The 66,942-nt window shown below is 25.9% G+C and overlaps 1 protein-coding gene across 1 annotated transcript; it reads left to right on the top strand.

Moving 5' to 3' along the window:
* Positions 1 to 22,889: 22,889 nt before the first annotated feature.
* LOC113380558 (bestrophin-4-like) lies at positions 22,890 to 59,738 on the top strand. The gene is made up of 4 exons (XM_026619746.1): positions 22,890 to 23,320; positions 53,540 to 53,650; positions 57,207 to 57,378; positions 59,595 to 59,738. The coding sequence occupies exons 1-4, from the start codon at positions 23,250 to 23,252 to the stop codon at positions 59,736 to 59,738; spliced, it is 498 nt and encodes a 165-aa protein (XP_026475531.1). The 5' UTR covers positions 22,890 to 23,249.
* The last annotated feature ends 7,204 nt before the right edge of the window (positions 59,739 to 66,942 follow it).

The following is a 66,942-nucleotide window of genomic DNA, read 5'->3' as shown; positions in this document are numbered from 1 at the left end:
CCCCCGTTTTGGTGTCTGATTTTCAACATTTTCTTCTCCCTTTCTCTCTGGGGATGTCGTGCGAGTTCCAAACAAAATTTGACTGATGAAAATATATTTAGAATTGACAGAAATAATCGAAACGTTGGCTGTTTCCGTACATTTCGGATTTGTTATTAAGACGACCGTAGGAAAATCAGAAGTGGGATTCATCGTACGTTGACACGTCTCGCTTGAGAAAAGGGCGAAATCATATTGTGAAGGAATTATCATTTGTGAATTAATTACAAATAGATGGGTCCGTCGTGGTATAGTGGTTAAGTACGTGGGCTAGCGTAAACTTGTCACGGATTCGATCCTAACCTTAGCCAGCTCGATAACAAGCAGTATAATATCACATTTCTACTTAACGTTATAGATCATAAGTAAAATTTGCTTATGGTTTACATAGCTGCATCATATATATGCATCAACTATCAAATATACATCGAATCGTAATCTAATTTAATATACATATAGTTTACACATAATAGGAAGAGTAGTTGACCGCTGGATGGCCTTCTCGAATTTAAATATTAGTTTAGAATGTGCGACAGCTCATAGAACTTGTAAATATGATTGCTCCGGAAAACTATAACTAAACTAGTAGTGTATTGAAAAGTGCCTTAAGACGAATTGCTGAAACTTTCCCGTACTGTAACGAAATGTTTGCAGAATATTAAATGTTTTCAAATAGATTATTATAAATACTCTAACTTATATATGTTTACAGGAAAGTAAATAAACAAATCTCAATTCATCAAATTTAAAATGAAGAACATTGTCTAATATTTATAAGAAGTATATAAGTTGAATTTCAAAGTTAAAACTATTTATTTGAAGTAGATCAGTGATCTTTAGAATTTTTTCTAAAATTAAAATAAACTGGAAAAATTTCTTCCAAATGCAATTTCGTTAACACAAGCAGAAAGATTTTTGAATCATTCAAATCGGATATTTAGATCTCTCAGAAAGTGACATTTTTGCACATTTTGCATGGTATCTCCGAAAGGGCTGGACCTGTTTTTGCTACAAACTAATCTCCACTTCTCCTTATCATTACAAACTGAATGCTTTTTGGATCATTCAAATGGGATGCTTCGTTAATACGTATAGGCTTATTACTAAAAGCTACTGAAATTCACTGTTGTCTAATACAACATTCTAAAACTTTTACGATATATTGTTAATAAAACTTAGAAGTAATAGAAATAAGTTAAAATAAACCGGTATTTTCCAATTACAGAACTACAATGCCTAAAATATTGCAAAAGTTGGCATTCTTGATAAAAACTTTGCGGAATGTTCTTCTGTGGGCTCACGACGTGAGGTCGACAGGATTTGTCGCAAAGTTACTTAGTATATATATATATATATATATATTTATATATATATATATATATATATCTATAACTTTTATGTAGTATGTTTATAAAATATTATGTCACGTTTTGAAAAAGATCAAAATATAATACCTAATAATTTACTATCTTTAAGTTTTATTGTATATAGTAAGATATTTGTATGATTTTGTTTAATTAAATATTATTTATTAACTTAAATAAATATTATGTTCTAATTTAAAATACCGATTCATTGATCAATTATATATTATAACTAATGTTTTTTATATGGAACATTATTAGGAAATTGGCACATGTTTTTATAATAAAAAGTTTGGTTTAATAATACTTGCTCTATCTTTATAAATTATTCAGACGTTAATTTATCAAAAGTTGCCAAAACATTTTAAAAGTTGCTTTTAATTGCTTATATAGGGACCGCCGAATAACTTTTTTTTTTGAAAAAGCTAATGAATATTTTCTCAAATTTCTTTTTTTATATGAAAGTACAATTCTTTCAGTTAATAATGAAATTAATTCATTTAATAATGATTATAATAATTTCATTTAAAAATGAAAAAAGCCTCGGCTGACCGTTGAAAAAATAATGAAAATGAAAAATGTTAGATGACATACCCTATATATTGCATAAAAATTTAGTATTTCTGAATAATTGGATAATCAATTTAGTAGCTTTTATAATAATAAATGTAGCAGCTTCTAATTTAATCATCTATATTAATATAAAGATTTGTTTGTTTTGTTTTAGATAAATTTTGTTGATCCAAATATTATGCTCTTATTTATAATTATAAATTCCCGATTCAATTAAAAATTTAGCTTTTTTATATGGAACACGGATAGAAATGTAAAAAACACTGAACTTTTTGTAAGGGAGTTTTCATTCAATATTCTTCCCATTTTTTGGTATTTTTATGGGTTCTGTTTTTCTTTGCATTTGCTGAAAAAATAACTTCTTTGTATAAAGTTTTTGTTTACATCAAGGATAATATATATATATATATATATATATAATATTTGAATTGAAAATTAGTGCACTTCTGACGTAACATATGGCAATATTAGATTCGTTATATTTTTATTATTTATTGATTTCTTCATGCAGGTAATTTAATAACCATTTCAAAAGTATCTTACAAGGGGGATATAATCATAGTAGTATTACAAACTGATAATTAATGTTTAAAAAGCTGTAAATTATAATTAAGCTTTGTTAAATCCAGCTAATTTTTCATAAATAGTAAAAGCTTTGCCATAATTAATATCTCCATGTTGAACGTATTTATTAGAAGTGCTGGAAAAAAATTAAAGGAATAAATAGCGGAGCAGTTTAGCTCATTTTTCATAATTTCCACATTACTAGTATTTGTTTAATTTCAGTTTTTCTGATCGTTTAATACACATAATTTCTTAAATTATTATAGAATATTATTGTTCAATTGAATATTATATATATCAATTACATTTTAATTGTAAACACACACTTCTTGATTGTGATAAATTAGTGTAAAAAGACTGGGAATTAGAAATGTGTAATGAATTAGTATAAATATTTTATACTGGGTCCAATCTTACAAATAGAACGAGCTTCACAGTGTCGTACATATATATATATATATATATATATATATATATAGGGTAGGGCGGGGCTAGTTGAGCAAATTTTTACTTAAACGGATGTAGCACCTCAATGAAAAGTCTCAATAAATTGCTATACGGATTAATGGATTTGTTGTTTATCGCTTAAAAAAAGTGTTAATACTATTTTTTGGTAATAAGTAGTATTTAAAAGCTACAGCTGTTTAAATGCAAAAAGTCAAGTATGCTCAATGTACCCCATAGGTGAGGCAAGTTGAGCACTAAGAAAGTATAATGAAATCATAGGTTCAATGTCGATTAGTGATGAAATAAAATAAGTTTTTAATAACCAGTTCTATATTTATAATCTTTATTGACAGAGAAAACAATACTTATAGTAATTTGCTTTGAATAATTAACGAAAAGTAGAATCAACAGAACAATATCGTATCTTATAAATTATTTTACCATTATATTCATTATTTTTGTTTAAAATCATTATTTTTTTATATTATTACTCATATACTTAGCTTAAATCTTAAAAATAATAATCAATTTCTGGAAGTTTATGATAGTTGTCTTAGTGACAGAACAAGTTTAGCAACTATGCTCAACTAACCCCAACTCGGAATTTCAAAATAAAAATGAGTTTATAAAAAAACCGTGAAAATTATAGCCAGAATCTCTGTGCATATTAAAAGTACTATAATTATATTGAAGAATAACATTTACCTGATTAAAAATAAATAACATTTGACTAAACCAGACGAAAACTCGTGATGAATTACGTTTTTACTTTTTGGTCTCAAAATAAACAAAACGCCCGTGAGCCTCACTCATTTGTCCAGCGGCTACTAGCGATCGCGGGATATTTATTTCTCCCAAATCTCTATATTTCCGCCATATGATGCCTAAACGGATGGTGAATAGTTTTCGAGATATTTCGATTGCTCAACTTGCCCCTATGCTCAACTAGCCCCGCCCTACCCTATATATATATATATATATATATATATATATATATTTTGTAGAGTTTCGAACAAGAATCCAAAAATAATACAAAATAAAAAACAAGAAAAGTTTTTAAAAAAACAATTTCTTTATTTAATTATTTGTTTATTGTCGACGTTTCGGAACTAGGTACGTTCCATCTTCAGGACATCTGTCAAGAAACATGATCTTGATGAGATTTTAGCAAACAATATGTTTAGGAAAAGAAAATAGATTTTTCTTAAATAATGAATTAAATTGTAAAAAATATAATAATGTACAGAAATATGATAATATGTTCAAAATAAAAATGATAAAAATAAATGAGTGGATTATCAGAACAGGATATTAAACATAATAGAAAAATTTTTTTTTGAAAGTTATGGAATTTTTTTAAGAAAAGGTTAATGACAAAGTTGAATTAATTACCTGTATGTTTGAATATTTGTTAGCACTTTTTCACTAAACAAGCTTTTTTAACAAAAATGATTTTGTGAGTTAATTTTCCGCCGAAAACCAATCGAACAACATCCAGAGAACAATATTATTTGTGTTTTCAAATAATAATTTTAAAAAAGACAAATTTTTTAGTAATTTTGATTTACAAAATCTAATTATTCGGCGGAAAATTAACTCACAAAATCATTTTTGTTAAAAAAGCTTGTTTAGTGAAAAAGTGCTAACAAATATTCAAACATACAGGTAATTAATTCAACTTTGTCATTAACCTTTTCTTAAAAAATTTCCATAACTTTCAAAAAAAATTTTTCTATTATGTTTAATATCCTGTTCTGATAATCCACTCATTTATTTTTATCATTTTTATTTTGAACATATTATCATATTTCTGTACATTATTATATTTTTTACAATTTAATTCATTATTTAAGAAAAATCTATTTTCTTTTCCTAAACATATTGTTTGCTAAAATCTCATCAAGATCATGTTTCTTGACAGATGTCCTGAAGATGGAACGTACCTAGTTCCGAAACGTCGACAATAAACAAATAATTAAATAAAGAAATTGTTTTTTTAAAAACTTTTCTTGTTTTTTATTTTGTATTATTTTTGGATTCTTGTTCGAAACTCTACAAAATATACACAAATCCAAGACTCTACCATTCAATATATATATATATATATATATATATATATATGTATGTATATATATATATATATATAATGTGTGTATATGTTCGTGAAACTTCATTCATTAATCTACGATCCTTATATAATCCATTTTACACAACTATTATTGCTTAATAATAATATTCTATAATCAACATGCCCTAAGCAAAATTGTTAGATAATCTGATACATAAACTTGGAGGTGTAGAATTAGAGCTAGTTTATTATTAACTTCCCGAAAGAGGGGTTTGTGTTTTGGTCGGAAAATCCCACTTGTTAATATTGTTTTTTTTTTGAGATATCATGTAAATCAAAATTTAAAAAAGTTTAATATTAAAATTGGAATAAAATTCAAGTTTTAAAGTTTAAAATTCTTTAGCATTTCTCGACGTTTTTTCAGAAACGGGTGCACCAATTTCAAAATTTCAAAAGCCATTTAAGGAAATAATTATATTATTTTTATTTGAAATACTTTCATTTATTTTCTGTGATTTAGTGTCAAACAAAACTTTCAAATGTACTAAAACATTCTTTTTTGTTGTAAATTTTTAGTAAATTTCGGGCGTGCGGATTAGCCTATTTAAATGATTCAAAAAAAATTCAATTTCTATTAATGAGAAAAAGTGGTCGTTAGATTTTTGTAAAGGCAGGTCCAGTAGTTTTGGAGATATAGAGCTAAATGTCCAAAAAATGTCAAGTCAATCTAAATGATTTAAAAACTCATAATTTGAATGATTTAAAAACTTTCTGATTGTGTTGACGAAGCAATTGCTTTTGAGGAAAGGTTTTATTTTATTTATAGAAATTTAAAGAATGTTTTGTTTATTTACCTTTTATAAAATATTCATAATAATCTATTTGAAAACATTTAATATTCCTCAAATATTAAAGGAACGATTTCATTAAAGAACGGGAAGTTTCAGCAATTTGTCTTAGGGCACGATGCCATACACCGCTAGTTTATAATTAGAAATTAACTGGAAGTTTTTTACTGAACATAGTACGATAGTTATTTGTTTCATACGTGTTATATATTGTGATCTAGTTCTTTTAGTTTGGGCAGTATAATTACTTAAAGTCAAATTGGACCTTTATGCCCCGACCTACCCTACATATTTTGTTTTGCGCTTTGGCTACACTAGACTTTTTGAGACTAACCTACGATTAACTAATTAATACAAATGAAGTAATAAAAGCCTTCATCATAATGTTTCTTACACCTTATTAAGCACTTTTTTCAATGTCTTTTGTCCGAGCTAATTTTCCACAAAATCATTAGTGTTTGTCGCCTTTGAAGATCTCTTATATTATCTTGTTTCCAATTTCCTTATAATGGTTTCACAAGTAATTTCATTTCGTAGTTTGCCGTAGGTGTTACAGGATCTTTTCATATAATAATGATGATATCAAACTGGATAGAATGGGTTTTGGTAAAACGCGATACACACTTTCATTAAATTGCTCGTAAATTTCATACCGTTTTAAAGATTTTTCGATATCGAACGCTAGATGAGAAATAATAATATTCGAGTAAAATAAATTGTTTCCTCTATAACATATACGTGATATATTTTATTATTTATCTATGCAACTCATATATTACTTAAATTTTCATTATGATTTATGGATTATTTGCATCCTATGTCAAAATGTATCATTTTCCAAGCAATTTATTACTATTTAGAGGTTAGAGTTCATATAGGTATGACCTCCTGAATCTTCTTCGGATTATCTAAGAACATATTTGTATCTGACATCTCCTGACAAGTATTATGGTCTTAAAACATGCTCGAATTTCACGGATCTAGCTTCTGGAATATGAAGCAAAATAGGAAGTATGGGTTTATACTCGTACTCATATGAATATTAATATAGTATTTGTGATAAATTTGTTCAAAATTAAATGCAAGTGTTATTATTCCTTAAGCTTGCATAAATTTACTGAATCAATAGAAAGCCTATATATTAATTTACGAATTAACTACTGCAAATGATTTTTGTTTAATTTAAATTTATGTTGTTGAAGTCGTTTTAGTCACGTCGTTGAAACTAGCCAAGACTAAAGGTGTATGGTATTGTGCCTTAAGGCAAATTGCTAGAACTTCCATTACCATAATGAAATATTTGAGGAATGTTAAATGTTTTAAAAAATATTTCTTTCATTACTCTTATTTCATAAAAAGTTGTTAAACAAAACTTAATCAATCGAATTTAAAATGAAGAACAGTATCTAATATTTCTACTGAGTCTTAAAGTTATAATTATTTATTTGAAGTTTCATATATAAGTGATGTTTAGAACTTTAGCTAGAAATAGAATTGTTCTTCGATATTCAAAAAAATTTTTGTTAAAAATAAAAAAAATTCTTTCCCAAAAACAATTGTTTCGTGAACACAAGCAGATTTGTTTTTTTGAATACTTCAAATCGGATGCTTAGTTCTCTCAAAAACTGCCATTTGTTGCACACATTTATACACACACATCCATTTTTTCTGAGGTATGCCAAAATGTTTAGAAACGTTTGAAACGTGAAGATATGCAAAAATTTTTATTTTTGTTTTTTGGTCCATTACTATAACTTTTCCTACAGGAAGTTAATTAACTAATTCTACTTCAAATAAATAATTACAAAATTCTCAAAAAAAACAAAACTATTTTGGCAGATTATATTGGAACAATAAAATATAACATAAACCTTTTTAAGATTTTTCAAAATCGATTGTACTATATTTTGAAGAAATTTTATTTAAAAGATGAATTAGCAAAGGATCTTTCATGAACATTCATAACGAAAGAGTGATAAACAAATTATACTCTATTTCTACATATTTTATTTAAATGAATGAATGAAAATTTGTTATATATATATATATATATATATATATACGAGTATATATATATTCTTCCACCCACTTCTGTTTCCCATTTGAAAATTCTTTTGGCCAAACTTTTTGCACAAAACTATTCCACAAAGGTGAAGTTTCGGAATTTGTACTGTAATAAATTTGATCCAAACAAAATATTACGAGAACTGCAATAAATAAAGGTTTTTTTGTACTTATATCATCATATGTGTTTCCACTAATTAATTTAATAAGAGAGTTGAGCGGCATTTTCAAAGCGCATTTTTAATTAGATAAAATTATTAGGCTAGAATTTTTGGTTATTTTATGCACCATTTTAGAAAAAAAAATTGATGTTAAAGTAATTTATATTCAAACTCTTATTTATTGATTTTAAATTTAAATTATAATAATTTAATTTTCATATAGAAAAATACACTAAACTGGAAAAAATTTGTTTTTCCTGTTTGAAATAATTTTGTTCTTTTCATGCATTCATAGTGTACTTTTATACTTATTTTAATAATTTTTTAATTTTACAATGATTAGGACAAATATTAGTAAGAAATAATTGCATCAAAATTTAAAATAAAACATTTTAAATTTTGATGCAATTATTTCTTACTAACATTTGCCCTAATCATTGTAAAATTACAAAATCATCAGCGCTTTGTCTAATTACTTGAATATATCATCCTAATATCATCTGTGATATATTCTTGAAACAACACGATTTTTATGTATTAATTAAATGTTTTATACGCTTTTTTATAGAAACAATATTTTAATAATTCATGTTTATGAAAACAAATAATTTTTCGTATATTTCCCACGCTATATGCATTTATAAAAAAGCAAAATAAAATTATTACAAAGCTTTTGAGGAAAATTGTTGTGTGGGAAATGCATTTCATTCTCTGTTTGATAAAACAAAAATTAACACAGCTAATTTTAAATTAAATATTTCATTTCACAAATAATAATTGGGATATATGATATGAATATGGTTCACGTTTATATTTTCTATATATTTATTTTTATACAAGTTTGTTTGTTGTTGTAAAATTTGTGATAAAATAAATAATTTAAATAGTTAAAAGGCAAATATGGATTAGAAATTGTATCCTATATATATTGTATCCTATAGATAGTATAAAATTATTCGTAAAATTCAATAACTAAATATGTTCAAATTTTTAAAATATTTAAAATTTTTGCTCAATTGATTTTGATGCCTGAAGCAACGGTCCTAATAATTTACCTTTTGGATTCACCTTTTATCTAATGAAAAGGCAAACTCATCATGCTCATTTATTATATTATGATTGAAATATCAAAATGAATTAAAATTAATTAGCATTCTCTTTGAAACGCGAATAATACGGTATTCTGTATTATCTTGTACTTATTTAATGTTTGTAGAAAAGTTTGAAATTGACGTAGTAGAAATTTGTATTTTTATTATATATTTTTTTTTGGATTTGTGTGTAATGATGATTCAAGTCGATGCTAGTTATAGTTTAATTATCTCTTGACATCTAAGGTATCTTGGTTTTAATTAGGTGTATATATTACAGATTCTCGCTCGTGCTTGAGTAATATATAATAAATGACAGAGAATATATATATATATATATATATATATATATAGTTGACTATGTTTAATCCTTAATTCCCCATGTTTTAATTATATGAAACCGCAAAATATCGCTACTGATCTCTTCAAATCTTTACCTTTTTTAATATATTCTATTCTAAAATTTTCAGGCATTTATTATTATTAGAGAAAATTATTATATGTTTTGTATATGCTTTTTCACAAATTTATCTTAGATTTTAAATAATAATTAGAACTTTTATTCGCTATTACAAAATTTAAAGAACAGGCCCTATCATTTTGGCGTTGAACAAGGTAATAATAGATAAGTTGAATCATGAGTAATATGCATAAACTTGTTTTATGTTTCCAATTTTTTATGATGGATTAATATAATTCTTGCACATATTTGACCATGAATATTTAAACGTTTTTGTGTACTGTAATTTTATTGAAAATCATAAAAAAATGCTATATTCCGGATATACCACAAATTTTATTTTTCATATTTCATTCTTTTATATTATTGTAAATAATATAATAAAATTACTACTTATTGGGTTTATCACATATTTCATACATTTTACAGCCTATATCGACTTTTTCACTGTAATTATACCGTTTGCCAATTAAAGACCATTTTCCAAGCTATCCCGCATAAAAGCGGTATAGTCGTTTGTGCTTTAACCTAAAGCTCAGCTTCATATCGGGTTGCGGGTTAACTGCGGTACCTGTTGTAAATGGGACGCTAGGAAAATTGTATTTATTTTTGTACAAGCTTAGAAAAAGCGTAATTAAAAAATGCGCTACAAAAATTGTATTTATTTTTGTACAAGCGTAATTGATTTTGTGATATATTTAAATATAACACAGGTCAACAAAGAAAATGGTGCAAACGATTTTAATACTGTTTTTAAGTATATTTGGGGCGCTGATTTAAAAAATGACATTGGTTTTTTTCTATGAGCTTTAGTTTTCAAGATACGATATATATGATATATTTTACGATATTAGGTGCGCAACTAAGTTCTCGCTGGTTTTTTGATGAAAATGTAACTTTATTATAAAAAAATGCATCAATTGAGTTTGATACAGTTCTCCAGTGATGGTTTCACTAGGTTTCAACAGCTCATAACAAATAACACCGACCTGGTCCCACCATATGTAGAGCCATAACCTTCGAAGTGAATATTCGGCCGAACCGAGATTTTCTCGTCTTTGGATTGCTGTAATGTATTTATTTTTTATCACCTGTCACGATGTGATGAAGAACTTCTTCTTTTCTCGCCGCTGGAGCAGTTGTTTACAGGCGAAAAAACGACGCTCGACGTCTCTTGGCTTCAACTCACAAGGAACCGAAGTTTCTTGCTTCTAAATCATCCCCGACGCATACTATAGCTTGGAAATGGTTTGATGGGTAACTCCTAATTCTAAAGCAAGATCTTCTTGAGTTTGGCACGAATCCTCTTCGAACAAGGCCTTCAATTTAGCGTTTTTGAAGGTTTTGGCATTCCTTCACGAGGGTGGTCGTCAACATCAAAATCACCATTTTTGAAGCGACAAAACCCCTCATGGCATGTTGTTTCGCTCAGAGCATTATTTCCGTAGCTCTCGATGCACTTTGCTGCCGTTTTTTTTAAATGGAAGACGAAAATCAACACTCCCCGCAAATGACGATTGTTTGGCATAAAATTGGACATATTCACTTAACCAGAAGTATATAATGCAAAAACGAAATCAATTAGGTGTCGCAGCAGTTTGTTTACTTACTCTAAGCTTGCTTCAAGACGTTTTGGATTTATCAAAATCGACCAACCCTTACTAATAAAGCCATATACTGACAAACAGCGAGAACTTAGTTGCGCACCTAATATAAGGAGCGAAAGTACAAAATAGTAATACAATTCAGAATGTTATTGTAATGAGATATGCGTACTTGTACATACAAACTTACAAGACCCATTCGGCCTTAGTTGGGACATTAGTTGACACTGTGAAAAGTTCTTTTCCGTGACGACCTCGAATGGACCTGGTTTCGGCAACTTCTTCGTATCTCAAAAACTAGAGCTGATACAAAAAAATGGTTCGCAGATTTGAAATCAGCGCAAAAAATACTATAAGAATCAGCTCTAACATTTGAGGCACCAAAAAAAAAACTTTTTTTTGTTGGCCTGTGATAATCAATGTTATCTTCGACATTTATACAATATGTAAGAACCATATTTCAAAAAAATATATTTTACTCGTATAATTTTTCGATATATATTTTTATTATATGATTTTTTTTTATTATAATTTTGTTTTCAAAAGAACATGAGTTCAATATACTGTGAGTTCAATTCATTCCAAAGCAATACACTCACACTTATAAAAACACAAAATTATCGTGACAAATTTTAATATATCAATAGTTGTCACTCCAATTTCTCCAAATATGTAGTAGTACTAATTGTCTTGAATATAGTTTTTTTATTTGGAAACTTCTTTTTCAGTCTTTTTGAAACTGGTGTCTCAAGAAGTTGAGCGACTATCGAATTTGCATGGTCTTCCAGTTTTTGGAAATGTTGGACTGGTAAGCCATTATTATGTATTCTCTTTATGATGGCGAACTTCTCTTGTCTATATTAATATATATTTTAAAAGTTGAAAAATCATCAAAGGCAATATAGAGAATATGGTATTTTATTTCTATTTTTTATTTCTACAAATGAATAGCGGTAAATATGGAAATAAATGGGTCAAGAGTGTAAAAATATAATAATATCCATTTGAAAAAAATTGCAAATAAATTTAGTATTTTTGATAAAGCAGAATTGAGTAAGAGCATGAAATTATTTTTTTTAATGAAGTGCAAAGATCGCAATCCGCTATTACTTGTTATAAAAATTTCACAGTGGGTTTTGAATTAGCTTACATTTAAATTACATTTTTAAAAATCACTGAAGAAATAAAATACTAGCAATAAAACTTACTAGCAATATCGGTAAATTCAGTAAATTAATCATTCTATATATTTTATAAAATAAGCTCAACTTTCTTCTATTTAATATTATAGCATTAAGCGCATATTTAAGAATAAATTGGATAAAGGAAAATAATACTTGTTATAAAGATTGTACAGAGTGGGTTTTGAATTACCTTACATTTTTTAAATTACATTTTTAAAAATTATTGAAGAAATAAAATACTAGCAATAAAACTTACTAGCAATATCATTGTTTTTGGGATAGTAAAATTATTGAAAAAATATTTTTTTTAAATTATATTATTTAACTTACTGTTAGACTTCATATTTAATTCTCTTTTTTTTGTGCTTGTGATATCTTTATTGAAATAAAACTTCTGTATTCACAAAATCGAACATTTTGGCTGTTCAAAATTCAGTACGAGTGGTAACAGTTTTTTTGGACAATTACTATATCTTGATATTCATGATTATATTTATACAAAATTTAAAGATAAATTACATTTTAAAAATTATTGAAGAAATAAAATACTAGCAATAAAACTTACTAGCAATATCATTGTTTTTGGGATAGTAAAATTATTGAAAAAATATTTTTTTTAAATTATTATATTATTTAACTTACTGTTAGACTTCATATTTAATTCTCTTTTTTTTAGTGCTTGTGATATCTTTATTGAAATAAAACTTCTGTATTCACAAAATCGAACATTTTGGCTGTTCAAAAATTCAGTACGAGTGGTAACAGTTTTTTTGGACAATTACTATATCTTGATATTCACTGATTATATTTATACAAAATTTAAAGATGGATATATGCTGTAACTACTCCTCTCTCCAATAAAATAACAATAATTCCATAGCTATAGTTTATTATTTTACAATTAATTATTTTCTAGAAAAAGTGCGGTGTTACAACTTACTCCGTGTTTGGAGATAGTTATGAAATCTACCACAGCAAGTAATATCAACAAAAAACGACAATAATACTACTAATAATTTATTTTTTACTTATTTTTATTATAATTGGCTTGTTTCTAATTAATTCTTTTCATAAATCAACGTAAACATCATTTATTATGATATGATACATATAAAAGTTAGTGTTTTTTAGCAATTTTTTTACTTGAATTTGTATATAATTTTTTTTATGTAACTGAATTCACAGTTTTGTTTTAACGAATCTCAGGTGTGTTTTTTATATTAATCAAGGTAACTATTTAAAAAAAAATTTTTAGGAGAGATTGCAACTGTGCACTCTCTCAAGCATTCAATAGTTTATTTTGCAGACAGCTTCTTTGTTATTTTGTTCACCTGCACAGTTCTGTTTACTGCATCAGCCTGCGGATATGGATATGTTATATATATTTACATAGAAATTACATACACAAATATTTTATATTCTTCATTGATATTTTTTATTAAGATTATTCTGAAAAACACCTGTTACTACTTACCCCTGTCACAATAAGCTCCTAACTCATCTATATACATGAACTTTTTTTTTTTCAATTTATTTGTGAAAATTAAATACATAATTTAAAAATAGTGGTAATTCGTATATAAATAAAAATATAACTGAAATTTTAAATTTTGAAAAGCAGATGATAATATAGTAACAAATTTAAATATGAACTATACCTACAGTGAGACTTGTTGAATAGAAAAATAATTTTGAAGAGAATGATAGATTGAGTTACTAGAAAGAAGTAAAAATTATGAATGACATGAGATGATGACGCATGTGAATATTTTATTATTTATAGTGTAAAATGAAATATAATATATTAAAAATTACTATGGTCTAGGACTCTAAAAAATAGATTTTATAAAAAGGTTATTAAACGAGTAACTACTTTACAAGTGAAGAGATTATATTTCGATCTGAATTTAAGAAAAACTGATTCAGAATTATCAAAAATAAATTATATTTTTATGAAAAACCAAGAATTTCGTAAAAAACATAGCATCATTTATAAAGCCCACGCGTTCATTCAAACAAATTTCCGGCATATACCTAAGTTTCAAGTCAAAACTAGAAAATTGTTTATGTATCATCTATATCCTACAACTCTAATTTCAATTTAACATATCCTTACAAAATTACAAGGATATCATCAAAAACTTCTGAAAGGATTTACATTTCTCTGTACTCCTTCATCGAGTGTCATATATCCGTAAATGCCAATCTTATATCCTTATAAGAAATCCTCCACCTTTGTGAATCGGAAAGATATGTCTTGTGTATCTACACCGAGATCTTGTGAAATAGAAATCGTATTAACGATATAACTTTTATAATCTGTTTGTTATGAGTTTTAAAAAAGTTTTACATCTACAAGTTAGTTGATGGAAGTTTTGAAAAGCGCATTTTTAATGTCAGAGATCTGTGACGGGGAATAGAATGTGGAATACATTTTCATAAAAAGTTTAATATAACCAGATATTTATACAAATATAATGTAATATATAATCCTAATCTTAATTTCTACCTTGTTGGTTCAAAAAAATCGATTTTTTATTACGTATTTTTGTGGCCTAAAAGGTACTAGAAATATAATATAATAAGTGTATACCCAGGCCCTGGCATTGCAGAATTGACTGTAAGTAACTTTTCTTCCAAGATCTATGCATTAATATCTTTGAATGCAATTTTCTAAAAGTTGTGTTTTTGCAACTAATAATATCTCTATAATTAATTGATCAATTTACTAAAGTGATATATCAAATTTTGTGAAAAACATGTCGCTATCATTATACAGGAGTGCATTAAATTTTGTTCATTTCAATGATTTTAACTGATATTCTTGATATTGAAGGCGTAGAATGTTTTTTTTGATTGTTCATCATTTTAGTGAAATTTTTTAATTTTTCAAATTCCTCGTGTCATAAGATAGCGAAAGTCATAAAATACGAAATCATTTTGTTTTTTTTTTTTTGTTTTAGGCTTGGTTTTTTTAAGTACTTTAGGTTTTGGTTTTTTCAACCGTTCGGGTAAACATTTTTCGTAAAAACGCACAAACGTCAAATAACAATTTTATCAAAATTTATATGCGAAACGCCTGATACCTATGCAAATACATAGCATTTTGACAGTTTGTTACTACCAACTCATACAAAGATAGACCCGTAACATAGGATTACCTTAACATTTCTATTTTATCCGAGAGTTGGTCTCTCAATTGTTTAAATCAAACCATTTTCTAAATATTGATTATTTATATAAATCAATATTTCTGAAAATTACTTATCAAAATAATTATTAATATTATATTAATATTTTAATATATTTTCCATTAGTGTTGGCATATGAATATTAATTTTAATATCAATGGAGTAGTAATTGACGCCCACTTATAAATACTGGTTTTAATTTGCTGTGTTAATGTAATTACTAATTTGTACAGATTCATTTCACATAAAGCTCAATTAAATTTCTAAGCTATTATTTTACAATATCAACATATTTGTAATTAAAATTTTAATCATGCGAGTATCGATTCAGTTGGCGATGGTGTTAGTATAGAATTATGAGTTTCAGTTTTATTTAATTTAGTAGATTAATTCAAAAATAGAGCAAATATTTAAAATAATTTTGAAAGTTGTTATAATGTGAAAAGTTCTTATTTGCATGTTATAATACTATGATTTTCATACGACATCTTTTCACCGGTCTAGACTCGATTTCCATAATGTATGAGATGTAATGCATAATTTCAATATTGGTTTGTGTATATGATTATATATATTTATGTATATATTTATATATATATATATATATATATATATATAAATATATATATAATTTTTTCAACCTCTAACAATTCCTAAAATTTGATCTTGTATATAGTTCTGTAAACCCCTCCGTTTCTATACGGCGTGCTTTTCATTTACAATATTGTATTTTTTTAAACTTTATAAAATATTTTTTAGAATTTGTCAAACATGTTAAATAATATCACACATAAAGAATCAAAATGTACATAATAAATAGTTAATTATTTATTGCTTTTTAATTGGACATTTGGACTATATGGCATGAAATGAATATTTCAAGATTATGGTTCAACGCCGACCAAAAATTCTAAATGTTATATATTTCATTCTTCTTGTTTTTATTATTTTATTATTTTTAAACGTTTAAATTTAAAATAAAATAAAACAGACATAATAATATTTCCATTAATTATATAACATTTTCAGAATGAATTCAAGCATTATTAAATTCTTCTGCCATCTGCATCATGTTGAGACATATACAAGTCGTTATCTTCTCAAATTCGGTTTGTGTCATTGTTATAATATTTTTATGAAAAACACCTGGAAATTATGCAAGTATATTTAAAATTATATATTTAATATTATTCACAATTAAATTAACACATTTATTAATTTTTTTCATCATGCAATATAAATTAGCAGAAAACATACAACATTTTTCTAAAATATTTAGCTAAACGGATAGATTCAGCCATTAATTTTACAAATAAAATTAAGTATAATACATAGTTTAAGAGAATGTTAGTAAAAATTATTTTCAGAATGAACAAATTTGTAAAACTAATTCAAATCTTTAATCCTTTTCATATAATATTTATAATTGGTACGAAATTTAATAAACAATTTTAAAGTAGAAAAAATTACCAAACTCGATAATTGTTTACTTATACCTATACCTTCATTGACTAAAATATCTTATTATTCAACCATTTTACTATTTACAATTAGTTAATAATTATTAACAATTTTCTTCTACTTTAAATGTGTTAATTGAATTTCGCACCAATTTCGTACTTCATTTATGACAAACATTAAAGATTAAAATTAGTTTCACAAATTTGTTTCTTTAAAACAAGTTACGCGTACACAAATTTCTATTTGCATTATTAGCAAAAACAAAAAGCAATTAGTTTTTGCTAATATTTATGCAAAGCAAAAAATTGATGTGAATAACATCGCCTGTTCCAGACATTAAGCCAGATAATCAAAAATTTAATTCATTATTAGATATTTAAATTTATTAGTCATAGTTATTTTTATTAATGTAATTAATAGATTTTTTTTCGTAAATTTCAACAATATTTTGTCGAATTTTTTTTGAAATTGTATGAATGTACTCACTATTATACATTTTTAAATTATCTCTTCAAGGATCAAATTTTTATTAGGTAGAAGTCCTACGTTAGTATCAGAAAAAGTTTCACATGGGCCATGGTAACTTTATTTGATAATTTAATTAAATATATATCAAGGAAACGTAAAGTATCAAAGAAAAAAATCTAAAATTCTTGGAAAACACTATTTTTTATGTCACACATAATGACTGACATGCCCTAAATTAATACTTGTTTGTAGCCTACTACAAAATTACACAAATTTTCCACACAAAATTATTTACTTATATAATATTTGTATTCCTATTATAAATTATAAATTGAAAAGCAATCTATTTTTAACATGATTAATGATATCATTATAAAGAATCGTTGCTGATAAATAATTTAATTGCCTATATGTATGATTAGCCTTCTTGGAATAAAAAAATAATAGAAATATTGACATTGAAACGCAAATGATTGTGGTTGAGCACTATAAGAAAACTTCCTCCACTTATTATTGATATAAAACAACCTGAGAAATTATTTATATATTCTGAAGAAATTCAATTTGGTACCATCAAACCTGAACGTCCAATCACTGGAGTGTCATTTGATTTAGACATTTTAAATACTACCAAAAATTTACTGGTGTTTCATATGGAATAAGTGTAGATATTCAAAAAAAATTACAGATGATATTTAATAGTTTTTATTTCCTATGTCCTATGTCTATCCTAAAAATTTAAGTAGAATCGTCCAATTAGTTAAACTGCGGAGATGGTTTTTGATGAATTGATCGATATATCTCATGGACTTTATGACTGGTATAAAATTGCAGTGATGTTAATATCTCTATTATAACAACAAATACTTGTGCATGTCATAATAAATGTTCGCACATCGGTATTTTGCATAACATTCGAGTTGACAAGAACCGGGAAACAGGCGTTTACACTATTGCGTTCACTTTGATAGCATTTTCGATTCATCTATTCTATTGTGCTTACTTGGGCATTGGGTAACAGTAGCTATATTGGATTTGCCAGTGTAGTAGATTATTTCACATTAATTTTATTTTTTAATATTTTTAAAACAAGCACATCAATTGTGAAGTTTTTTTACCATTGTGCGATAAATTACTTGAGTGTCCAGGGATGGATTGAAAAATTTGGCGCCCTGGAGCACTGACAAAAATGCCACCTAATTTTTTATGTCTCATTTTTCTGAAATTAAAATAACTATTTGATTGCAAAAATAATTATCACGTATTATATACTTGTTCTATGTATAGATATAATTTTTTTTATTTTCTAAATTTTGCCGCCCTAAAAAATTTGCCGCTCTGGGCACTAGCTTTGACTGCCCCTATTGTAAAGCAGCAATGTAAATATCACACTGCTATTTTGGTTAATTAATAATTTAATTTTTTTTTTAATTAATTTGAAGCATTATTTAATGCATAATTTAACAATATTTAATATAATGCATCAAATATTGTAACATATTGTTTGCATATGCTTCACAAATATTATGTAGCTGAACTTTTCTACCTGAAATCCTGCTACCCAACCTGCAATCATACTCCAAGATCCAAGTTAAGCGACAAATGACCTGGTAAGGTCTGATAAAACTGATATTTATATTTGTTTGTACAAGCTTCACAAATATTAGATATCTAAACTTTCCTACCTGGCAGCATTAAAATAATTTTACTACCCTAGGTACTAAGCTGGTTATGAATTTTTTTTATGTATCCTTTGAACCGTAAATATTTCACAAAAGATACAATTTATATTCTAAACTAATATCATGCAAATCATTGCAATATATGCTAAACTAATTATTTCTCGATAAATTTTAAGGATCTAATGTAGTCGGGCATGTTCATAAAATGATCCGGCTCGAAGGACCATTTTATGAAGAAGCAATGTTTTTTGCAAAAGTAAGTAGTTACATTGAACGCAGACACTATATATTTCTAAGCACCTGATATACTTTATTGCTAAAAAGGCTATATCAGACTAATCAAATTGATTAAAAATGATTAGTTTAGTATATAATTTGTATTTATTTGTAATATGCTAACGGTTCAAGAGGATACGAACAAAAGGAGATTTTTTTATTACTAGCCTAGTTCCTAGGCTTGTAAGATTATTTTATTGCTGCTTGGTAGAAAAGTTTAGATATATATTTGTGAAGCAGGAGCAAACAAATATGAATATGAATTTTAGCGGGCCTTACCGGCAACCTGGATCTAAGCATGATTTCGAGTTAGATGTGGATTTGGCGTACTTTTGGATAGCATGATATAAAAACATATATTTTGATTTTATGGATTCGTGATTTTAGATATTGTGATTGAGGATGGTTTTATTTTTACGTATCTTCAATAGCTACGTAAAATTTTACAAACAAGGACTGAAAGTTACGCAAAAATTATTATTATCTATCCAACTAATTTAAGTTATGTTTTACAACATACCATGTGTCCATTCTAATTGCGGAATTTTTGTCTTGTGCTAAATTCTTACCTTGAACAGTGTCGACTTACACCAAGGATTGCAAAGTTTGTGATTAGAATTATCGATCTATTGTTTTATTGACACAGTAATTTCAATGTGCAAACAAAATTAGAAGTGTCGCACATGTGTTAATCGTTTTCGTACATATGGACTACATGCGCCATTTATCCGTATTTTGTAATAAACAAATGCGAATTATTTGCCATAGTACACGTTCTCAGTTATATATTGTTTTTGCACATATTGAAAATATTAGTAAAATTCTTTTGGAAGGAAAAATAGTGGACGAAATTCTTTGGGTAAATAATAGTGTATCAGATGCTTAAAAATAAAACTGACATCTGGTGATACGCTTTATTTGAACATCCTAACAATTAAACTAATGAATTTTATATAACGTATTTTTTGGGTATTCTTTATCATTTAGATCATTTAGTTTGATAATAAAAATATTATTGAATAATCATTAACGAGTGTGATGACTAATTAATAAATAATAAAAAATTTAGTTTCTTACCTATTAAAATATAATATTTTGGCTGTTCGATGAATAAGTTATGTGAATAAGTGAATAAATGAGTGAATACATAATGAATGAATGAGACGGTAAATAAATAATTAAATTAGTAAATGTATTGTCAGGTAATATAAGAAATAACTATAGTAAATCAAAAAATATATGAATGAACGAATTGATCAATGAACTTAGATGAATGAACTAAACCAAAATAATGAGTGAACAAGTAAACAGTACCATGAAAATATGCAGCAATAGACAAACCTTTTAAAATCATTTTGTATTTGTAAAAATCACGATTGCTGCAACAATGTCCTGTTTTGCAAAGTAATGAAGTTTTACTATTTCAATATTTTAAGTTTAGTCATTTTTGTTTTAAATATTTATTAACGTAAATAACGACTCAGACAATGTTTAACGCAGTAAAGGATAAATTTTAAAGAAATATTTTAAATATCAAATTATTAACTTTTTCGTAGGGTAAGTTACATAAATTGCAAAAAATGAAAATTTTTTTTGCATACCTTTAGGTTTTAAGACCTTCAGAGCATTTTGGCATAGTTTAGAAAAATGTATGTATGCGTGTGCGAATACATTTTTAAATGAAACATTGAAGTCTTGATTAACAAAAATAAATTATAACAGAAAAAAAATTTCGTTCACGATTCGGGAGCACGGTTCATACAATTTGAATGATTCAAAAAGCATTCGATTCTTATTGATGGTGATACATGCTCATTAGCTTTTAACAATAGTTGATACGTAATAAAAAATGCAAAAATGTCAGTTCAGTTGTTGAGAAACGATTTTTGAGTTATATCTTTTGAAGGTAAGTCCAGTGGTTTTAGAGATGTAATGAAAAAAGTAATATAAATTTTTATTTCAAAAATTGCCAGTCAAAAATGATTATTAACTATATACACATTCAATTAACACATATTTCAAAGAGATTTTAAAAATAAGTACAAATGTCTACATTTTTATGGGTTCCGTACCAATATGTACAATGTTTAATACTGTAATGCGTCACTTGCGCGCTTCTATATTTTGTCTCTATAACAAAATATATCAAAATTCATTGTACTGAAAAAAAAATTCTACATTTTCCAAAAAAAAAAATTTTTTTTAAAAAAAATGGTACGGGATGTCCTGCAATTTGTTTCAAGGCAAGATGCCATGCACCAATAGTTTAAGTATCAAATCATCAAGTCTGTAGATATTTTTTCGTTCGCCACTGCAACCTTAGCTTCTAATTTTTTAAACAAATCAGTAAATAATAGAATTTAATAAAGAGTTGTGTTATAAATCTCCTACGTCACTGCAAAACTCAGGTTCGACGAGATGAACAACTGATTAAATTTTAATCAAGGCAGGTCTAGCGGTTTCGGAGATCTAATGAATAAAGCAAAAAAAATGCCATTTGACCGTCAAAAATGATCATTAGACATAGGCACATAAAATTATCAGATATTTTAGAGATTTTAACAATAAGTATGAATTTTGTTTACATTCCTATGGGTTTCGTACTAATGATTATGCGTTAGACGGCGACGCGGCGCTTACGCGCTTTGATATTTCGTCTTTATGCAGTTAAAGCAGTACGATCGCTTTGAAAAAAAGTTCAGAACTTCCAAAATATTTCAAAATAAAGAAAACATTTTTTCCAAAAAGTCTTTTTTCCAAAAAAAAAAAAAAAAATAAAAAAATTATAGTTCCTACAAAATATAATTTTTTCGAAGTAAATTTTTTTCAAAAATGTTAATCTTTTTAAACTAAATAATTTTTGGTACGAAAAGTTCTAGCAATTTGCCTTAAGGCACGATGCCATGCGCCCCACTAGTTAAATAAATAATTAATTATATCAAATTCTAAGCTAACAGTAAATAACTGCAGGAAAATTATTTGACTAGTTAAAGAATTAAATTAGATGAATGTTTAAACAAGTAATTTATATATCTGATCTAGTAATTTATAATCTAATTATTAAATTTGAAATTGAATTTTTTATTATAATGTAGTGTACGCCCCCTGTGAATCTCGGTTATTCCGCATTTGAATTACGAATAAATACTCACGTGACGATCAAATGCCAGATGCGTAAAGTACGAAAAGCATGATCAAAGTTGATATTATAAAATAAAGATATTATAAAATCAAATAATCTGATAATATGTCGCATTATCAATCCTCTACGCCACTGCAAAACTCAGGTGTTCCGCAGCTATTATTTGTAGTACAACGTGCAAGTGTCTGATCGCCGAGCCGGGCGGGGGAACAGAACAGACCACCTGAACCTCCGTGCTGGAACACACATTCAGGCTAGTGTTTCAGTACACCAAAAGTAACGAAAGAAGATACTTCAGCGCCGCCGTTACCGAAATAAATAACAAAATAAATAATTAAAATGCCATAGTTTAACTTAGTGCCGTAATTAATTGGATTAAGTAATTATAATAAACATACTATGTTGTTACGTTCTCCACCCCTGACTAATCTAATTCTAATCCCCCTACGCCCTGTGAAGTGTTGAGAAAAATTAATGTGTCATATGATCATTTAGTGGTTCCATCCCTTAACAAGCTGTGATATTTTTAGTGGTTATTTTATAATTATATATTCTATTCAAAATGACAGTTTCCTATGCCTGCGAAGTACCGAATGGTAGCAGTTTTGGATGTTTTTGGAAAGTTCTATGCAAGTTAGTGTCGTTAATTTTATTTTTTAATTTATTTTGTATTGTTAGATGTCAAATTGCATATGGTGTGCATGCGTTCATATGAGAGCCAGTCGCAGCCAGTGGCATTCGATAAAGTTATGCAGTGACGCAAAATTCAATTTCGTAATTAATTTGTTAGATTATTATTTGCACTGGAGTTATGAGGGTGTTGTGTGATAAAATATATGATTTATTAGTGATGTAGACGTAAATATTAATGAAACCATGATAGATTGTCATTAGCAATAGCTATAGCATTTATTTTTATTGTGATGCAGAATGATATGAATGCTATAGCATTCAAATTTTAAAGTCAGTTATTTTGAATTGAATTTTATATAACTTTGCGTTTTTTGTGATATACCTGTCAAGGTAATGACTAACTGAATATTTAGGTAATTTCGAATTATCTTATCTTTTCTCGTAGTCACCAAGCACATTGCCTAAAATAGAAGCGTAGTACTTGGCGTGGATGTTATTGCATTCATCGTATAATAAAGTATGAGAATCTGCCTATCCTTATAAACGAAGTGTTTAATCAAATTGCTGATATCACAGTTAATTCATTAATTATATGACAGTTTTTGTACTTTGCTGAAACTTTTACTGTTCGCAAACGTTTTAAATATTAATATCATAATAACTATTCGTTGCTTTATAAAATTAGTGACTTCACAATATACACCTACCGGTAATTTTTTAAATAATTTGAAACACAGTATTTTTCCAATATGAATAGTAAAAATATGAATAAAATCGTGATGATCTAAAATGATAAAATTACCAAAATACCTTCGATCTAACTTTAATTACCTTATATATTAAGAAAAATATTTATATAACATTACTCAATTTTCTAATTGATTATATTCCAATTCTCAATTATCTATTATTTAACTTTTAAACTTATTATAAATATTTGTTGCCCTAAATGAATGATTTCACAATATCCAAGTTCCTCTAATTTTCAAAATAAATTGAAATACATATTAATAGTAATTTTTTCAAATAGTAATTCATAAAAAGTATTTTTTTATGATAGTAAAAATATTAATAAAATCGGATAGCTTAATAGCTTTATACTAAAATCGTTAATTATAGAATTACTAAAATACTTTCTATCTGTTAATAATTACTTTATATATGAAATGAAAATATTTATAAAGCATCACTCAATTTTTGAATTGATATACTTTTCTGGCTAAATTTGAATAGAATGGTGATATAGATCTTTATTCTATAATTTTATGTATAAAAGTACAAATATAGTATAAAATATACAAATATATATATATATATATATATATATATTTACCTATATACCTTATATCTAATTATAACTTTTTAACAAATACATTTTTAAATCCTTATTATTTAGTACTTTGTAAAATATAATTTTTAAAATAACAATTTTAATAAAATCTAGCTGTAAAAATACATAAAATAAAATTGGCCCCAAAAATAACGTAAAAACTTTGGTGTGGTCAACTTTAATCACTAAGATTCCATGAAAATATGCGAAAACCTTCCCGGAGAAACCTAACATTTTTCCAAATTTTTACGGCAATATAGACATAAAGATAGACATATACACAAATGTTTATATATAATCTAATTTTATATATATATTCATGATTGAGAAACAATAATGCATTTCATACCTTTTAATTATTGCACCTAAATATTGCATAATTAATTATTAAAAATTATAAATAAAGAAAGAATATACTTCAATGTATACTTCTATAAAATTATTGACGCGAATTATCATAGAATGTTTATTATTCTATCATTAATAGCAATGTGATCAAAATATCTATAAAAAAAATTCCACATAGTTTTAAATATTATTTGACATTTTAAATACTAACGACTTCAACAAGTTTAATAGGCCAAAATATTGTTAATGAACAGAGTCATAATAGCCAATAAAACCATTGAAATTTGCATAATTTTGCAATTGATAAACAAATTTGTTGTATCAACAATATCTCAGTTTTTCACATGTCAGAAAATTCAGAAGTGCTTCTGTTAGATAATAAAAATCTTCATATATATAAATAAATATTTGCATATTAATGAAGATATTTCGATTCTGGTAAATACCTGGTTATTATTTGCATAATCGTGTATTTTGATTTTTGCAAATTTTATGATCTCTCGTGTTTTATTACAACTGATTGTAAATTCGGAATTCAGTTAGTTTTTATAACTCCAGATAGCTTTCTATTTCACAAATTGCTTCCGGTAATCGATCACATTTCTAATTGTAATGATGATTTGAATTTGAGAAAATGTCTCACCAGAGTAATAAAAGATTCATTAGAGTTGTGGGGAATCAAGCAGACTAGACATTGAGGAAAAACAAAATGATTTGTCATTTTTATATTATAAAATTTTCTTAATTTATAAATTGTTTATATTTTCATCCAATGGATTTTATATTTTTATATTCATAACTATTTTCACACTGGTGATCCCCGTGTGATTTTCACACTGGTGTGATGAAGACAGAGAAGGAGCATGAATCGGAAATTTTAAAAAATCTAGACCTTGATGCAGCACCATAATCACTGGTGACTACTTATAAGGTGCGTCCAGTCCTCGGGTCAGTGCGAGTTAACCCATTTACTCTACTGACACCGGACTTCTGTTGGTATACCCATTTCGTATACCCAGACCTCAGTGTTTATTGCTGACACAAAAATTAATTCAGAGATAGACCTTGGGTCATGAATTGAATTTACTATCAAATGGCTCATTGGAGTCGCAATTCAACCTCTCCTTGTCCATTAACTCACCAAATCGTATTTTGATGCATTAAACTTGGGAACTGCATCTGGTCAAGATGATGACTTTTTAATACGCTTTCCTTCGAATCACATCCGATCCGAGAATCCGATGTATGACCCAAAGGGCTACTGGAGTCGACAAGATTATTTTAATCATTTCATACAGAGCGCATTATAAACATATTCATACAGAGCGCCATCTGTTTACCCAAAATATTGTAGAAATGAAAATTAATAAGTAGATCGTGGCTGAGTCTTCAAAGTTTACTAAGACATCGAGGTTCAGGAAATTTACCACGTGATTTATATTCAGAACCATATGCAGAGTATAAGGATGATGGTAGGTCGAATTACCTACCATACGGTCGATCTGCCGACGAAACTGTCATTTATTCCATTAGATGAATTTCTAATTGACGACTACCACAACACTGCTATAATCTGCTTTTCCACAATATATTTATAACGTGTTTCCCTGTATTTTTCAATTTACCAATGATTTCAAAAGTGGTCCTCATAGACCCTCAGGAGGGGTTCATGACAAGATTTAGGGAAAATAAGAGAGCTAAAAATGAATTTTGGGGTCCACGAAATAAAAATTTGGGTCCACAGTAGTGGGTCTCTCAACTTACTGAGCTATTTCGGCGAAGTGATCTGATCAACCACATCCTCAAATTTATTTTCCACAGTCGCTGGCTCTTTGTCTATTCCCGATATCATTTAAATCGTCTCCAAAATCATTTCGTATGCATCTCGTCTTCTCCAATACAGTTAGCAAACTGTTTGCAAACGGCATGCGCCAATTGTTAACGCAAATAGAACCATGAAGAAATTTTTGGAAATCAATTTTCTATTATGGCAATGAATCATTATTTAATGGAATATAAAAATCGATGATGTCTCTATTATATTATATTAGCACAATGCCATTGTCGAAATATTTGACAAACATATATCTGTAAAATGAAAATATTTACTGACGGTTGGGGTATTGAAATAGCTTTGACAATTGGATTTAAAGTCTATTTAAAAATATAAATTAATGAGATGATTTAGAGCTTCTAGAATGCTTCTATAAATTTATTAATAAAATTTCTTAGATATTTATTTAAATATTATTCCAAGTTGTCTATCTTTGGAAGGCACGTTTCAAATTATATATTGTTCGGAGTGTCGTCTCGAAACGTTAATGAGGATAAATTGCAATATAAAAAACTATTAGAATGCTTCCAAATATTAGTTTTGTATAAAAGCTAATGAACTCAAATTAGAGCACAGTCTACCATATTTTTTTAAATTTGATCTCCCTTCTTTTAAAAATAGTTTCTTTTTGTCTTTAGCCTTGTCAGACTTATATGTCTGACATAAACCAGTGGCAGATTTTTTTTGATATATTAAGTTCCTTGATACATTTTTAAATAAATTATATAATAAAATTACCATAGCCCATGTAAGAAAATTTCATAACAATTGACTTTATAATTATATATTTTATATTTGTAATGTATATTTTTAATACAACAGCTTGACCAAGATTTATGTAAAATTTATAGCATTTATATTTTTAATGCAAGTATTTTAAAAAAAACGGTATGTTTATTTACCATATGACATTTTCGTTGGTATAAAATTTGCAAACGATTGAAAAATATTTTTAATAAATCCGTCGACAATTATATTGAATCAATCATCATTTCTTTACTGTTTTTATTCCAATTCAAATAAAAATCTGTATTACCAAGCTCTGTAAATATTTACCTTTCAACATATGACGTAAATTTTTAATTATTTGTAAAATGAGTAACTCAAGTTGCTCTGCGACTTCTATTTACTTGTCGAATGGTTTTTCTACAGTTATTTTCTTGAGAAGAAATGATTTCTAAATAAAAACTCATTATTCGGTTCGCAATTTTGTTTGTTTGTTTAGATTCGCGAGTCATTAAATCAATATTAAGCTTTCTAATCACATATTTTTGACAACATTGAGAAAGTGCAGAAAAAAATGATTCATTAAAAACGGATATTTAATAATAATAATTTCAGGAGAATTTTTATTATTTGAATTACAAGAATTTTGGCTTATCTTGAAGACCGCGTTACAAATTACTTTTTATCTATGAGTTATTTTACGTATGTGTTTAATTTGCTGCAATTATTTAAACTGATTCAAAAATTGTCTTTTTTTGTTAAAATGTAACTCACTTAATTGTTCGACGGGTTTCATGATTTACGTCAATATGTAATTTACCAGGTTTTTATATGCACGTGAATCATTTTATCAATATTGGTCATCGAAAAGAGACGAGAAATTGTTACATTTTTCATATTAGAAATATTAATTAAATATATAATTATATATATATATATATACTAGCTGACCCGGCAAACGTTGTTTTGCTAAGTAAGGTATATTCTAAACAATTTCTAGAGAATCAAAAATATTAATACTATAAGTGTATAAGGATGTGTTGTTTGAATGCTATATACAATGAGGTATTATAAAAACAATAAACAATAATAAATTAATAATTATTTTACAAAATAATTACATTTTTAACTAATGCTAAAAAGCTACCAACAGAAGAAAATACTTTTACTATGGATTTTTAAAGACCGTTTATCTCCCAATATCAAAGTCATAAGAATCAAGGTTATAGCTGGTCAAATAAAAAGCAAGGTTATACATCTTTCTCCCTTCACTTTCAAATAATGTTGTTAAACAATGCTTCAGCTTTACTGGATTTTGACACTTTGGTCGTGAAACTTTTAACCCCGTACCTTCATATATTACTAACCATTCTTTGATAAATTCTGGGAAATTATAACTGGGAATAAGTTATTCGACAAAATGTACATGTAAATGTAAGTAATGCTCTTTTTCAGTCTTGGTCGCGGCATTATTATTAAACTTCACTTCACCTTATATATATATATATAAAGTCTTGGTCGCGGCATTATTATTAAACTTCACTTCACCTTATATATATATATATATATATATATATAGTATCATAGATTGAATAAACTACATGGATAGTTTATAAATAATTAATTCTGAATTAGAATGAAAAACGGGCTCTAAACTACCTCTCTGCCACCAATTACTGAGCCACAGCAACGCGTGGCCGGGCTAGCTAGTATTTTTTATATATATAAATATACTATCAATTAAACTGGAAATCGGGATAAAAAGTATCCTAAGTCCTTCTCCTGGCTCTAAACTACCTCCCTGCCAATTTTCATCTAAATCGGTTCAGCCGTTCGTGAGTTATAAGTGTTAGCACATAAAGCGATCCTCTTTTATATATATAGATATATATATACATATATACATTATATATAAAATTCTTCTGTACGGGTGTATGATTTGGTACTTCTCCTAAACGGTTATTTAGATTTTGATAATTCTTTTTAGAGTTTGCCAAAGGAAATTTTTAAGATTTAATAAACGATAAAATTATTGTAATATTGTATGAATAAATGGCAAAAATTACAAAAACCATTTATCACTGTTTGACATTGCAAACATTTGAACTGTCAATTGTCAATGTCAATTCACTTGAAATTTGAATTTAGCTGAAATTATGAGCTTAGATAATATTAGAATATAATATGCAAAAAAATGTAATGTCTACATTATTATTGCCAAAAAGCAGCTGAGATGTGCCAAAAATTAAAATAAGTACAGTCAACAGTATATGTTTGGCAGATAGAATTATATAATTTAGTTTAATAAATAACGCAATAAGTCCAAAATTGCATACATTATTTTTTGAACTTATGCATGCCGCATTTTGGTTTACTTTACTAAGTTATTTAACAATACAAAAAAATATTTCAACTTATTAAAAAAATGATTTCGAATTTTGTATTATGTGTCAAAAATTTATATGTTTGGCATTGGATATGGAATATTTAGCAAGTTGATCTTAGGTTGAAGAGTGCTCATATGAACTAGATTTCACAAATTAATTCACCTAAGATTTGAACATAAACAATAATGTTTATTCAATTATTAGTCAGAAAAATGTACTTTAGAAATTATAATTGCCAAAAAGCAACTAATGTATCGCACAAGATTATGAAAAAGACTAAATTATTGAAACAATTATGTTTTGTAGTAAATTTGGTTATAATAACTATATTATTAAATATTAAAATTTAAAAAATATTATATCAACATTTATCTTAGGTTCTATAAAAATTTGACACGTGGAAATTAGAGGTTAGGTTTATGAGCTCATTCATACGACTTGCAAGATTTTTTTTAAATTACAAAAAATTAAAAGCATTGAAACCCGTTCAAAGATCGTAATTAATAATATTTTTTAAAACTTTATGTGCAATAAATCTGCATATATAAAATATACGCTAACATAATAAATTTAATAATAATAAATCATTATAATATTACATTTTTATTATTAAGAAAACATATTTTTACATCAGGCATAATATTTTATAATTAATATTTTTTTTAATTATTTATTTTTAATCGATTTTATTTCTTCACTCAATTTTATTTATTGCGTAAACCTGGTACATTATTATTAAATTTTAATTTTATAATCAAAGTCATTTACAACACTTTGGAATAATTTTTTAAAGATTCACACTGAAGCATTTTTTATTTGAAAAAATATTTATTTTAAAATTTTAATTTGAAAACACAAAGTTATAAATTATTGTGTATAACTATATATCTATAAAAATTTAGAATCCTTGTGTCATGGTGTTCGTCGCAATACTCCTCCAAAACGGTTTGACCGATTTTTATGAAATTTTATAATCACGATCAGTATAACTGAGAATAGACCAATATCTATTTTTCATACGTTATTTTCTTCATACATCTGGTTTCAATTGGCCACCCTTTAGATTTTTTTTTAGTTTTTGGTCATTTTGTTTTATTTAATTTTTTTTTTTGTAATTTAAATTTAAAAGCACCAACAGCCCTAAAATTTCATCCTCTTATCACAAACCTCATTTTTTTAATGGTCATTTTAGGGAATGAAAACGCAGTTTCAGAGTACTTTCAATGACGATGACCAATATGGTCCATAAATATTTATATGTGGCATGCATTGCAGTGGGTTGCCCATACCTATTATGGGATGTTAGCTGTTATATATATATATATATATATATATATATATATATATATACATATATATTATAAACACAATATTGTACCAAATTCGCTAACATAAGTATTATGTTTTGAGGTTAGACTTGCAATGTATAATTATTTTATGGATAATTCCTTATATAAATTTAGTAATAAATTATATGTTTCAATAAACCCAGTCTGCTGGACTATTATACGTAACCACAACTAATATATATATATATATATATATATATATATATATATATATAAACTTTATGTAACTTATGACTTGTAATTTAATTTTCATTGCAACCTTGTATCGCCTGCTAAGCACATTTGTATTGTCGATCACATATTATGTGTTTTTCAATTATTTTTGCACGAACCGACAACAGAAAATTTACCCAGCAAATTTAAAAAAAATGCTAAAAAAATAATTTGTTTGTATAACGCAAATTTGATTAAGGAGACTATTCTCGGGTTTTGTTGTTTTGGTAAATTAAATATACAGATTCATAATATAAATTATCGAAGCTAAAATAATGAGTTCGAATAATTGACAAGTTGAATTTATTTGAATCATAAAAAATATCAATGTAGTTTCTCAATTTGCTAATTTGATTATTTATAAAAGTTATTAACTTTCTGCAAAAGAAGATATAATTTAAATGGAACAAAATATACTGATTTACAATTATAGATAGTTGAGAAAAAAATAATTAAAAAAACTAATTGTAAGCTTTATTTCATAGTATAATGTTAGTTATAAAAAATATTAGTGTAATACTTCTTAAACATCGATTTTTTAATTTTGCATAGCGAATATTTTTGAGCTTTAATGGTGATTAATAGTAGTAGTAGTTGAATAGTTTGCTATTCATAAAATATTTTATATATGTGAACTTCTGAAATGTGTGTGAAAAATAAATATAAAATTATTTAACTTTCATGATCAAATTGATATATTTGATTTTTAATATATATATGATTCTGAAGGTCTACTAAGTTCATAGATTATTTTACATTTAGTTGGCTGTTCATGATTTTTTTTAATCATGTGAACTTCTAAAATGTTACAAAATTTTAAAAATATTCAACTTATATGATATATTTTCAATACTAATATTTTTCCTCAAATATAACTATGTCCATAGATTTCAAAATTATCAATATGCATCTCCTAGAATCGATTTAGTGTGAAATATTTCTAGTTTCCAAAACCGTTATTTCTATACTTATTAATATTCAATTGAAATAACTAGGAACAAGTACGTCTCGTATATTAGATGACCGCAGGTATTTTTGTGGTTTGGATTTTATAATTAAATATTATGTATATATGTATAGTATATAAATACTATATATATATATATATATATATATATATATATATATATATATATATATATTCTCCAATTTAAGAAAAGATTTTTTTCTATATCACTAAAACTTGCCAATAACTTTAATATAAAAACATTAACAAGAACTAAATTGTTGAATACAATTAACATTTAAAGTCATCTCTAAATTAGTTGATTTCTTTTCGTAAATTTAAAGATGTCTGAAAACTTTTTATTACAGAATGATTGCAAAATATATGTATATTAAAATTAAATGGATACGTAAAAACCTAGACATAATTAACTTACATACTTAAATATTACATAAATATTAATGTATAGAAATTCTTATAAATTTTTAATCACGACGTACTTATATTATTCAAATATTTATTTGCTTGAAATAATTTTTGTTTAATAACCTATATGTATTATAAATTTCAACATGTCTGAATATGTAGTTTTTCTAAATAGTTTTTGCAAAAATTATCAATTTTAATTACGAACTATTTCGCAACACTAAAAAATCTATTACATGGTGACTTTTTATTATTCGTGTTCTAAAACAATTTGCCAATAATATTTATTAATTATATTTACACAACTGTTCAGGTGAGTGTATGCTAATTAGCAAACATTTATTTTTAATGTTAAAAAATCGTGTCTTTTAAACTAAAGAAGTCGGATTGGTTTTAGCAAAATAGATTTTATTTATATAAAGATTTGATTATTAAATGATAATATTAATAATAATAAATTTTCTAAACTATGTAATAATTAATTTTAATGATTAAAGTTTTTAGTTATATTCTGTGGTTATTGATAATTTAAATTAAATTTATTTATGTAATGATCAAATAATAATTTAAAAAATTCTATATACTAAATATATTTTTAGTGGTAAATAAAATAATATAGTAGAAAAATTTTGAAAAAATAAATTTTATTCATACTAAGATTTTTTTATGTAACATTACTAATATTAATAGTAAATTTTATGAACCATGTATCAAATACGAAATATTTCAAAATAAAAATACCTTCGGTAAGAGTAATTTTAATCTGTAAATTCATATATCATTTTAATCAAAAAAATCACGGTTTTGATAATTTTCGTGTATTTGTAAATTTACTGATAATAAATTCAACTTTGACTAAAAATTATCAGAGAACGACATCAATAACAGTAATTGATAAATATTTATATATACCCACAAATAAATAAGTATATAAATATATATATATATATATATATATATAAACATTTATTTGTGTATTTTTTTCATTTAAACGAGCAATCTTGTTTTTTTTTCAATGGGAATCACAAAAATGAACAATTTTATAACATAGCCTTTGAGACCGTAGAATTTTCTTATCATTATTTTAAACTAAAGTTATTATTAGTTATGAACGTCATAATTTTTATGAGTTTGCTGGCAATTTTACAATTCTACCTTAACCCACATAAATGCTATTAAAACATTAGAATTAATATACGAAACGAATGCGGTGTAAAACATTGTATGTGGAACTCTCTATTTGTATTTGTGGGTGTAGAAATATAGTTCATTGATTTAATAATTTTTTATTTAATAACCATACTAGCTAAAAATTTATAACAGCTTAATAAAATCATATACTTAACACCAGAACTTATATAATTTTGCAATATTTTTCAATAATGTGATTAACAGACCTATTATTTCTTAAATGCTATATTAATTTCTGGCAAAAATGTTTTAAAAACATACTTAAAATGAGATAAAAATTATGTTATTAGTTAAAACAAATTTAATTTTGTAATATTTAGTTATTTTTACATGCTGAATATTACAATCTATATTATTTACTAACCTACTCCTACAACTTTCGTTTTACAATTTATACTACTTTTTTATTAAACCATATGCTATTTTTATACATACATACAATCTTGCTTCTTCTTCTAACTTCTAATTCTAAAACTTGTTCTTAACTATTATTAGAAATATATTCAATAAATTTTAATTAGTATGCACTAAATTTGGATTAAATTAAAACTCAAAATATATGAAAAAAAAAATTTTCACTGAAAATTTTAATCGAAACTTCTAATCGATTCCTTCGCCTTGCAAACTTTTACTACAATATAAAAATGCAATTGACCTCTTAAACCATCCACAGAATACAGATCGCATTCATTCTTCCTATAATTTACATTCAACATCCATAATATGTATTAAACAGAAAGCACATAATTTATATTATTATCAAGTCTTTATGTGATTACTATGTAAACTGCGTTTAAAATCCCACTGAAATCTCACTGATCAAAGAACCGGTAGAAATCAGCCTATAGTACAGGTTGGAGTCAGAAGTCAGCTGACTGAATAAATTTCATATATCATAGGCTATTATGTAGTATTTATGAATACTAATTGGCTTATAAACAACAAACAAGTGGCACTTAGATTGTGACAAAATGAAAATACTCGTAGAAGAGCATTTAAGGCATTCCACGGCTGATAGGAAACGACCAAAATCTCAGAAACCTGAGAAACATAGATTAATTAATTGTATGCCGTTTTACTTACATATATAAATTTGATAGTATGAAGTTTTTTTTTGAGAAACAAAATTGAGTAATTTAAATCAGAATTATTGGGTTATATCTAATTTTTAAGTGACCTCATACTCTCTAATTTGTTCTATGCAATTAACAACGCATATTTTCTTTAATTCAATTATAATTTTTTATCGGATTGAGATTGATTTTTTTTATATAAAACCTACGGAAAATATGATATACATTCTATATATATTATAGTGTTAACGGTTTGACCAATTTTTTAATAACGTTCAGTATGATTAAAAATAAAACAACATTCATTTTTTATGCACGTAGGTGCACTTAAGTTATCTTTAAGATGGTTGCGTTGTATCTGGTTGCACCAACTTTTTACCCTCCTCCCACAAATCCCTATTTCGTAAATTATTAGTAATTTTCTAAAAATAGTTTTTATGGCTAAGCTTTTGCTGGGTTAGCTAGTAAATGTAAAAATAACAATCTTAAAAAATAATTTATAAAAATACAATGTATATTTATAAATCACAGTATATTCATAATAATCTATTTGAAAATGCACAATAATTATTAATCATAAAATAAGTGAAAATCTGGTGCAAAATTTTTGCTCATCTTACCAGAAAACTTGACAGAAATCCTGTTATAAGAAATACTGGCGTCGTGTAAAACATAAAATAATTTAAAATTGATTAACAATAATATAATTAACTTGATGATAAATATTATTTATAAACGTAGTAGATATATTTTACAAATATTATAATTATTTCAAAAATAATCCTATTCATAAATTTTGGTAAAAATAAACCAGATTCAGAAAAAGTTCGATACGCTCTATTAATTTAAATATAAGGTCGCTTCATTTTAAATCATTATAACGATAATTTTTATGATGATTTAATACGCGTTTCAAATAAATTAGCTGATTAATTTTATTTCTTTAGCCATTGATTAATCTGTGTATATATTTTATTAATTGTGGATTATTTTCTATTTCTGCAATTGAAGTATTTAAATTTACTGTTAGATAGAATGAAATCGTATAAACTATAAAGCAATGAGAAAGTATATCCGACCGAGGTACAATGTTCAAATGACAAGTGAAAATATATGTCGCACATAAATAATTAAATGTATGTAAATGAAATAAATTTTATATAAATTATCAAATTCCTGATCGTATAAATTAAAATTACTTAATAGATCATCGAGTTAAGATGAATGAAAATAGAAGTTTGAAAAAAAATTAAAACAGGCAAAGCTAAAAAGAAAAAAGAATAATTAAAGGAAATTAGGAGTTGAATAGAATTAGAAGTTAGAAGATAGAACAAGATTAAAAGAGAGAGAGAGAGTAAGAAGAAAGATTAGATTAGAATACGCAAAAATAAAAAGAAGAATGAAGATAGAAGTTGAAAAGAATGAGAAGAAAGAAGGTAGAACAAGATTAAAAGATAATGAAGAAGAAGAAGCTAATGCTTCGAGTTAAGCAGAATTGGAATTATTAATTTGAAATATAATAGAATTAGAAGTTAGAAGAAGAAGCAAGATTTATAATAGAAATATAGAATAAGATTCAAAATTTTAAATTGTGTCTATAATTGTATATACATGTTCATTTGAATGAGTACGTGTTTATATTTAAGCGGGGTACAAAGTTCCGCGAATATAAAAGTCTACCACTATTATATCAAATACAATCAAAGTTTAGAATTTTAAAGTTTCCATTTTAAAGTAAAAGGTAAAAGATAGGAAACTATAGCCAACATTTAATTCTGACGACGTTACTTTCAGGAGATAAAGAAAAAAATCATATAAAAAAAATATTTCCAACGAAAAAAAAATTGACTGAAAATTAGACATATATTTTGTATGCACCTGAGTGATAAGGTGTGGCACTCCTTAAGATTTTATTTTTATTTTTGAAATCATTGCGTATTAATAGTTTTTTGGTTTTATAATACCTGAATATAGTTTTTATTTAATTATTTGTAAGGTGTATTGTTTGTTTTAAGTTAGATTCAAACGTAATTTTATATAACCTCTGTAAAGGCTTACATGTGGATGGGATAAGAAGGACCCACTAATTTAACATTTACATTGATGAATGTAAACATTAAGAAATAAATTTCTCGACCTATCGGGAATATTTCTTTTGAAATACCAGATCAATGTTATATATAATGAAAGCTTTACAACAAACATTCGCATAAAATTACAAATACGTATTTACATTGGTTAAATAATGTAGCTATTATTTTGTAAAATTCCTTTAAAATTACAAACAGACTTTGATATTTTGCCTCCATGCTGTCCCTTCATACACCGCTCATGGGGCGAAGAAGAATAAATGACAAGTTTTGCGAAAATAGTGAAAAAAAACATAATTCTATAATTAATATAATATAATATAATTAAGTGTTTACTGAACATAGTTCGATACTTATATAATCAAAACACCAAAAAATTATACTTACGTACGTTGAAGTTATACTTTTCCTTACTTATGATTTAGAATAAACTAAAAAATTAAGTCCCTCGCATTACCTGTACGGTCATTTCTCCTTTAACCTGGAACTGCGCGTTGTTTTAGGTTGGGAGCATTTTTAGTCTACCGGAAAAAGATGGGTCACTAAAAAAATCTGTTTAAAATTGAAAATTCAAATAGAACTATATTTTATTTCAAATGTATTTTAGTATCAGTCTCCTTGTAGTATTAAATGAACACATGTTGGTGTTATAAAATTATAAAATAGATTTACTTAGTGATTGGTTAGAGATCACACTTAACGATCGGGTTAGAGTTACGAATAAAAGTTACTTACAAATATCATTTTTACGAGAAACTATTAAATATGTAAATATACTAATTTGATCATTTTTAATTAGAAATATTCAAATATTACTAACAATATTATATTTAGCTTATTACATGTAGAAAACCTGAAAAAAATGTCTTTCGATAGGACCAAATTCCGTTTCTAGATCATAACTTATTCCTTATAATTGGTAATATTTCGAACCTGTGCAAATATAAAAGTTGCAAACAGAGAATATATATACATAGTAATGAATATTAGTGTATTTATTGGTTTGTAAATTTATCTGGAAGTGCTATACGTCATATATGAAACATAATGCACAGGAAACTGAATTGCTAAAACATTGAAATCTACGGTTGAATGCTCACGCCGAACACAAAATACAAAAACAAACTCTCGAACATGAGAATTCGAATAACATTTACAGGAAAATAATAAATACTCGCTTTACACTTTTTGTAATGTGAAAAAAAATCTATCAGATTCTAATTAATTGAATAAAATACACGTAATTTGAATAAAAGAAAAAACACCTATTGACTACAATAAGATATCAATAGGAAATTATTTATTGCAAGAATTGATAATTTTATACAAGATTTCGATTATATTTCTTTACATATTAAATTACGCACGCAATTTCAATAATTTCTGCGTGACAACATAATTTTTCTTGAAGTAAGCAGATTTTTTCTTGCTTTTGGCTTATACAAGAGTAATGAACTCTCGTATTCATTTGAAAAATGATGAGTCAGTTGCGAAATTTCAACATTTTTGAGAAAGAAACTCATAAAAAAGTGAATAAAATAAATTGGTTTAATTTAAACTTACTGTAGATAATCATATTTTTATTATATGTATTACAATAAAATACTTAAAAGTAAAAATATAATAATTATTTAAATCCATTCAATATTAAACTAATTAATTTGTCTAATGATGAACCATATAACATTTTGATTTTTTGTAACTTTGGATTTTTACTTAATATTTCATTTTAATTATTATTAATTATATGTAACTATATTAAATTATATTTATAATAAATACATAATTTGCTCAAAACTAATAAAATAATAATTATTCAAATCCAATCAAAAATCAATCTTATAAATTTAACATTTTGTTTTTTTGTAACTGTGAATTTATATTATTTTATTTTATTTTAATCAAAATAAAATATTAATTTATTTTAATCGAATCAATTATCAATCTTATAAATATAGCTTAAATATATTTTAACATGAATTTGACTAATGTGGATCCATATAACATACTATTTCATTTTATTTTAATTATTGATAATCATATGTAAAAATATTAAAAGATATTTAAAATAAATAATTTTCTGAGTAATTTTGAACAAAACTTGTGAAGGCACTTCATATTAACATATATTAGTATAGTATTTTAGTAATATATAGTTTCATAGATTATTAAAACAAATAAAAATTAAAATATTTAAATAAGCTATATTTAAATTATAGATTAAATTACAAATAAATATGTAATATTTATTATAATGCAATATAATGTACAATTTATGTCATGACAATGGCAGTAATCATAAAAATTTTTGCTTAAATTTAACTTACATACAAATTAGCTTAAAATATTTTACCTTACAGTAATAATTCTACTTATCTCACAATAATAGTTTGACTTATCTTACAATAAATAACAAATTTTTACCTAATTAATTTATAACTAATTCAACCTAAATTTATATTTCTATTTCCGTCGTTATAGATTGCACACTATTGTCGTGTATAGTCGAAGTTATAATATGCGTTTTTATATTTTTCCTATAAAAATTATATAATTTCATACAGATCATACAAGCTATTAAAATTGTTCCTATGATCAAAACAGCTCTCATTTCATAAATACTGGATCTCATGGATGCCATTTCATCCTGAATATGGGCATCTTCTTTACTTTTATAATGTCCTGAATACTGATCAGCTTCTGGTAGGTCGGTACTATCGCTTGATAAGGTGTTTTCAGTGGTGAAATTGTCGGAAGAAAATTCTGTAATATTTTCTGATGTCGGATAGATTTTGTCCTGTTCAGTATTTGTTGGTTCCGAAGATGCATGTTCAGAAAATGGTTTGACTTCGAGAACAGTACTTGGTGGATTTTCGAAAGTTACTTCTAAAATTGTTGTTGATTCTTCCTTACTTGGTTTCAAAGTCGTGATCAAGTCTTCAACAGCAGTGCCAACTATCAGTTTTTCTGTAGTTGCTTGAACAGGTTTTTTAGCAACAGTCAGATTTACTTTTACCACTGGTCCTTCATTACTTTCATAACTCTCCTTACATTCCACGCCTCCTATGTTAGTTGTATGGTAATTTATCTTAGCATGATGAGCCATGTGGATGTTATTCATGTCCAAAACATGCAGAATTTCTACCAACTCTCCGCATTCCCAAGGATTATGGTTTAAACCCAGAAGTTTCAAAGATTTAAGACTTTGCAGGATCATCACAGCTGGCAAAGTTTTTAAACGATTACCTCCTAGATACAGATTTTCCAAACGCCAAAGACCGTAGAATATTTTTTGGTTAACATGATCCAACTGATTAAAAGAGATGTTTAGGCTTTTTAAATTGTCCAAATTTGTGAACAAGCCAATCTCGATTCGACGTAGATGATTTTTATCTAAACGTAGACTGATCAATCTTTGGAATTCACTAAATCTTCCAGCAGGCAGATGGGATATATTATTGTATTGTAGTTCTACAAGAGATACCATGGATACATCATGCATATTTGGGATGTCTTGAAGTTGATTATAAGAAGCTAATATCGCTGAACCTCTGTCACACATAGAAATGTCTGATAAAACTTTTAGACCCATATGTCTTGCATCCAATTTATCACAAAATTTACCACCAATAATTTCTGTTATATTGTTATACCGCATAGATAATTCCTTGATTTCGATTCGTTCTAATACTGGACTAATTTTTTCTATATGGTTATTTTCTATATTGAAGTAAGTGATTATTTCTGTACTCGTATTCCCAGCTTGGAATATAGGATAATATAAATTTACAATTTTGTTTTGGGATAAATCCAAGGTACTTATCTTTTGCAAGTAGCCAAACGTACCATTTCCTATGATGGTGATGGTATTGTTTGCCAAATAAATATTTATCAAATAGGGATTAGAATGGAACATCAATCCTGGTAAAATTGCTATATTGTTAGAATTTAGATTCAGCGTTTCCAAACCAGTTAAATTAAAAAAAGCATGCTTTCTTATGAATTTTATCCTGTTACCACTCAAATCCAAATGCGTCAAAGCTGCTCCAAGTCCAGTAAGATTACGCCAATCTAAATATCCAGACAATTTATTCTGTGATAGATCTAGATACATCAGTTTATCCAAGGAGTTGAACACGCCTCCTGGAATCGATACGAGTTTATTATTACAAAGATTCAAATCTTCCAAGTTTTTCATTGTAGAGAAAGAATCAGGTTCCAGATCTTGTAAATTAACATTCTGCAAATCCAATAATGTAACTTTTACATTGAATGGCAATGCTAATGGATCATCGGAATTGAATGAATGTCGATTTATATACTCGATATCGCTATAGCTAAAGGTCAGATGTCTTTCGTTCGGAAGGAAGATTTGATTGGCATGATAGGAATGCATATTTTCGCTTGTGGCATATGTGCAAGTGGTAATGTAAATATATCCTGCTTCTTCAGCATATTCGTCTCTGGTATTGCAGAAAATTTCAGGAAATTCTACTTTGGGTTTTGGAAGTTCTTCACTTTCGACGTAGGCTTGGTCGTAGTAGTCGCTCGTGTCCCAGGATAGGTCATTCAACTGGTCATCAAAGGCACGGACAAAATTTAATACCCCGAAGGGGATTAAATAGATTAATATATTTCTCATCCTAAAAATCAACAAATTAAATAGAAAAATAAATACTAAATTTAATTAAAAATTAAATAATAAATTTAGAAATCCACTTATACACAAAACTGACCATGCTAAATCAGACTCGTCATATTTTTATAAATAAAATAATAAATGAAATCTAACAAAATATTTTTAATTAATTATTTATTGGTAATAGTCCAATAATATGATCGAATGAGGTTTTCAATTATATTTAATTGACAATCTGAAAACAAAATGATAATTTTAAATTTTTATAATATATTTTTGGTGGTTCCTTAATATATTCGCTTTCTTTCATTAAGTTTATATTATTTTTGATAAAATATTTATTTCTTATTTATTACCTATTTTGGTTAAACATATTTTTAACAATTGAATAAATAAGTCCTAATAAATTATTTTTTATATTAATTTCATTCATTAAATTCGATTTGAAATATTTACCAGTGATGTTTTCAATAGTTATAAAATAGAGAAAATAGTAATGACAGTGACAATTTGATATTGATAGTATATTAGTGGCAAATCTATAATATATTCATACTCAAGAAATTAATAAAAAGAATTTAAATAAATAAAATAATTTTTTTTTTCAAATATTTATCACATATATCTATTTTTAATGTAGATTGATCAACATATTTTTAGCTATTTAATTTTTAAATTGATTATTTAATGCAAACTTTTTTTAAAAAATTGTTTTCAAATATATTACTCTCAATCTATTTTATTCATTGTCAATTTTTAAATAAAAATTGTTTTTTGGTTGTAGTTTTTAAACTTAAAAGCTTCGGTTTATATGAACTTGAATTTAAAAACTTGGTAGGTAGAAAATTAATAGTTTCGGGAATAAGTGCTACTTATTCTTATAAAATACTTACAAAAAAACACTTTCAAGAATACACATATTCTTATGATCTAATAATATCAAGAATTTTTCCACATGGACCATGGTAACTTTAATAGATAATTTAATTAGAAATGTTTCAAAAAAACTTAATGTATCAAAGAAAATAAAATTCTGACAAAATCCTTTGAAAAACACTATTTTTTATGGCACATAACATTTTAATTTTATAATTGTTCAATAAATGCAAACTTTTTTTAAAAACTTATTTACAAATATATTATTCTTAATCTATTTTATTTATTGTCAATTTTTAAATATATGCTGTTTTTCAGTTGTAATTTTTTAACTAAAGAACTTCGGTATTTATGAACTTTAATTTGAAAACTTGGTAGGTAGAAAATTAATAGTTCGGGAATAAGTGCTATTTACAAAGTACTTACAAAAAAACACTTTTAAGAATTCACATATTCCAATGTTTTAATAATATCAGAAATATTTCCACATGAACCATGGTAATACATTAATAGATAATTCAATTAAAAATGTTTCAAAAAAAACTTAATATATCAAAGAAAATAAAATTCTGACAAAGTTTTTGGAAAAATACTATTTTTTATGTCACAAGTATATGACTATATTAAAACTTTTTTTTATTTTTCTACCGAATCGCGTATGGCAGACATATATGTCTGACATGGCTCATGTTGAACTTCCTAGCATTAGACACATATGACTGACATGGCGATTAACGTGTTAAACTTGAGTAAATTTGTTATTAGAACAAAGTTATAATTTTTAATATAAAAAACATAAAATAAAATATTAATATTTTATGTTTTTCAAATACACAAAAATTATATTTTATCTTAAATCTTAAAATCTACACTATAACTATTATGATTTGAAATTGGTCTTGATCATTACCATTGTCTCCTATCTACACCAAAGCGCTTTTATTTAAAATTTAGTATCATTTACCACTTACCCTGAGTTTTTTATTTCCAGAATTTATAAATTTTCCTCCAATAGCACTTTAATTATAAATATTATTTAGCACTGCACATAATAATTTTATCACGTTATTTCACATTTGGACTGACGTTCCGAATGCAAAAGTTATCACAGAAAGCCTGGAAGCATTCTGCTGACATACTTAGACAGGGGCCCACTTTGGCAAAATGTGCCAATATAGCTGTATATTTTGTAAACATTCGAAAAAATTAAGTACGATGCAAAGAAGAAAATCTAGGACTTGTCACCGATTCGATAATAAAAGCACGCACATTAAAAAAATTATATAAACTACAATCTGTCTTCTAGAGACATTCAGTAATTAGTGGATCTTGCTTTTAAATCTTTTTTGATTTTAATTTGCTCTTTAGTGGTTTCTTTTTTTATGTCCCATGTGGGTGTAAAATTTGCTTGACAGTAGAGTTTCTATTTCAATATTTAGAGTTTGATCATCAGTATAATTCTTTTTGTAACACTAATTTTATTATAAAATCTGCATTGCGTTTGCTTGTCTGTAGTTTTTGTGGCAGAATAATAATGCAAACATAAATTATTTTACACATATTATCATGATTGTAAAAATAATTCAAATTATCAAAATCATTGAAATTAAAAAACATACATTTACATAAGAACTTTTAGGTTTTATTAACCATCACTAAGTAATTCCGCCAACATTTTTAAATGAGTCTACGATAATTGTAAAAAAAAATCAATTAAATAAAAATATGTAATAAAAATTAAATTGTAATAAAAATTAAATTTTATATATAATAATTAATATTTCAAAATTTTTATATATATGAAGAAAATCTAAGACTTACGATTAGATGATTCATTCAAGATCAAAAGCTCTCAATTTTTTAAATAAATCCATAGCAAAATAATTTAAGAAAATATAAATTAGATTTTATTTGAATATGATTATAAAATATATGTACAATATATAAATTAATATGCATACAAAATTAATATAATTAAGTACATTAATTTTCAATTATCTGATGACACTTAAGGAAATGTAAGTTTTTACATATTTATTATGAACAGTTTGTAAATAAAATATACAAAAATCGTCGTATGAGAGCCTTCTAATTATCTATAAGACTTATAAAATACTAGATAGAGAAATATATAAAATCCATCCATTTAAAACATAAAAGCTCTAAACTTTTCAAATAAATCCATGGTAAAATAAATTTAGAACAAATAAATCTGATTTTATTTGATTATGATTATAAAATGTATTTAAAATATTTAAATTAATGTATATACAAAACTAACAAAATTACGTTTATTTAATTTATTACAAATTTATTAAGTACATTTTTTGTACAAAGTTTTATGGAAAAAATTGAAAAAAATATTTTCTACTGTAGTTAATATATTGCTAACTTTTATGTATTAAAATTTCAGAATTTATATCATAAAATGATAAAATAGTTGTATAAAAGTCTCGAATTATCTCAAGGTTTAAAAAATACTTGTTAGAGAATAAAATTTTAAATTATAAAATTTGCAAAAAAAATAAATTGACGAATTAAAGCTTTCTAAATTTCTATTTATTTATTAAATTTATTTAATTTATTTAATTCTAAAATATTAGTATAACGAACTCAATAATAAAATTTAAAAAATGATAATTATGGTTTGAAAAATATTTAATTATATTTTTACTAAATTGATTTTATTTTTCTAGTAATTGTAAAAAAAAATTATATCAAGTAGTCAAAATATTATATTAAAAAACAAAGCCTAATAATATTTGTTTATTTTAACAATATTGTTATTAAAATTCTTTAATATTACTCATTAATAATGCTCTTTTTATATTAGATAATGAGTAGATAGTTTATAAACATTAGGAATTTATTTTGAAATGCAAAATAATTAATCAACATGTAAATGTACTTTGTTACCATTTATTTTTTTGTTAAATTTTAAATTAAACCATTTTTTTCTTTAAATACTGAAATATTCTTCATTATTTAGTTATCATATACATATTAATTTAGTAATAAAATTAAATCAAATTTTGCGTTTTTTTAATATTCAGCCTGGAAATCAAAAATTAAAATAAACAGACTTGTTTTACAATACTTTTATTATAAGTGAAATTTTAAAGAGCAAATTCAATAATCTTACAAAATAATTAATAATTATTCGAATTCATAAACTTAAACTAAACCTTACACTTGGTACAATTTTATAATAATACTGTATTGGTGTATATTTATTGTAAATAATTATAAAAATAATTTATTTAATTCATCTACATACAGTCCTGTATTTTGTAGTATGATATTATTTTGTTGAATGAAATGCGATATGAACTTAAAAGATAAATCAGCATTCTTATTCAGTTCAGACATTTTTGAATTCTGAAACAATATCACATCTTTTTTACAACAATATGATATAGTCAAAACAATAATATTAATAAATTCTTAATCCTAATATTTATTAGTAATTTAATCTATATTGTAAACGTGATGATTGTAAATGCATCCATTTGTTTCATAGATGCATATTGAAAATTGTCATATAATATTTTATAAAATTAATTTATAATACCCAATGTCTTTTATATCTAAAGATTTTTACTTTCATTTACAAACTTTCAGTTTCAAAATGATTAAATTCTCTCTGCAAATAAATTCGGCGTTTCTGCAAAACAACTTTGTACAAAACCAAAATTAAACATGCTATTACTAATATCACAAATAATATTGTAATTGCTAAAAATTTAGCATCGTCGTCTAACCTTTTACCAGTACTAATTTTTGTAATGTTTTTATTCAATAAATTATTATTTTCTAAATTCGATTCAGTTCCATTTATATTTTCTGTGGAAGAATTTTGGGAAGTCGATTCGTACTCTTTAATATTTTCCAAATTTGATTCAGTGGCAATAATAATTTTATTTGTAGTAGTGCTTGGAAATGATTCATATTTACTATTTTTATATTCTGGACATTCAATTACTTGTTTTTTTAAAGAATTTAAAAATGTAACGTTCTCAAAATCATTTAAAAAGTTTGTGGTGCAAAAAACAGGATTGGGATATATATTCAAATTTACAAGTTTTGGTAAATTAATCAATGTTTCGACTGATATAATTTTTATAGCATTATGTTCAATTGCTAAGGTTTCCAAATTTGTTAAATCAATAAAAATATCTTTTACTATGGTCTCAATATAATTGTATGATATATTTAACTCTTTCAAGTGTTTTAAGCCTGTAAATGCGTCTGAGGGTAAAGAAGATAAATTATTATGATCTAAACGAAGACTTTCTAAGTTTTGGCATTTTTCAAAAACTGCATGTTCTAAGTTTAATATGTTGTTGTGATGCAAATATAACATTTTCAATGCACAATTATTCATAAATTTTTGTATAGTCGTTATATTATTATGAGTTAAATCAATTGCTTCTACATTTGAAATGTTTATACAAAAGTCTACATCACTGATTTTATTTTGGCTTAAAGATATATATTTTAATTTATCAAAGTTCACAAAAGTATCATTGTGTACACTAGAAATACTATTCTTACTCAAATCCAAATATCCAATATTTTGTAACCCTGTAAAATTTTTTGATCTTAAACTATCTCCCAAATTATTAGATGACACATGGAGCATCTGCAAATTTTCTAGCCCTTCAAAAACACCATTTTCCAAAAATTTTAAATAATTATCATTCAATGATAGAGTTCTGAGTGATTTGAAATTTCTGAACGTCCCAGGAGCTATATGTTCGATTTTGCACCAATTAAAATCCAAAGTTTCGACTTTTTCATATAAATTGCTATTGAAAATGTTACCGTCGAGTTTTTCCAGTGAACTGTTAATAAAACCGATCATTTTTGGTATTTCTACAAAATATCTGCTCATGTTTAATATTAATTCTGGATTAATTGAATAGCAAATTAATTTTGGATGCAAAATACTCAATTCGCAATCTACGAGAGGAAGTTCGGCGAGCTTTTGAGGCGATGAGAATAAATTTGCAAAAAGTGCGCAAAATATCAGAACACGTAACATGGTTGATTCTGGAAAAAAAATTATTTAATTTATAGAGTCATGTATTTTAAATATTACGTACTATATTTTCATTCATATTTATTTGGTACTACTTCTCAGGTTGGAAATATTAAGGCTTATAATACAGTTTCGTAATATCAAAAATAATATACCTAATAAAGTTCATGCATTTTAAGAAATAGTCTCCGGTGTCCAATAATTAGATATTTAATAAAAAATGTTTATATTTATCATTTGCTTGTTGCTGAAAGCATATTTGAATTTTTCCTAAGATTTACTCCAGTTTATTAAAAATTATTATTATTGCATAAAAAATGTTGTAAATTCTAAACAAAATGAATCTTATTGATATTGATTTTACTAATTAGATCTTATAATTGACGATGATTTTTTTGCGAAGTAGATAATTTTAAATTTTATTATACAGTGTGTAACAGATCCTAACATCCTAAAAAATTTAAAAAAAAAAATTATCTCAGGTTGTTTGAAACTTATGAGCTTTTAAGTGCAACCTAGAGCTTTGGCGATTTTTCGGTTATTATGGTTAATTTTTATTAATTTTATTTATTTAAACATTGGAACTGTAACATGTAAACAATAATAGAACTATTGCACCAAGTTTTAAAAAATCAGGACTTTTGTTAAAACAATTACAATTTTTAAATCGGTCGACTTTGAGAGGTCCTCCTTAAAAAAAATTACTAAAATGTTCTACAATTGGCAATGGCTTTTTTTCAGAGTAGAACATTTAAAATTGCGTTATACAGGGCGTACCACACCCTAACGTTATAAAAAAAATTATAAAAAAAATCTCAGGTTGTTTGAAAATTGTGAGCTTTTAAGTCCAATTTAGAGCTCTGGTGAAATTATCACGATTTTTAGATTATCAGTTTTTATTAATTTTGTTTATTTAACCGTTGAAACTGTAACTGTAACATTTCTAGGAAAGCAATAAAAAACAAAACAATTCCACAAAATTTTTGAAAATTGGGACTTCATGTTAAAACTATGAAATTACCATTTTTTGGTTATTATGGTCAATTTTTATTAATCTTGTTATTTACCCATTGAAACTGTGAGTACCATTTTTAGGACCACAGTGAAAAGTAATTCCACAATTGCACCAATTTTTCGAAAATTGGGACATTTTTTTTAAATTTTTTAAATCAAGTTTAAGAGGTCCTTCTTAAAAAAATGTACTAAAATGTTTTGGCAAGTTTTATCAAAACTTGGCGCAATTAGTCAGGATTGTAAAATGGTAAAAAATTTGATAATTTTATCTTAGAAAAACTTTAAGTAAAAAAATAAAATCGAGTATAAATGTATGTACTTCAATATGTAGTGTTTTAGTTTTGTGAAACCATAACTTGAAATATATAAAAACATAGTTAAAGTTAAATTAAATTAAAGCTCTTATCCTTTTTTGTTACTAGTCTTAAAAAAAATTATTTACTTTTTTCAAGATTTACAAAGTAAATACATATAGCATAAATAAAAAAGTATTGATTCAGTCTATGAATGTTTTATATTAAATAAAAATATTCTTTTGTAATCAGATATTTTAAATTCATATATTAACACCTAAATTCTTGTATTGTTCAATTAACATAAATAAAAATATTTTCCTAAGTAGTAATAATGCCATAATTATGAATAAAAAGTATATATGCGCCCACGTGCTTTACTTTATTTCAATAGCTATATAATTTTAATTACCTGTGAGTTAAATCCTTAAACTTGAACTTTATTTACACTTCAATAAACTTTTAAATAACTTTATATAATAATAATTATTTATATTCTCTATTCTAATTCCTTGTTTCTTCACTTAAAAGCCGGCAAAATAAAACCAAAACTGTGTATATTTTATACAACCAAAAAGAGTTAAATATTATTACTAAAACTAACTAATATGTTTTTATTTTCTTTATACTATATTTTAATAATTTTTATCATCACAACCATTGCAAAATTGATGTAACTACCTCGAAGTGTTCTTTGCAAATGTTGAATGGACGTTTGCTCCATGTTTTTCAAACAAATATACCACGAGGATTTGCTAAATCAGGGACGAAATTTGGTAAAATAGAAATAAATTTATAATAATAATTATTTGATATTATATAATGGAAGAATTTCATATAAATAAGCTTAATTGTATTTTATTTTATATATGGCAATTCGGCTTAAAGGACCACATGTAAACAGATCCACCATAATTATCTAAAAATCAAGGAAATATTCATACCAGAAGTGTTTTCTTTGTTGATAGTTTTTTTGGTTTTGAGCTCTTGTATTTAGTTACCTGAATATAATTTTTAGGTATAAGTTATTTAATTGTTTTGTAACATTTATTATTATTTTTAAGTTACATTCAACAGTTCTTTTTAAATAATCTATATGAAAAATTACATGTTGGGGTAATAAGAATGTTTTTAAAATTTAAAAACATCAAATTTTAACCATGGACTAGGTACTCATTTTTAAAAATCGAGTTAAAAATATTTATGCTTTTTTAATACGTTTTAGTCAACTTGAAAATGTCAAGTTGAACTATTATTAACTTCTTGTAGGATAAATTATTGTAATTGTCCAAAAATTTAAATTGAAAATGTTTGCATATCTTCACGTTTTAAAGGTTTCTGAACATTTTGTTGTTCCTTATAATAAATTGATGTATGTATGTTGATTTGGCAAAGGCAGGTCCAGCCGTTACGGAGATACGGAGCAAAGAGTGCAGAAAATGGAAATTGTGTTTTTGTGAGAACAGAGCATACTATTTAAATGATTCAAAAAGCATTCGAATCGTAATTATGGGGAGAATATCGCTAATAATAATATATTTATGACATTTAATATTCTTTAAATATATTATTACTGTACGAGAAGTAACAGCAAATTGCCTTGAGGCACGATGCCATACACCACTAGATGTTTTTTAAACACGTTTTACTCAATTTGAAAAAATCAAGTTAAACCCATGGACGACATTATTCACGCTTTTTAGTAAACAATCTAAAATAGTTATCCTTCATACTATTTATAGTACATCTCTGTATATGTCATTTAGCCATTATATCAGAACTTTCTTAGAACTGCGATAAGACGTATGAATATTGTTATATGTATATCATTTTACTTGTTATATAATCGAGAAATATGTGATAATTCAATTTCTTACGGGGCTCAAATGACAAAGTGTTTATCTGGTAAATGAGAATCGAAAAATATCAATTGATAATATGCATTCATGAAATTAGAGAAGAGATTAATTTAGTTTTGTATAACATCATTCCATATGCATAACTTTTCCATCGCATGCTTTATATTTCAAAGCACTGTATATGTATTACATTTTTTTTAGAAGATGAGAATTTGAAATTTTCATGATTTTTTTTAGATAGAAAAATTTTAAGGTATCTCTTTACTGTATTTGACATTATTTAAGTACTAGTGGTGCATGACATCGTACCCTAAGGCAAATTTTTAGAACTTCTTGAATCGTTTTTCTTCGACATTTTTGATAAATTTGAAACAGAATTGCCCTTTTTTCCAATATCTTCGAAACGAACTGCCTTTATCAAGAACTGATCAGTACAACTTCACATTAATAGAACAATCGAATGCTTTTTGAATCTTTAATGTAGATTAATTCATGTTCTAGAAATTTTGGACGTAAATTTGTGTCCCACATACATCAATTTTCGAAGATTTTTCGAAGATTTTTTTAGAAACCTTTGAAACGTAAAGATATGCAAAAATTTTCATTTTTGATTTTTTGCAACTTCTATAACTTACCCTACGAGAAGTTAAAAATGTATCTGTGTCTATATATGTAGTTGCCTTACAGTTTCAAAATTAAATATTCGACTGAATTGTTAATATACTATAAAATCTTTAAAAACATGCATGTAGTTCTAAACTATTTTTAAAAATACTTACCCATTTTGCTAGTAAAACTTGTCGTACAACTTAAAGTTGAAAAAGCTTTTATTGAGAGATATATAAAGTTTTTACTTCTATGTAAAATTACTTTTGCAGTTTCTAGTAAGTTTCAAAATATGCCTTTTTAGATTCATAATAATTTTTAATCCAAAATAAACTTTGGACTATATGTTGCATGCAATTTGTTCGAGGACAATATCAATATGAATTGAAGAGATATTAATTATTGGTTCTTTTCTTGATATGTAAAAACAAAAACTTTTTAAGATTTATCGATTTTATTTTAAATTGTAACTTACATTGTTGAGTGTTCATCTTTTTAATCTGTACTTGTTGGCGGTTAAAACATAACTAACCTCCACTCCATAATAATCAGTTTTACTTACTTATTGTCGAATAAGGGTTGATTTATAATAGTTTTATATAAATGGTACCAACTTACAAGATAAAATTACGAACTTATTTTAATGAAAATGTGATGAACATAAAATATTATAATAAATACATAATAGTTCTTAACAGAATATTGTGTAAACAAGAAAAGCTCGGTCTCTTAGATAACTCAATATTATATTCTTTCCTGTATTATAGTTATATTATTAATTACTACACTTTTAAAAGCTTGTGTGCACTGTAACTATTGGAAGAATGAAAAACGACAATAGACATAAAATTTGAAATATTTATTACTCGTAAATGTTTGAGTACTGAATACTTGAGTAGTTGAGTACTGAATATTAAAAATTCTAAATTTAAAAATATAATATAAAAATTATAATACTGCCTAAAGGGGATGGCAGTTTACTAACTAATACTAGACTAATACTTCTAAAATAATTAGAATTTTTCTATAATCTCACAATTTTGTACAATTTCTTAGAATGGTACATGGGTTTAAAGTAAGGATACATTAATAAGAGCAGTATAAAAAGGGATGTGGCGTATTCACTTAAGCTATGGAAAATATATGGAAAAATTATATAATTTGCACTTGCATCCTGTGCTCACTTAAACTAAACAATGATCATAATATATTTAACGAATTCTTAACATTAGAACTTATTTTTTTATCAAAGTCTCATATCGTATTCTTCTTGTTAATTGCGATTTTGTATGAAAATGTGCCTGTACCCTTTATTTATTATTATAGATTGTTTATGCACTGGGTGTCCTAGAACTTAACATCAAGACGAGACGGGGTATTGACCTTAACTGCCTTACAAAAATAATAAAAAAATGTTTATAGCGTTGAGTAAGATGTACTAGCAAAAATCATGACATTTTAAGATTTTTATTTTTTACTCAAAATTTTTCATATAAAATTATCAAGTATTTTACCATTTTGAAATCCTGATTAAATGTGCCAACTTTTGATGAAACTTGCCAACACACTTTAGTACATTTTTTTAAAAGGTGGATCTCTCGAAGTCGTTTGATCATACAAATTTTAAATTCATAGTTCAACAAAAAGTCTTGAAATTAATTCTTGAAAACTTGGTCTAATTGTGTTATTATTGCTTACTGCGATCTTAGAAATGTTATTCACGATTACAGTTCCAAAGTTTAAACTGACAAAATTAACCACATTAACCGAAAAAATTCCATAATTTTATCAAAGCTCTAGGTTGCACTTGAAAGAATGCTCAAAAATGTCAAACAACGTGAGATAACTTTTTTTCTAAATTTTTCATGAGCTTCATATCAATACTATTACCCCGTTTTGGCATGATGTTAAGTTCTAAGACACCCTGTATAATAATATAATACAAAATTTATTATCTAATTTATTCTTTTTGTTGCAGATGGAAAGGCAGTGTATATAAATTAGTATGGAGGGAACTTTTAGCATATTTAGCATTGTATTATGTGATAAATTTAGTATACAGATATGCATTGGACGACCACCAACAAAAGTAAGTAGATTCCTTTGTTATTTAAGGAAAGAGATAAAAAACATACAAAAGTATCAATATAATAGAAAACATTGTAACATACCCTGGATAGATAAGAATGTTCCAAATGGTTGTCAAAAAATATTTTTATTTATAAATCTAATATAATAATTGCTCAAACATTTGTGTTTATTTATCATCTACGAGCTTTTACATCTTTACTACATTTTAATAAAATATTTTATTCTCTATTTTTCCTTTAACTTTATCATATTAAAGATCATGTTATTATTTACGTGTAAATTGTATATAAATTAATGAATTTTAATTATAAAACACGTTGAACAAGTATTTTAATATTGATTTATGAATCAACAACGTGAGTTTTCTTCAATACACGTGGTTAGGATTTGGTTTATTTATTCTACAATATTATTATTTTAGAAGATTTGAATCTTTTAACCAATTTATTTCAAATTATTGCTTTTGTTAATTTAATAAGCTCATCCTATTGTAAAAAATATTTCATAATAAATTATTCAGATGATATTGAAAAACTTTTCTAAATAAATATAATTGAGTAAATAAATTTCTTTCTTCATACTGGAAAGATTGACTGAAAATCAATTGGAAAGATTTTTTAGAAAGGAGTTTAATTTTAAAGAAATTTGTTTTTTAGTATATTTATTTTATATTTTTAGTATATTTATTTTATTGTACTGTAAGTCATTACATTACTCTTAATATTGATCATTTATCCTAACGTCCAATAAAATGATTAATAACTCTATTACTAATTGACTTTAATAAGACGTCTTCATTTTTTTTATCATTTGTCATTCCATCTTGTAACAATGTAAATATTTGACGTCGTGGGCATTTAACAATAAATACATTTAATAATTATTCATCATATATGAGATAATTGTATTCTGCATATCATTGGCACCGATTTTGAATAAAACCCATTGTGCGAAACGCCTTCTGAAAACTTTCGATTTTTTGACAATTGTAATAACAATTTCACTTTATGAATATATAAAAATAATAAAAGTTGATGGTTGAATAAAACTAGAAATAATAATTTATGAACAAGCAGCTGGAGTGGCGTTTTTATTGAAAGCAAGTTTCATGTGCTTTCTGACATGTGAAAACAACTGAACCCAATTTTTGGAATTTCTAATTTTGTGGCATTTTTTAATTATTATTTTAAATAAAAAAACTGATTAATACAATTTTCAATAAATCTTTAGGTAAAACTTGTAATTACTTGAACAAAGGTCTTTCTGGTACAATTTAGATGTTTTCAGCTTTGAATTTTATATTTGTTGCTTCAAAAGCAGTCATGCAAAATGTTTGTACTGAAGTATATAAAACTTAGTATATAAATTCAAAGTAAATTTCATCTAGTTTTCGTTATGCTAAGAAAAATTTAATGACCAAGTGCAAAATTTTCAAGATATTTAAAGAATTGCAGAAAAGTGCACCAAATTTTCAAACGCGTAAAGGCAAGTGCAAACTTGTTTTTTTCAAAATTTTTGTACCCAAAATATGTTACACTAATTACGTTTGGATGAAGTTTTATATAGCACTAGTAAAAAAATGAACGTCTGTGATATTCTTAAGTTTTTAAATTAATTTTAACAAATTTTAGCATTAGATGCTAGTTGAAGTTAAAAGCCAAAACTCAAAAATCTTTATCAAAATCGAAAGATATTCACAACTATCTCCAGAACTTTTTTGAATTTTTTTAATTGATTCTGATTTTTTTGCAAAAATGTTGATAAATTCTAAGCTTTTCAAACATTGTTAAATACACACTTCAATATAGAAAAAAAACTTTACTAATCATAAAAAAACTGATAAATATGAGTAATTAAATTTGTCTAAATCTAAATCTAAATATCATTACAACGTGTGTCCAAAGTATTCAGACAGATTTTTAACATCGATGAAACATAAAAATGAACAAATTTCAAATTCTGCAAATGAACTTCATCTTCATCTTCAAAAAGTTCTAAGAACCCCTAGGAGCTTTTTCCATAATTATATCACAACGATTTAAATAAATACCTCGTGTATGTACCTCTTAAAGTTGCACAAAAAATCTCAAGTATTTTGCAAAAAAAACATACAAAATTATCTTAGGGCCATCAATCTTTTCCAGTTTTGTTGCTTGAGGGCATTGGCACCTCAATGACCTTCTGACGACCTTGAAAACAAGTTTTACCGCTCGAACTGATAAAAGTGCTCGCAATTATTGTAATTCGAATGTTGTGGTCATCGAATTCTTCATAATAAAAATAATATTAATAATTAATTATTAAAAAGCAAAGTTTTGAGAGTCATATCAAAAATATAAAGACGTGAATTTTTACATATGTATTTTTAGTCTATTCTGACTGAATCTTTTCTTCTTACCTTACGAATAAACTTGTTTACATAATGTCTGAGTAAGAAGTCATCTTATATAATAACATTAGACTTTACTGATTGGCATCACTTCTAATTAATTTAAAATTAATCGATAAAATGAAAGTTATCAAGGTTTTAATAATAACATTGACAAGGTAAACACCGATCACTGGCATTGCATGTACCTGTATGATTCAAAAACATTAATTATTAAAATTAAAAGTGTTTATTTTAGTATCTGACTCATATTTTACACTTGTAATCTACTTTATGTAAAAAAATAAAAAAATGACATGTATGAGTATAAGATTTTTCTGATGGAATCATTTACAATGTTTATTTATTAAATCATTATCGTTCGGCATTATTGAATTCTAAATTTAGAATTTATGGAGTTTAGAAAAGAATTCATAAATATTATTGAAATTATTTTTTAAAAATATTTCAGCAATGCAGTATTGTTTTCAACAACTATACTCTATTAACTAATTTATTTCAATTGATATGGTTTCGCAGAAATATGTGTTAGTATTTAATCAATAATTCATTCAATTAATTTGATTTATACATACTTAATTAGTAAAACGTGTGATTTTGCATGGATTTTTTAAATCGAAACTATATAATAATAATTATTTTTTATTTTGTTTTCTCTACTCTTTTTTGTTTGCTCTACATATTTATTTTGCAATTATTAAAACGAAACTGAAATTATTAAATAGTAAGAGAATTTTAATTTTTTAATTTTTTGCTATATGTGCATATATTATTATTTTATTTTGGAAGCATTTATTTGAAAAATTTATTTATGATTTTTTATTTATTATGAGTTTTTTTGTTTTATGATTATTTCTACGTTTCGGGAATATAGAATGTCCTCTTCTTCAGGATTTTTGAATCATTCCAATTACTAGTTCTGCAGAAGAATTAATATATAAAATATAATATATAATGTAATATATAAAATAAATAAATTATTTATTCACAAAATAAATTATTTATTTATTTTTTAATAATATTAGCTGTCAGGAAAATTTCTATAATTACATATATATTATAATATTAATTATTTTAGTATATAACTGAAATTTTTTTGAATTATAGTTTTTTTCAATTATAGTTTTAGATTTAATTTTACTAATTGATATTTCATTTGTTTTAGGACTTTCCAAAAAATTCAAAAATATTTTGGAGCACAAAGCGAAAGTATACCAATGTCCTTTGTGTTAGGTTTCTATGTATCACTGGTTGTCAAAAGGTGGTGGGATCAATTCAGATTGCTGCCATGGCCGGACACGCTGGCTTTGTATATAAGTGCCGGAATTCCGGGAGATGTAAGTTGATAACAAATTTATATTAGACTTATAAATTTATATGAAAAAATCAGTATTATTTGTAAACAGTAAATTTTATCCAACCAGTGAGTTATAAATGATGTAATTTTTTTTATTGTAGAAAACATAGTACCATTAAGCACAAATTTTGTAAAAGCTCTTCTGTAAATGCTCTTTTGACATTTATTATTCATTTGAAAAAGTTTGCAAATTCTGTTTGAAATATTATTTAAATTATAAATTGTCATTGCCTTTATTTATGCCCTTATCCAATTTTCAGAAGCTTTCTTCTTCATTCGTCAACATCAGCTTTTCTATTTTAAAATTAAGAAAAAAACAGGCGGCATATTTCAAATTATTCATATGGTGCATTAGCTTAGTTTTGATTTGTTTATTTTGTAAGTAAATCATATTTAGTATCATTTTTACATTGATATTCTTGAATCTTAGATTATTTATTACTCCGCAAATGTAATATTTATATAAATTATAAAAAATATTGTATCATGACATATCGGAAATCTAATTTCTAAATCGAAATCACATTTTCCAAAATAGTGTTATCTATTTTGCCAATTCGTCTTTTTACTTCCAAATACATAAATAAATGCAACTTGTCAAATTACACAATAATTTTGTTTTATCTTTTTTTTTTTTTTCAAGACAATGCAGTATGTATGTGCTGCTTCTTTTCCCAAATATTCATTCCATCTATTATAGCCTCTGCAGAATAAATTCCACATTTAATTTTAAATTCATTTCTAGTAAATATTCTCCGGTAGATAGATAAATTCCGGTCATGTTTCTGTTTTATTACGAATTCTCCGTAAGTCCGTGCTGAAGCGCATTCATCACTTCTGGCAAATGTCGACAAATGACCAACTTGAATATTATATCCAAGTGAAAGGTGCAATACCTTCCAGGGAATGCAATTTTAATAATTTAATAAATATAATAAGTTGACTAGTGTTGGAGAATGGCATGATGCCTTGCAAACTATTGCTAGGATAATTTTCAGATAAATATTAGATTTTTTGGAGAAACATCCCAAAACAATCGAGGCATCACCTAGATTTAGAAATATAGCTCCATTTGCAGAATATTAAAGTTTACCTAAAAATATTAGATAATTCAATTATCCTTTACCTCAGGGAAGTCCAAGTACAAATCAATTTCAATCCATTAAATGTTGACAAACCCTGTTCTGCATATATACTTTCTATAATGGCCTGTTCTTCTGAGAACCACGGTCGTCTACTGATAATACACCGGAATTTCACCAACGCCATTGTCGATCAGAAATTACTTGGAAATAAAATCAATCATTTTGCAAATCGACGTTCGATTTATGACAGATTAGATCATAATAAATATCTATTATCGGAATAGATCGTTTTATATATTGTTGTAAATGTTTCGTAATTTGAAAAACAGCAATCAGAGCCATTCTTAGGTGTTTTATGAGCTGTGAGGCAACCCAGTGGTAGATTATTCTCTTGTGATGATATAATTATTAGGTAGTCTATTTGTACATGAAATTGGAATTTAGATATGCATTTTTAAGTGAAAACTGATATCACTACTGCTTTTACTATTTGAGCCACGTACAAGCCCATGTTTACTGAATAATTGATACTGAAATTGTAAAAATTCCTTTACTATTTTTTTAATAAGCTGATAAGATATTTATTATTATATCAATATTCATTACTTAGAAAAAATTCAGTAAATTTAAAGACATGAGTAAATAAGTGTTGATTGATTAATATAATATTCGGTGTTTAATATCTGTATATAATTTTATTTAATTTAGTTTATTCATAATTCGAATATAATTAATATAGATAAATTAAATACTGACCAATGTTTTTTTAAAAATATCAGTACCTACGTACTTACTTTTGCAGTACTTTGCAAAATATATTATAACGAATTAAAAGGCTAAAGGTAACCCTTTAATGTAACTTCATCCACTACGTTAAATTTTTATTTTTAAATGTTAAATTTTTTTTTATAATAAATTTTCAATATTATTAATAACTTACTAAGTTTTATCAATCATAAAATTTATAATCTTATTCATTGTTCATTTTTAAATTCAATTTATTTTTCAATTTTTCTTGGCGTTGGAAATTTTGCATTTTGGCTTCAATGAATTTGATTTTTAATTATTATTTTTTTAAATAGTAGTAATTTTGTCCTTATTTTATTTTCAGGAAGAAAGGGGTAGACTAATGCGTCGTAACATAGTCAGATATGCAGTTTTATCATATGTTATCACATTGCAAAGGGTCTCTTTGCGGGTCAAAAGGAGATTTCCTACATGGCAACATTTGGTGGATAGTGGTATGATAAATTAATAGATATTTTTATAAATATTATGAAATAATTTTTTGATATTATTGTGAAGCTTTTCGAAGTTTTGTCGATTAACTTACATTTTATTGTTGATTTGTTGTCTTTCACCTGGGTCAATAATTGATTAAATAATTGAGGATTTATAATTTGTCACCAGTTCTGAGCAAATCAGAATCATTCTGTTCGAAATTTCCAAATTATCACAAGTCTGCTGATCGAAACAAATTCATTGGCATTGATTAAAAAATTAAGTATTTGGAACTTGGTTTTGACGTTATGGCCGAACCCATGATCTGACACCAGTTGTGGGCATTTACGAATCATTCTGATCTAAAACTCCAAATTACCACAAGTCTGTTAATTGCAAAATTTTCATCGACATTGATTGAAAAATTGAGAATTTGAGATTTGGTTTTGACGTAACTAGCAAAGCAATAATCTGTAACCAGTTCTGAGCAAATCGGAATCATTCTGATCCAAATCTCCAAATTATCACAACTCTGCTGATCGCAGACTGAAAAGTTGAAGTTTTGGGATTTGTATTCGATGTCATATCCAAACCCATGATCTGTTAACAGTTTAGAGAAAATCAGCATCATTTTGATCGCATTACAAGTCTGCTGATAGCAACTGACTGAAAAATTGCGGTTTTGGTATTTGGTTTTGACTTCATGACTAAATTCATGATCTGGAGTTTCTGGACAAGTTTGGAGCAAATCAGGCTCAGTCTGATTCAAAATCACAAGTCTGCTGATCACAACATCATCATTGACATTGACTAAAAAATTGAGGTTTTGGGATTTGGATTTGACGTCATGTGATTTGTCACCAGTTTTGGGCAATTCACGGTCATTCTGAACCAAATCTCAGACATTTAATAAAAATTGGAGCATTTGGATTGACGTCATTATCAAACCAATGATCTGTCACCATTTCTCAGCAAATCAGGATCATTTTCATGCTAATTTTTAATTTAACATAAGTCTGCTGATCGCAACATCTTCAGACACTTTTCTGGTGATTTTTTTTTAAATCAATTTTTTTTCAAAATTGGGACTATATATTCATCCAAAGCAAAATTGATCATGAATTACGTAGTTGCTGACCAATTTCTATATTTTTATCTGTCAAGCACAAATTAAGTATGCTATGTACTTAAAACTCTTCCTCTATATTCTAGACATGTTTGTTAACATACCAAAAACAAAAAAATCTTTATATAATTTTTAAGGTTTACTTTATTATTTGAACCGAGTGTCCAAGGTATTCAATAAAAATCAGTAATTAATAATATACAGGTAGTCATAAAAAAGATTACATTTTACTATTCTCAAATATATTTTAATGCGGGTTCTTTGTCGTCATAGATTTCTATTTAATTACATGCAGGCTAAAATATTGAAACTACAAACTTATAAATTACATAGGGGAGGTAGGAGCTTATTGTAACACTTTTACAAAAAATGTAGTGTCTTCAGTAGCCAAATTTACATGAGCCTATTTCTCACAAAATATATATTCCACCCAATAATCTTTACTCGAATTTGTGTATAATTCTTGTACGTTACAAGGAGTCTTAAGGATTTATTTTAACTAATCCCAGATGTGTTTTTTTTTCATTAATCAAGATAACTATATAAACAATTTAGGAATCTTAAAAAATATTACATATTATCAAAAGTTGATAAATTTGAAGCAAATTAAGATATATTTCAAATAAGTCGATAATAATGATGCAAATTAATAATTTATTATTATTCAAGATCCTATTGAAAAACGTCTGATACTACATACTCTTCTTACAATAACCCCCAGCTCCCCTACACACATCTATTTATAATTATTTCAATCAAATTTCAAAACCTTCATCAAGCGTATTAAATTTAAACCCGACAGTAATTAGTTCTGTCAACATAATTATAATTTACTCTTTGACTTTTATCTTGTTCTGGGTATTAATTTTCAATTTTCCGCATCTCAATCTATTATATAACTTTTTCAATCGGTGTTTTTCTGATTTATTAAGTGTAGTTATATAATTATGCGTCATGGTTGTAGAATCGCATTATTGCTAATACATGCAAATTTTATATATAAAATACTTAATTGCACTTTAAGTGCTTTAATTGGATCGTTAGCTGCTCGTGTTAAAAATAAATTTGTAACAAACAAAATATTTATTTAAATATTATCTTGATAATAATAATAGATCTAAGATTATATTCCTCAAACAATAGGAATAAAAAAATGGTTAAATCCCAGAAGTTTGACTTTATTATATTGTCTCAGGAAAGTATTGCTTCAAGAAAATTTGAACTGCGTAGTTGTTTAGCAAATTTTATTGATCATAAAAATATTATCAACAACGAAACGTGACGCTTTTTAAAACAACAGAGGCATATTTGTTAAATAAAAATCAATTTAAAATGTTTTGTTGATCTCAACTGGATCTTGGATAAACTAGCAAAGACGTATCTTTGACAGATCAAATTAAAAAAAATATATACAATGGATGTTTCGACAATTTTTTGTGAGCAAACAAAGAATTTTTTGTCTTATAATTATATAAATTAGGCAAGTTTTCAGAAGATCAATTTATAATACTTGAATCGCTTTCAACTCTATACATCTCTGATAAAGCAGCAATTTATTGATTCAGAAATTTTAAAACTTACATTTTTGATATAGGGTAGGGCAGGGCACAAAGATCTAATTTGACTTCAAGTCTAAACCAAACTAGTCTAAACAAGTCACAACACATTACACATATCAAACAAACAACAATCAAACTATGTTCAGGAAAATTCGCAATTAACTTCTAAATATAGAAATGTGTTTTTTTAACTATTTTACTGGAATTTTCATTTGTCCCTTTTAACCCAATAAATGTTAAAAAAGTTATATTAATCACAAAAAATCGAAAATAATTTTTTTTTATATATCTTGACGTTTCAAAAGTTCCTGAACATTTTGGCATACCTTAGAGAAAATGGATGTATGTGTATGGACGGATACAAATTTTCGTCGACGATTTTGGGAACACGTATCAACCGATTTGTGTAATTCAAGAAACATTCGATTCGTATCAATAAGGAGACGAGCTGATTAGTTTTTGGCAAAAGCAAGTTTAGCCGTTCCGAAGATACGGGGCAAAAAGTGCCAAAAATGGTAACTCAGTTTCCAAGACAACGGAGCGTCCGATTTTAACAATTTAAAAAACATTTTAATTATATTGACAAGATAAAAAACTGATTAAATTTTTGGGAAAGCAGATCTAGCGGTTATGGACAATCAATAAAAATAAAATAAAAAGATACCTTTTGGCAGTCAAAAATGATCATTAGACATATGCACATCAAATTATCAGATATTTTATAAAGATTTTCATAATGTGTACACATTTTGTGTAATTTGTTTGGGTTCGTTACCAAGATTTTTAATTACGGTACGGGAAGTTCCAGCAATTTGCCTTAAAGCACGATGCCATGCACCCCACTAGTTTTTAATTTTAAAGGGATTTTACGAACTAATAGCTACATTATTCAACCAATGCAAAATATAAATTTCATGGGTACATTTTTTACAAATATAACACTGTATATAACCTTGATCTGGTATTTCGTCAGAAATATTTATCAACAAAGTTCGAATAACTATTCAATTATTTTATCTACTGTTTTAACTTAATTGACTTTTTATTTGATATTTATTTTATTATTTATACCTTTGCCAGGATAAAGGTTTAGTTGGTCTTTTTACTTCAGCCACATATAAGTTTTTGAAGAGGTTATATAAAAAAAACGGTTGAATCTAATTAAAAAGTAACAACACAACTTATAAAACAATTAAATAACTTACATATAAAACTTATATTAAGGTTTTGTAAACTAAATAACAGTGCTCATAGTCAAAAAACTAGCATCGAAAGAAAATACTTTTGTTTGGATTTTCAAACGTAAGAATCAAGGTGATGGCTTATTTTTCATATTTTCCTTCTACTTTCAAATATTGTCGTTAAAAAATTCCTAACTTCACTTATTTTTGAGATATCGGTGGTGAACCTTTTTACCCATGGACCTTTAAGCCCCGCTCTACCCTAAATGTTTTTTACGCACTATTTTTATGGATCCTGTGTTTGCTTCTACAAATGCGTGTTATTTCCCGCTTAGGAATTTAATTTATCCACATAATTACAATCAATAGGTGCAAAAAATGATAAAAACACGATACGATATAATTACTAAATAATAATATTAAAATCTAATTCATTGTATCACTTATGAATATCGCGAGAAAAACAACTTATATCCATTCTATGCTAATTTTTTATTACACCGCCGTTGAATTTATATATTTTATATAACTATATATGATTTATCGTCCATGAATATGAAATTGGCATGCGATGTAATTTTTTTTTGCTATTATTCGCTTATATTCTGCCACTTAACAATGTGGAAGATATTAAGATGTTATCGAGGCAAGGTCGATTCAGTTCCGCAAAGGAAACTTATACGCATTTTGAATTTGTCGTATTAAAAATTTTACACGCGCCTGTGATTATAAATAATTAAATGATTTATGGTAATTGATAATTAATTCTTAATTGTGTTTGTTTTATAATGGGTAATTAAGAGTTTAAAATTCGTCTTTAAATTGTTTTTTAGTATCTATGAAACATATGAACTGGTGGCTTCTTTAACCACGTGGCTTTACTAATAGCAACTCAAACAATTTCCTATCTCTATGTTATAAACTTATTAAAAATTTTTTGTAGCATCTAAACTATATCGATTTTAAGACAGGGTCTAAAGGGAGAAAGATGAAGTATGTTTGTTCGAATAAGTTTCGATTAGTGCACTAAATCAGCGCCCTTCGTTAACATGATCTGAAGACCGCGTTGTAATTATTAATAATTATATGATTTATGGTAATTGATAATTAATTCCTAATTGTGATTGTATTAAAATGGGTAATTTAAAGTTTAATTTTGTTTTCTTCAAATTAAAACTCAAAGGCTGCATATAGGGTAGGGTGTCAATACCATATGTAGGTTTTGAGACAATTTTAGGGTGTCAAAATACAAGTATTTAAGACTTACAACTGGGTATCTCAAATTCCGAGAATCTTACCTAATTTAAGCTTAAATGACGGGACTAAAACTATTGCTGATCAGAAGAAAAAGTGGCACAACAGTACCAGTCTCCCCTACTGATGACTTTATTATTGATGCAGATATACTTGGTAGAACTATTTTCTCTTGGAAACATATTGCTATCTGTATTTCCAAGTAAAAACCGATGTGACTTCTGCTTGATATCAGACTGTCCAAGACGGGTATCGAACCTGCGACTTCTTAATGAAATTCCATATCTCTAAGCACTATTTAATGTCTCTTTAATTATTAAAAAAAAACACGTAACCTCGTATTAACATTGTGTTATTCAATTTTCTATACAAAGCGGATATAACATAACTTCAATCCGCAAATATGAAGCTAAGTGCTTCTCAGAATAATTTTAATAATATATAATTTGTATTTACAATATTATTAAATATTGTCATCAATTACACATATGTATTTATTTACTTAGATATGATGCGATTCGTAATTTATTTAAATATATTTCTGTAAAGTTGCTCATAACGCGTTTTCTTAATGCACCGTGAATTATTTGATATTTAGTAACAGATTAGATAAATACAGGTAAATTAACATACATTTGCAGACGGGATGTGAAAAATTTTATTTATACGTGGTTAATGGAGTCACATTTGGTGATTTAAATTATTAACTAATATTCGATTTAATTAAGCTATATGAGAAAATAAGCTATTTATGGTAGGTTACGCCATAAATGTATTTAGTAAGTTTTTTCAGGATATAAATGATTAAAAATTTTACCAAGAGCTTCATTTAGTTGTAATAATATTTTAAAAAAAAAAAAACTAAAAATTTGTATAAATATAATAAACCTAAATAAAAATCAATAAATAAATCAAATTTCAAATTACGAATATTTTAGACGTATGTAACCAGATGTAGACTTGTAAAATACCAAAAACAATTTCGTCAATTTTTTGCACTTGCAAAAGGCTATTTTATGCAAGTCCTTAGATGTTTTCTGCGAGTTTTCAAAAATGCTTTGATTAACCGATTTTAATGATATAAAAATATTCGATTTGTATTAACAATCTGTGAAAATCATTGGTCACATCAAATTTTTAAAACTTTTTGATAACTCCAGAAAATTCTGGTGTCTTTTTAAATTTTTGTTGTGACTTCAAATTTAAAAAAAATACTGGTGACTTCAGAAAATCCTGCGACTTTTTAAAAATTTGTTGGTGATTTCTGAAAATTTCTGGTGACTTTTTAAAAATTTCTTGGTGACTCCAGAAATTCTGTCGATTTTTAAACATTTCTTGGTGACTTCAGAAAGTTCTGGCAAATTTTAAAAAAAAATCTTGGTGACTTCAGAAAATTCTGGTGACTTTTTAAAAAATCTGCGTGACTCCAGAAAATTCTGGTTTTTTTTCAATTCTGAGTGACTCCAGAAATTTTTGAGTGACTCCAGAAAATTCTGAGTGACTCCAGAAAATTCTGAGTGACTCCAGAAAATTCTGAGTGTCTCCAGAAAATTCTGAGTGACTCCAGAAAATTCTAAGTGACTCCAGAAAATTAAAACTAGAAAGTGCAAAAACCAAAGATATATAAATAACTTCTGAAATAACTGTTTTGTATTTCGAGAGTTTATATTTTAATTAATTTTCTTCTCTTCTTGACTCTTTTTTTTGTGTTCCAGATATGACTTACAAAATTCGTATTTTAATTCAAATTTTTAAGTTCATATATATATAGATAATTTACTTAATTGTTGTGAAAACATCATTAATATATTGTTTGTAGGTATAGTTGGTAGTCTTTTAAAAATTAAAAAAAGTTTGCACGCGAAAACTTATTGATACTGTAACAAGATGGCATTTAAGTAAAAATAAATACATTATATTGCAATTTTGAATAATGTTTATTAGTAATATGGTAACACTCGTGATGCACACATTTATTAGTGTTCAACCATTATACACATTTATATAATGATAATGTATAATATTTAAAAACAATAATGTGATTAAAGTCATACTTTAATACGACATGATCGGTTTGTCATTGTAATAAGCATTTAGAAATGAACCTTCATTAGAGAA

Source organism: Ctenocephalides felis, unplaced genomic scaffold (genome assembly GCF_003426905.1).
Source record: "Ctenocephalides felis isolate EL2017-DRISC unplaced genomic scaffold, ASM342690v1 CF-g0.4_SCAFFOLD_00845, whole genome shotgun sequence".
In the NCBI taxonomy this organism is placed as follows: Eukaryota; Metazoa; Arthropoda; class Insecta; order Siphonaptera; family Pulicidae; genus Ctenocephalides; species Ctenocephalides felis.
Note: the sequence above shows the minus strand (reverse complement) of the source record. Positions and strands in the feature narration are given on the sequence as shown.

Bases quoted from the DNA above. Each gene is read 5' to 3' on its own strand.
- LOC113380558 (XM_026619746.1), top strand. From the start codon at position 23,250: ATGACAGTTTCCTATGCCTGCGAAGTACCGAATGGTAGCAGTTTTGGA. The intron at 23,321-53,539 runs GTTAGTGTCGTT...TTTTTGTTGCAG, and splicing joins TTTTGGAAAGTTCTATGCAA to ATGGAAAGGCAGTGTATATA. The intron at 53,651-57,206 runs GTAAGTAGATTC...CATTTGTTTTAG, and splicing joins TTGGACGACCACCAACAAAA to GACTTTCCAAAAAATTCAAA.